Source organism: Salvia splendens, chromosome 3, assembly GCF_004379255.2.
Source record: "Salvia splendens isolate huo1 chromosome 3, SspV2, whole genome shotgun sequence".
NCBI lineage: Eukaryota > Viridiplantae > Streptophyta > Magnoliopsida > Lamiales > Lamiaceae > Salvia > Salvia splendens.
In genome coordinates, this window is record NC_056034.1 from 20,119,348 (window position 1) to 20,185,393 (window position 66,046).

At 39.4% G+C, this 66,046-nt stretch overlaps 4 protein-coding genes and 1 pseudogene across 6 annotated transcripts; 2 read left to right on the forward strand and 3 right to left on the reverse strand.

Annotated features, from left to right (window-relative positions):
• Positions 1-9,941: 9,941 nt before the first annotated feature.
• On the reverse strand, positions 9,942-11,096 carry LOC121796718 (uncharacterized protein KIAA0754-like). Its single transcript, XM_042195509.1, has 3 exons — positions 10,754-11,096; positions 10,332-10,411; positions 9,942-10,232 (listed from the first exon to the last, which is right to left on the reverse strand). The coding sequence occupies exons 1-3, from the start codon at positions 11,094-11,096 to the stop codon at positions 9,942-9,944; spliced, it is 714 nt and encodes a 237-aa protein (XP_042051443.1).
• Positions 11,097-33,964: 22,868 nt separating this feature from the next.
• Positions 33,965-40,922, forward strand: LOC121796719 (annotated as a pseudogene).
• A 1,884-nt stretch (positions 40,923-42,806) lies between these two features.
• On the reverse strand, positions 42,807-45,464 carry LOC121795403 (oligosaccharyltransferase complex subunit ostc-B-like). 3 transcript variants are annotated; one of them, XM_042193931.1, is made up of 2 exons: positions 44,978-45,464; positions 42,807-43,207 (listed from the first exon to the last, which is right to left on the reverse strand). In XM_042193931.1, exons 1-2 carry the CDS (start codon positions 45,377-45,379, stop codon positions 43,196-43,198), a joined length of 414 nt encoding a protein of 137 aa, XP_042049865.1. In that variant the 5' UTR covers positions 45,380-45,464; the 3' UTR covers positions 42,807-43,195. The 3 variants fall into 3 exon arrangements, with proteins under 3 accessions (XP_042049865.1, XP_042049863.1, XP_042049864.1); XM_042193929.1 differs by having other exon boundaries at positions 42,807-43,239; XM_042193930.1 differs by lacking the exon at positions 42,807-43,207 and adding an exon at positions 43,246-44,286.
• Positions 45,465-47,519: 2,055 nt separating this feature from the next.
• On the reverse strand, positions 47,520-49,220 carry LOC121795402 (plant intracellular Ras-group-related LRR protein 6-like). The gene is made up of 3 exons (XM_042193928.1): positions 48,873-49,220; positions 48,611-48,780; positions 47,520-48,426 (listed from the first exon to the last, which is right to left on the reverse strand). Exons 1-3 carry the CDS (start codon positions 49,065-49,067, stop codon positions 47,754-47,756), a joined length of 1,038 nt encoding a protein of 345 aa, XP_042049862.1. The 5' UTR covers positions 49,068-49,220; the 3' UTR covers positions 47,520-47,753.
• A 9,962-nt stretch (positions 49,221-59,182) lies between these two features.
• Positions 59,183-59,693, forward strand: LOC121795405 (dehydrin HIRD11). The gene is made up of 2 exons (XM_042193932.1): positions 59,183-59,469; positions 59,571-59,693. The coding sequence occupies exon 1, from the start codon at positions 59,208-59,210 to the stop codon at positions 59,463-59,465; it is 258 nt and encodes an 85-aa protein (XP_042049866.1). The 5' UTR covers positions 59,183-59,207; the 3' UTR covers positions 59,466-59,469; positions 59,571-59,693.
• The last annotated feature ends 6,353 nt before the right edge of the window (positions 59,694-66,046 follow it).

The following is a 66,046-nucleotide window of genomic DNA, read 5'->3' on the forward strand; positions in this document are numbered from 1 at the left end:
AAAGTCAGAGACCGGAGCTTCAGGGGACACGGCTTCAAATGCTTTCGCCAAATTTTGCCTGGCTACCTCCTCAGCCCTCTTCCTCTGAGCATGATCATCTTCTAAACTTTTTGTAAGATATTCCTCGAACTCAACATCCCTATCATACCAGCCAATCATTAAAGGCTCCTGCCGTTGCCCATCAAACTGAGACCGTTGCTTCCTCTTCGGTCTAGGCTTTTGCCTTGGCACATTCGGTGTGGCTTCTTCAATCTCTTCAATAATGACTCCTGGGGGTTTAGACCCCTTGAAACTAAGAAGCTCTTGCGCTTCTTTCTTCATTTTTTTCAGTATGGCTTGAGCCCGGGTTATCTCCACAACGTAGATGTGAACTAACTTTATCGTTGTAGACGCTACTTTGAGGAAATCCTTCAGATGTGTTTCCTCAACAATGGGCAACAACGGGCCTCCGATTAAAACCCCTGCACAGTCATGACTGTACTTTGGATCACAGTAGTAGAACTCACATATCATCTTCCTATCATACTTCAACCTTAATACCATGCTCGATAGGTCTATAAGCTGGAATTTGTCTATGTTACAGAAATCGAAGTATGTCAAATGCCCACCAACATACTTTTTCGCATCATTCGTAGAGAAGAATGAACCTCCATGATGGAAAGCAACTGAAAACTTTCCAGGTGCATCCCCTATGAAGGAAGACAATAAACGCACATATAAAACTCAAACCAAACAGTAAACCAAAATTCACAACAAAATCAATTTATGGAGCCTCAATCACAAAATCAATATCCGGCTGATCAAATATATATTCACAAAAAATCAATTTCGTACACCCTAAATCACAAACCGAGGATTAAAGGTTAACTTACTATATTCATCCTCTGAGACGAAAAAATCGAGGGCAGGGTCTCGGATATCCCAGGTTTCTTCTTCCACATCAATGACCACAGGTGCATGTCTCGGTGGTGGTCGGTGTGGTGGCGGTCGCGGGGGTATTGGTTTCCTTTTACGGCGAGAGTTTCGTGATGTGGAAGCACCTGAGGACCCAGCTCGCTTCCTTTTAGGAGCCATTCATGCAATGGAGAGCAGGGAGAATGAAGAAATGAAAACAATGGTTTGCAGTTTTAAGGCGGTAAACTCCCCTTTTTGTTATAACTTTAGGCGGGAGTCAAAATAAGCCAGAAATAATGCTGAATAGAGCCGGAAACTTTATGCAATTTTTGAAACTTGTTTTGTTAAATCACGTAGGAAGTCTTCAACACGTGTTGCAATTGTATGGGTAGTCCACTGAACAGCCGCTGACGCCCCTGACGGCTAACGTGCGCCGTCACATCACGCCATGTCGTCACAGACATCATTGCAGAGCCGCCACTGCAGATTAATTGCGCTTTGACTGAAATGCCCTTTTAGGGCTGAAGGGTATTTTTGTCTGAAAAAATCCCATTCGTGATTAGGTTGAAGGTTAGGCACTTGTGGGGATATTTTTTTTTGTTAGGGGTCTAGAGTGAAAGAAATGGAAACGTCAGGGACTTTTTATGTAGTTCACTCTTCTTTATAATAGTTGCACATTAATCCTATAACTGGTACACATTCTATCAGATAAATAATACTAAAGTATAAATCATTTGTCTGCTACACATTATAAAAATACTTCCATTATAATATATATGAATACAAAAGCATATTCTACTCATTCTTTCTTTCCAAATTCTCTTCATCACTTCCAATGTCAGTATTCATTAATTTTGTTCATTCTTTATGTTCAGTATTCATATTCTACTCATTCTTTCTTTGCTAATTCTTTTCATCACTTCCAAGATTTTAACTTGCATACATTTCTTATTTTTCATGTGCTAAAACTGTTATATCATTTTATCCTATTTTCATGTTCCAAATATGTGAAAACTAATATATTTTTTTATGTTTGTTCAGGTATTAATTACATTAGAAATTGCAGGGAATATGTATCTCTATCCCTTTTAAAAGCTGAATCTATCAGTATCTCTAATCTCTCGCTATCTATATCTCGCTCTCTAATAAAACTGGGATTTTATGCTATGATCTTGATATCACAGGTTCTAAATCTTATGATTTTATTGTTAGGTTTAGTATACGGAAAAACATGTTTCGAGCAAGTTCGCGCGAATATAATCTTACTTGTATACGGAAAACTCTACAATCCACTTTTAACCCGATTCAATATTATTCGAGCAGTTTGCACAAATAGAATCAGTATATTATTACATTGTGTTTGTTTGTGCGTTTATAAGATGTTTTATAAACATTTAAATTCATAAGAAGTAAACAAAGCCTAAGTCTTTTGCTCAGTAGGCTGGTTGTGGGCATTGTCCACTTTAAGGTAACTATTGTCGGTTCTATGCAATGCTTTTCAAAAGAAAAAGAAGAATTTCACAACCTAGATAGGCTTTGGCTACCTATCGCGAAAGGTTGCAATGTCAGTCCGATTATTTCTAAGACTTATTGAAATAAGATGACGTTGGTGTGGTATAGCACTGAATGGATCTAACAGCAAGACGTGTCTTTATGCTATCTACTGAAAGACTAGGTGTTGATAAAATACTATTTCTTAATCTACATACGTTAGCATTGAGCATACGGTATTGATTATGCACTACTTTGACTTATCAAAAGGTGCAGGTTTTTCACAACCCAATAATCCTGATATATTGGGTAGTGGTGATTAATATCTAGCGGTGCTAGGATTGCTATTATGTTAAATCGTGCGCGAGGTGAGTCTCGTTTGATAATGTCCTCAAGAGGAGCTTGAACAAGGTTTTATTATTCGGAAACTGGCCAATTGGAATTTAATTATTCCATGAATAATAAATAAGTGTTTCTTGCTAAGTCCACTCTTGGAATTGATAAGATGTTAATTAATTAAGTCCATAGCAGACTTTAATTAATTAATGGACATTATATCTTAAGCGCGGGAAATAAATAATAAACAAAATGGAAAGCTAATTGGAGGAGTCCATATCCAAAAACATTCCATAGATCCCTGACTGGGCCCAATATGAACTTAATATAAATAGGAGAATAAATGAGACAGAAAACACAATTTTTAAAGATGAAATTTTTGTCCCTTCTCTTTTTGAAGGATGACGAAATTTTCTAATTTTCTCCTCCGTGAGTTTTTCAGCTTCTCCTCCGTGAGAAAGATCTATCTCTTTATTCGAGTCCTAGTATTTTGATAAGATCAGCCCACCCTGATATCGAGATACAGTTCGGGAACCAGTCAGAAGATTTGTGGTCTAGTATTGAAGATCATCGTGGAGAAGGCGCGAGCAATCGACGATTCTTTGGAGAATCAAATCGGTAACTCTAAACCGTAGAATTCATGTGTTAGGATTTATATTCTTTAAGCATGAATTATTTGCGTTCTAGCATGCAATTCTGTGTTAACATGTGAATAGATTAATCACATAATCTGTTAAATAGATCCTACGTCTGATTTATTTGTTTTGTACAAGTCTTCCGCTGTGCAAGGGGCTCCAAACCCTAGCAATTGGTATCAGAGCCAATTTTTTGCTCTGATTATGTGGATTAATTTCATGTTCTGTGAATTGCTTGAATGCATATTTTTATTCGTTATGTCCGCTGCGTGAATCAATTATTCTATGAAGCTTTGACTTTGTTTAGCATTTAATTCATGGTATGTGATCATTACATCCATATAATGATTACAATGTTTCAATTTGTGATTTCTTGGAGTGCAATTTTTATACATATTGTGTGAATGCAATTTGCAACTTGAGAATCACGACATTCAAAGCGCGGCGGCGAATAGATGGATGGCTGGGAAATTCCGAGGGGCAGCTGCTGCAACGTAGAGACAGCAACCCCGGCGGTGGGACATTGACGCAGCAGCGTCGGAGATGTCCAGCAGCAGCGGCGCCAAGTCAGCCGCGGAACAGCAGCTCCGGAGGAGCGCGACAGCTGCGGAGTTCCGAGCTGCAGCGGCTGTGCTCAACGGCGGTAAGCGCGCAACAGCGCAATGCCTTCGGAGGCATCAGGCTCGGTGAGCTCGCGAGATGAGTGGGAGCCCAGCGCTGCAGCGTTTTTCAGTGGGAGTCTGACAGAGGGATGATCGGTGCAGGAGCAGCAGTAAAACAATGCTGCGGTGCCGAGAGGGCTGTCGGAGGCGACGCGAGAGCAGCGACGACGATGCAGCAGCAGCAGCGTCAGAGACGACGCAGCAGCATCGATGTCGGGCAACAGCGGCGTCCCTCCGTGAGCAGCCCCAACAGTGCGTCAAACTAAGGTTTTTCCTATGCGCGACGCTTGCGCGGGCGGAACCCGTGTGACGTCGCATCGCCTCGTTCCCTGACTTCGCTTTACAAATTTTGATTAGGGTTCCAAATCTATGGATTCAATTTTGGAAATAATTCAAAGATGAATTTGGAAATAAGATTTGAATATATCTTTTGTGGATTTTATATATTATATGAGATTTAATTTATGAATTAAATCATGGATTAATTAGATTTTTTCCTTATTTATGGATTTATATGGATTTAATTCATATATGAATCCTAGTTATATTTGGAAAATGACAATCTAATTTTTATCTATATCCTATGGATTTCTATGGATTTATTCCTAGACAAATCCTAGTTGTATTTAGATAATGATAATATTATTTTATTCTTATCTGATGAATTTATATGAATTTATTCATATATGAGTTCTAGACGGATTTGGATAGTAATAATATAATAATTTATTCTTATCCTATGAGTTTATTCATATATGAGTTCTAGATGGATTTGAATGGTGTTAATATAATATTATCTAATTCTATGGATTTATATGGATTTACTCCACGAAAAATCCTAGATGGATTAGGATTAATATTAATATTAATTTATTTTTATCCTATGGATTTGAATAGATTTAATTCTATTATGACAAATCCTAGATGGATTAGAATAAACATTAATCCAAGCTATCCTTATCTTTTGGATTTATATCCTAGATAGATTAGGATAAAGATAATATATAAGAAAATCTTTATTTAATTGGATTTAGATAAATTAATTTATCGAAGAAATCCTAAGTAATGTTTGATATATTCTGGATGTCTATTCTAAATAGAATTAAGATTTCTATAAATCTTGGTTGATAAGATTTTATTTTATCTTATGGATTATGATGGAATTGTTTCTATCTAGTAATATCCTAGTACGATTTAAATAATGATAATCCCAGAGCAACGTTATCTTGAATCGAAGGATTTGATTTTATCGAAATAAAATCTAGAATAATCCTAAATGGATTTAGATAGTTAACACTATCTTGATAAATCCTAAATGAATTTGGATAATCACCATCCATGATAAAACTTAATTATTTAATTGATTCTCCCTTGACTAGATTAAATAATTATCGTTAATTATCCAGTGTGTTTAAATGCCATGCAATGGATTTATCTGTTTATTTGGTATTTATCTTTTTAAGTGGATTATCTGCCTTATCTGCTTATGTGAAAATTATGCAAAAACCATATAAAATATCTAAGCGATAATTACAACAAGTGTGTTGTATATGGTCTCCATCGATTGGTTTGCAAATTTTATGAAGTCAGTTTCTAATATTATTGTCACCCATTATGTGGGGACAATAATCCTACGAAATAGCAAGTTCATATGGGCAGATGGAAGGGGGGGAGAGATTCAGAGAGACGCTCTTTCGTACGTATGCACAGAAATTGATCAATGCAAGCGCTCGGTCAAGACACCATGCTTCTTAAGTCCACTGGAGCACAGGGTCCAGGAACTCAAGAGAACATACAGTGCTTTAGTCGTTGGACACTCTCAACTCCCCTTTCAAAAAATAATATAAATCCCTCAACCCGAATACTATGAATTAGTATAGGGAAGTGGGGTCGATCCCACAGAGATGGACTCGCAAAGTAGTGCTCAGAGGCTTTGGACAAACAAATGGCTGCTGCCACGCAAAAGGGTTGAGAATTTTAAACTAACTCTAGACCTAGGCAGGAAATGTAAATGCTAGACCTAGGACATGTTAACTTGTAAATTCAGACTTCGACAGCAAGAAACATAACCACTTCCTGGACAGTGTAAACAACTACCTAATCTAGCTAAACAGAATATAACTGAAAGTGGGGACCATCATTCAAAAAGTGGCAAGTACAGAAAGGACTGCAGACAACAAACTTTGACGCTAGCTCGTAGCACAATGCATCCTCTCAGCTGGATTAAACTTGCAGATGAACAAAACAGAACACAAAGCGAGATTCGAACAGAATATAGAAATTTGCTCGTCGGAAACTTGCCACAAAATGGAAACACATCAGATCTGCGTACACTAGACGGAATGAAAGAAAAACACATAAACTAGGCATAAAAATCAGAAAACTACTTCAGATTCACGCCAGAATACTTGATCCACTCCGGATCCAAGACATCCGAACTCAACAACAAACAAATTCAGCAGATCAAACACGGATTCCTCTACAATCCAACTCCAATCTCCCAGATCTGACCATTAACCTGCAATGACTCAAAAACAGCTGCGAAACGCATCCAACTCAGACAATTTAAAACACCAAAATCTCAACAACGAAACAATCAAACTAGAAATCAACACAATTGCCATAACAGAAAATCAAACTTGCATTAAAACCATAGATTCTTCGGTAAAAACAGCGAACCGAGCTTCGAACAACGAAGCTCGGCAGAGTAAGTAAAATCCGGAAAGCGAAAGAGAAATTGTTTCTTCGCCCCAAATAAGAGCGGTGTTACACACTATCGAAAGCTAAGATGAAACCCCGGACGTGTGAACTGAAATCTCCGCAAATTAGTACCAAGTGTGTGTATGGAAAAATGAACTAAGCAACAGGCTGTGGTGAGGTCTCCACCGAGAAGATCCCTCCAGCTTGCATGCTTCTGCCTTTTATAGATGCGGACATAGCCCTCGAGTCTTCGTAGAAATCCCTATTCTACCCTTCAACTCTAGAGCTTCCTCCGTCGAGCAATTCTCTTCATAATCGTTCACTAAATCGCCATTTCCTCGACCCTGTGATTTTTTGGTCTTCTTTCCTGGATCTGGCGAATTCCTTCACACACCTGGCTTAAAACGTGCGTTAGCCCCAATAAAATCACGAATTAAGTCCCTAGACCCATGCATGAAATTAGCCTTATCAAACTGCTCACACTTAAACCATGCTTGTCCTCAAGTATGAAAGACAAGAAAAAGAAATAAGGCAAATTTCAATGCACGCCCCCCCCCCCCAAGTACGATTCCACAAACAAAACAGACTCCTAGACCTAGACAACTACAAACTAAAAAAAACGAGAACAAACATAACAGACAAGCATGAACTAGTTCGACTTTTAGGCGACCGTCCCCACAAGCTTGAGTCCTATCCGATCGTCTACATTCTCCAAATCTTCCCCCTTTTCTCGTCCACTTCAAAACGGTTTGTCGGTTCGTCAAGAAACCCCCTTTGATTTCCCAGCGGTTAGGTTCGCTCGATCACTCATTCCTCACCAGGGATGTTAGGATCAAAACGCTCCTCAGTTAAAATTATACCACTGATGCGTTGGGTTATGAGAGTTCTCCCTTCTTGCTACAATCCTCCTTTTACTTTGAATTTCTGGGTCAGGTGACGATTGCTTCCTGCCTTTTAAGGATAACTTATATCGAATTTTCTCTCTCTTTTTTTTTTTTTTTTTTTTTTAACCCCTGGACTTCGTCCAGCTTATACCTCCTTTTCCCTGGACTTCGTCCAGCTTATACCTCCTTTCCCCTGGACTTCGTCCAGCTTATACCTCCTTTTCCCATTTTTTTCTCCTTTATTCTCTACTCCCTAAGCATCAAGTGGTAGCCCATTTTTATAAGTTAGCTCACAGTGTTTAGGCTTATAACTCACTCTTAATGTGGGGCTTCACAACTAGGTTATCTGAGGCTTTTTCCATCGTCCCAACTTCATCCAAACCATTCTGAATTTATTAGGAAAAAGGGGCACCAAAGTTGACATATATTCTCTCTTCAATCGCTCTTACTAAGGGAAACTTGCCTTATTATCTTACTAATTCATGCGAAACACGCAACCTAAAGACTCTAAGACACAAAAACAGAAGCTATACTTACTCCCCCCCCTCCCACTTCACTCGAGCTTGTCCCCAAGCTTTCCTAGTGAAGGGGGGAAAAGAAGTAAGAACATCAGACAACAAAAACAAACAAACAAACACACAGACAAAACAAAACAAACTTCTTACTTAGACCGAACATCGTGCTAAACGGGAGAAGAAACAACATACAACACAAAACATGCTATGACATAACAACCCCCTTCTCACACTTAGACCAAAGATTGGGCTAAGTGTGGAAGGGTTCAACACATATATACAGAACGTAGCATGTTGGCAGGTAAAAATAAAAAAAAACGAAAGAATTTAAAAAAAAACGAAAAACAGAAAAGAAGAAGTTACTTGGGTTGGCGGGGAAATTTAATTCGGGGTCTGGCCCCCGCGGGAGCCAAACTTTGGTGGCACCGTCGGCTGGGTCACCTTTGCTTTCTTCTTGGCCAGCATCTCCGGCTTTTCTGGTCTGTCATCAGTAGGTCGGGGTATGGCTGTCCTTAGGATCACGGGTCTAGCGGAAGAGGGGGTGGTGTGAGGCCTCGGGCCTTGTGATGGCTTTTGCGCAGATACACTTCCTGGACCCGGCGTTGTAATGTCGCCGCTAGACCCAGGAAGAGTTCCCGAAGCGTCTGGGAATTTTCTGCGCAGCCATTTCAGCATGGTCGTCATTAAAGCAACACCTTCCGCCATCCCGTTGGTTTGCTGATTTGACGAAGCCACCAAATCGGTGATGCGGCCCTTCAGGATTGCGGCCTCTTCCCTGCTTTTTCCGAATTCCCTTCGGATCTCGGTCATTTCTTTGCGGACCCCGTCTATTCCCTTCCGTACCTCCTCAACTTCTTTCTTAACTTCCATAACCATCAGCCTGACTTCGTCCACAGTGGCTTGATCCGTTACCTCCACCACATCGGGTTCCTGCTTGACTTGTGCCTCTGACTTACCGACCTCATAAAAACACACCTCCTTCCCTCGGGCGATCAGTAACCCCTTGTTGAAAAAAAAGTCGAAATTGAAGACTTCCGGGGCTGAGCACATCTTTACTTCACGGCAGGCCTTGCTGATTTTAATCACCACGTTGCGCTTCAAATAGGCCCCGAGAAGATGGCACGTGTACAGATGCCTGGACGGGTTGGAGGTGACCTGATGGCAGGCTTGGGCTAACCAATAACCCAAATGAACTCGTACTCCTGTGGCCATGCACCACGTAAAATATAGGTCGGCGGTCGTCAGGGCGTTGTTGGCAGTGCCCATCAAGTTGTAGCTGACAAAAGTTTGGGCGAATCGCAGGACCCGATTCTCTATATGGTGTGCCTTTGAAAAACTTGTTTTAAATTGACCCACTCTTGGGTGAGTCAAGAACTCCCACGCACTTTGCGCTTTAAATCCTAGCGTCAACTTCGGCGGACCAACCATTCTTTCGTTCCACAGGCCCTCATCATCTTCTGTCCTCGTTAGCAAGCCCATCCGCAAGGTCCACTCCCGGATACTCATCCTATGTTCTTCATTAAAAAGCCTGAAAGTTATGGATTCCGTATCCAAGTCGGCAGTGAATTTGAACCGGAATGTGGAGAAGAATTCACGGGCCGCGTCAACTGGAACTTCGAAAGTGCAGTGCTTCAGTAACCAATCAAAACCGATTGCATCTATATACCCCCTGAACTCATCGTTAGAGCTAATATGTTTGAGTTCCGCCGGGTGGTACATCTTTCCAGACTTCGCAACCTTTCCCTCAGCACTCTTCTCCTTGTATATGGCCGCACGTTTCGGATCGTCAAATTTTCTCATATCGTCCAGCAGTTCCTTTGTAATCTAAATTTCCGTCGGCTCAAAGTTCAGTACATCTGCCTCTTGGTCCTCCTCTGAATCGCTGGACCTGGCAGGACTCTCGGGCTCTGCGGCGTATGGTACCTTGGCAGGTGGAGGAAGTGGGGAATCAGTAGATATCCCCCTCGCCTTCTCGGTCGAGGAGGAAGCAATTTGTTTTCCTTTCCTTTTCTTAGCCATCGCGCGGCGCCCCTCTTCTTCACTCTCCCTTCCACTCGGTCTGGGGGAGTCTCCCTGCTCAGACACGGCTGTCGCTAGGTCCAGCGTTTCCTTATCCTTTTGTTGTGCGGATTCGTCAATGTCATCAAGAATACTTCGACGTGTCCGTCTCCTTGTTCCCCTTAGATTTAGCTGCGAATCGGCCTCCTCAGGGACCTCAGTTAGATCCATTATCATGTTGAGTCCTGCATCAACAGTTTCTTGAGCATCCTCAGAATCGAGTGCTCCACCTTCCTCTGCTAATAATGGGGTTGCCCCCGCGATATAAACAGGGGTTTCTAACCCCTTAAGATTTCCTTCAGGTTGGGCATCAGTGCCCACAGACTTGTCGGGAGTCCTTCCCGCAACAACATCTTCCTCAGCAATTTGGGCTTCATCGCCCCCAACTACTTCTAGGGTTTCCCCTTCCACATCCTTCTCAGAAATTAGGGCGGCTTCGCCCACTTGAACATCGTCACCATCAACAACGGCATCCCTCTCAACAGACGCCTTCAGAACAGGGGTTTCCCCCTCAACAACACTCTCCACTAAGTCCCCAGCAGAAATATCGGGGTTCACTCCCTCTGAAACACTATTACCTCCATCCTTTAAAACAGGGGTTTCCCTCGTAGAATCAGAATCTAACCTGGGTTCGCTTACGGCCAATAAATTCAGTCCCGCGGCCAGATCTGTCTCTACTTCGCGAATCTCCGCAAGGGTTGGTACTGGAACAGCGGGTACTGCATCGTCCTCCGGCTTGGTGGTGATGACTGGGACTGTGTCTTGTGCAGAGGTGGTTTCTTCTGGAATTATGGTAGCAGCCTCCGGTACGAGCTCGGGTACAGCAGTGGGTGGTGTCTCGACAGCCTCCGGTTGTGTCACGGTGGTTGTGGGACCGGCTGGCATGGTTTGTCCCATTGCGAACATCGCGAACGCCTGCATCGCTTTGTCGGCCCCTCCAAACTTCTGAAATAGTTCATTCATGAACTCCGCCGCACTCTTCTCGGCGGATCCAGAGGCGCTGCTGGTTCCTTGTTTGTTATCCATGGGTATTCTGCAGAAATTTGTAAAGATCTTGGGCGAAATTTTGCAGATTAGGGTTAGAGAGAGAGAGAGAAATTTGGGGTTTTGATTTGAGAGAGAATATTTGGAGAGAGAATGAGTAAAGAGAAAATAAGAATGCCAAAACCGATCATAGTGTAGGCATGGGAGAGGACATTTTTCTTTTGCAGGCGGGTGCAGGTGGTGACGCTAGCGACCGTACGCCTCCCCATAAAGTGCCTTTTGAAAACCGAACCGGTGTCGACTCCCTCCAAAATTCTTTTTCCCACAATTCCTTGCGCAAGTAAATTCCTTCTGAAAAACTAAAAGAAACATCAAACTAAAAAGAATGAAACGCCAAACCCCCCGGGCCTAGGATATGACAGCATCAAAATCATTCCCGATGGGTCTGGTGTTTCGAAAATATTTTTGGAAAATTTTTTTTTTTAAAAGAAAGCAATTAAATATTTACAAAATTTGTTTTTAAGTGTTCTCAAAATTTCCTGGATCAGGGTATGGTCAAACTTTTAAGTGCTAGACCCAGGAGATATTCTAAGAACACTTCCTTCCTAGACTGGTTAGGTGATATCAAAGAGTGCGCGTAGTGGCACTTCGTCCACTACACACAACTCCGAGCTATCCCTAAAGACCTTTATCCTATGTCCATTGACAAGAAAGGGTATGGAATTTGGTGCACTTCCCTGGATTTCAACTGCTCCGTTTGCTCGAAGTCCCACGATGATGTAAGGCCCAATCCATTTAGACTTTAACTTTCCAGGCATCAACTTGAGCTTGGATTGAAACAAAAGGACTTTCTGTCCTACCCTGAGTTCCTTGCCCCGGAGATTTTTATCATGCCAAAGCTTAGTTTTTTCCTTATACCACATGGCAGATTCATAAGACTCAAGCCGTAACTCTTCCAGTTCCTGGAGCTGCATCTTCCTCTCTTCTTCACAAGCCTGCGGGTTCATGTTGATCTCTTTGACCGCCCAGTATGCTCTGTGTTCGATTCCCACGGGTAAGTGGCACATTTTTCCGAATACCAACCTATATGGTGACATACCAATAGGTGTCTTATAAGTTGTCCTATAAGCCCATAATGCATCATCCAGTCTCTTACTCCAATCCTTCCTAGACGGGTTCACCGTTTTTTCGAGAATGGCCTTTATCTCCCTATTTGATATTTCTGCCTGGCCGTTGGACTGAGGATGATAAGGTGTAGACAACCTATGGTGGACTCCGTATTTCTTCATGAGAGCCTCTATTGTACGGTTCTTAAAATGGGTTCCTTGGTCTGAGATGACAGCCCTAGGGATTCCGTACCTGTTGAAAATGTTAGATCGCAGAAATTTGGCTACTTCTACGGCTTCGCAGGAGGTCGTAGCTTTTGCCTCTATCCATTTCGAAACGTAGTCCACCGCCACAAGTATGTATGTATTCCCATATGAAGATGGAAATGGACCCATAAAGTCCATACCCCAAACATCGAAAATCTCACAAACAATCACCGGAACTTGTGGCATTTCGTCCCTTCTAGAAATTCCTCCGGTCTGCTGACACCTTTCGCAATTCTGGCAGAATTCGAATGCATCCTTGTGTAATGTCGGCCAGTAGAAACCACTGTCTAAAACCTTCCTTGCAGTCTTCCTAGGTCCAAAGTGACCCCCACAAGCTAGAGCATGGCAATGATTCAGCACATCCCTTTGCTCCCACTCCGGAATGCATCTCCTAATTACCTGGTCAGCTCCCATTTTCCACAAATACGGATCGTCCCAAAAGTAGTATTTGGCTTCACTTTTTAATTTCATCTTCTGGGCCCGGGAAATTTCGTCGGAGCTGGGCACTTCTTTAGTGACCAAGTAATTTGCTAGGTCAGCGAACCATGGTTCTGCATTCGTCTGGCATTTCCCTTTTTCAGCACCTCCTGGACCTGTCGCCGCCATTACTTCTTCAAAATCGATAGGTCTAGGAGAATCGTTAAGATAATAAAGATGTTCTTCCGGGAACGCATCAGGTATTGCTTCATCCGTCTCACCTTGGTAAATGCGACTCAAGTGATCAGCCACCTTGTTCTCCGTTCCCTTCTTGTCTCTGACTTCCCAGTTAAACTCCTGTAACAGTAACACCCAACGGATCAACCTTGGCTTAGACTCCTTTTTTGCCAGTAAGTATTTTATCGCAGCGTGATCTGTGAAGACTATCACCCTCGACCCGAGCAGATATGGTCGGAATTTTTCAAAAGAGTACACGACTGCCAACATTTCCTTCTCCGTGGTGTCGTAATTTTTCTGGGCTTGATTTAGCATTTTTGACGCATAGAAAATCACGTAACTTTTTCCGTCAACTCTTTGACCTAGCACCGCCCCTACTGCATAGTCACTCGCATCGCACATGATTTCAAACGGCAAACCCCAATCAGGTGCTCTGATGATGGGGGCAGATACTAATCTGTCCTTCAGCAGCTGAAAAGCCTTAATGCACTCCTCATTAAAAACAAACTCAACATCGTTGTGCAACAGATGAGTGAGTGGCTGAGCAATTTTGGCAAAATCCTTTATGAATCTCCTGTAGAATCCTGCGTGACCTGGGAATCCCCTTACCTCCTTTTGATTTGTCGGGTGGGGCAGTTTTGATATCACGTCCACTTTTGCTTGGTCCACCTGTATGCCCTTTTCCGATACTACATGCCCCAGGACAATTCCTTCAGGGACCATGAAGTGGCATTTCTCGAAATTCAAGACCAAGTGCTTCTCTTGACATCTTTTCAGTACTACATCCAAGCTCGCCAGACATGAATCAAATGAATCCCCGTATACAGTGAAGTCATCCATAAAGATCTCAATGCAATCTTCCAGCAGGTCTGAGAAAATACTCATCATACACCGTTGAAAAGTGCCTGGTGCATTGCAAAGGCCAAACGGCATTCTCCGATATGCATACGTTCCGAACGGACACGTGAAAGTTGTCTTCTCCTGGTCCTCGGGGTCCACGTAAATTTGGAAATACCCACTGTATCCGTCCAAGAAACAGAAATATTGCTTGCCTGCTAATCTCTCCAGCATCTGGTCGATGAACGGAAGGGGAAAATGGTCTTTCTTGGTTGCCTTGTTCAATTTTCTGTAGTCAATGCACATCCTCCAACCGGTTACTAGCCTGGTCGGTACCAACTCATTCTTGTCGTTCCTAACAACCTGGATTCCCGACTTTTTGGGTACCATATGTACTGGGCTAACCCATTCACTGTCTGGTATGGAATAAATGATTCCTAGGGATAGCAGCTTCAATACCTCCTTCAATACCTCTTCCCTCATATTGGGATTCAATTTGCGTTGAGGGTCTCTGCAGGGTTTCGCTCCTTCATTTAGTCGAATGTGATGCATGCACAGATCAGGGCTAATCCCCACCAAGTCAGAAAGTGTCCAACCAATAGCATTCTTGTTCCTTCGGATGACTTTCAGCAGCTCCTCTTCCTGTTCCTTGATCAAGTTGCTGTTGATAATCACCGGAAAAGTCTCATTCGCCTCAAGGTAAGCATACTTTAGGCCTGGCGGAAGTGTTTTCAACTCCTTCTTGGGAACATCTTTTTCCTGAGGCAAGGGGTTCTTTTCTACTGTTCCAGTCGTCGTCCCCTTAGTCGATCCAGGAAGATCTTCCTTGCTTGCCCCATAAAGTGTCTCCCTCGATCTGGTTAGCTCGGGCTTGGTGCAAAACTCCAGAATTGCTTCTGCTAGCTCTTCATCTGACAACTTGCTCGTATTCATTGCTTGGCACCAACTGGCCACTTCCCTATCAACAGCATGACTCATCTCTGAGTTCTCAATCTGTCCCTGCATTAATTCGGTCTCGAGGTATTCCTGGACCAAGGGGTTAATGACATCTACAGAATGCAAATTTTCAACATCAAGTGGCTTCTTCATTGCCTCATCTATGCTGAATGTATATTTATCCCCATTGTAATCGAGACAGATAGTACCATCAAAGACATCAATGATAGTCTTAGCGGTTCGCAAGAAAGGTCTCCCCAATAATACTCCGCCAGACTCTACAGACTCATTATCGCTCATCTTAATCACATGGAAGTCAGCCGGGTACAGGAAGTCGTGTACCTTGACTATTACGTTCTCGAGCACTCCTTCAGGGCAGATGCATGACCTGTCCGCCAATTGGATCACAACCTTCGTATCCACCATACCTACTCCCACTAACCTCTTGTATATGGACAGGGGTAACACATTTATGGATGCTCCCAAGTCACACATAGCATGCTCAATTTTTACATCGCCGATAGAAATGGGCAAAGTGAACATACCTGGGTCATTGCATTTCGAGGGCATCCTCCGCTTCTGAATCACCGCGGACACATTCTCGCCTATCAAGATTTTTCCACTAGGTCGAGCCTTCCCAGCTATAAACTCCTTGATGAACTTGCTGAAAACTGGCATTTTCAAAGCCTGTAAGAAGGGTAGATTTATCTCCAGTTTCCCGAAAATATCCATAAGATCCACTGGCTCATCCTTCTTTTTCTTTGCCTCTCCTCGGTTCGGGAAAGGTTTTGGTCGTTTCCCGGTTCCGGAACATTCACCTGCTGAAGATTTATCAACTCCTCTGTTCTCTACCAATTCCGGCTCTGGATCTAGGAAAAAGGGTTCGATTGTCCTGGGCAACTGTTTCTCTAAATCCCCTGCCCGAAGTTCATCTCTAACCGCAGGGTTGCTCTCAACCGAGTCCCTTGATTCAGTGGTTGTATCCTCTATTCCCTTATCCTTAATGGGGGTCGTGACCTCTCCGTACCTCATGACCGGCCCTTCGTACTCCTTCCCAGATCTTAGTGTGATCTGGCTAATATTGGCTCTGTCAGGTGGTCTTACCGATGCAGGAATCTTGCCCTCGTTTCCCCGCATATCACTCAAGGAAGTAGCTATTTGAGACAACTGTTTGGCCAACATATCCATTGCCGCCTTCTGTTCTTGCTGCGCATCCTGAAGCTTGTGAACCACATCATTGTTCGACTGTAAATTGTTCTGAATGTGCTGCTGGGAACTGACGAGGTCGTGAACCATCTCATCAAGGTTCCTTGGTCTAGAGCTTGGCTGACTGGGACCTGGCCCTATATTCTGGATTGTTCCACTTCCTTGGCCTGGGCGAATGTGCCCTTGACCTCCTGGATTGTTGTTGAAATTACTTCCTTGACCTGGGTAAGGTGCTTTGGCATTCCTTTGATGTGGTGGTACATAAGAGTTCCCTTGATAATTCTGATTCTTGTCTCCCCAGGTCGAGTGATCTCCTTGGTTACGGTTATTCCAATTTCCTTGCCCCTCATGATTTCTCCAGTTACCCTGCCTCTCGGGCTGCGGTGCGGACTGTATACTCAATTGGGGTGCTGGCTGGCTTTGCTCATTTTCAGCCCATCTAAAGTTCGGGTGATTTCTCCAGGGTGCATCTCTTTGTCTTCCTTGGTTCCAACTTCCATCAGGATTCCCATCGCGTTCGCCTGGGCCTGGTAATCACCTTCCTGAGGTCCGTAATATTGCTGGAGTTGATTATCTCCTGGACCTAACATCTTAGCCGTTTCCTTTAGTGCGGCTGTATTAGTCCTTTCGATAGCATTCAGCAAGGCTTTCTCCAGCCTATCAATCCTTGCTTCAACTTTGTCATCCTCCAGCTCCCTCAATGCATTCGCAGAGCCTCTTCTCACAGCATTCCTCGTGCTGTCATACGCCTTCTTGGCGTCGATTAATCTTCCCAAAATCTCTCTTGCCTCGCTTCCTCTCTTCCTTGTAAAATTCCCCCCGCTCGAGGAGTTCATCAAATCCTTAGACTCGGGAGTTGCCCCTTCATAAAACAGAGAGTATGTCTCCGCCTCTATCATCCGATGATTCGGGCACGCGTCCAGCAATCCCTTGAACCTTGACTAGTATTGGCTCAATGACTCATCGTAATCCTGCTTGCATTCCACTATCTCCTTCTTCAGAGCGTTCGTCTTGTTGGATGGAAAGAAGTAATCTAGGAACTCCAATTTAAAGTCCCTCCAGGTGCGGATAGAATCAGGGGGTAATCTCAACAACCATGTATTTGCCTCCCCCTTTAGAGTGAAAGGAATCGCGCGCAAGCGATAGTCCTCCTCTGTCGCATCATTAGGCCTCTTTTGAATGCCACACAACTTGCTAAACTCGTTCAAAAACTCGTACGGGCATTCACTCCTTCGCCCAGAAAATGTTGGCAAGACGCCTAACACATTCGTTTTGATCTCAATAGATTTCTGACGTGGGTTCATCACTATTGCATGCGCTGGCTCTCCATCGAGATGAGCCGTTAGTGACCCTATTTCTGGATCTGGGTCTGCTACGTGCGCCATCTCAACTTCCTCTTCCTCCCCTGTTTCCGACTCTGTTTCTGATTCTGGTGGGGACTCCGGATCCTTTCGTCCTGAATATTCCCAGGATTCGTCACTCAAAAACTCAGTCGGGAACGGATCTCCCGTCGTGAACCCTGATCTGGTAGTTACGGTGGAGGCTGTATCCTTGATCTTCCAAACGGACTGACCGTGTTTCCAACCAGACGAGTTACTCCGGTAGAAGCTCCTGCTCATGCACTACAAAGAAAATGAAAAAAAACAGTAAATTAAAATTATTCGTACCAACTACTCTAGGCACTAACACAAAGTACGCCATCCATCCCCAGCAACGGCGCCATTTGGAAGGGGGGGAGAGATTCAGAGAGACGCTCTTTCGTACGTATGCACAGAAATTGATCAATGCAAGCGCTCGGTCAAGACACCATGCTTCTTAAGTCCACTGGAGCACAGGGTCCAGGAACTCAAGAGAACATACAGTGCTTTAGTCGTTGGACACTCTCAACTCCCCTTTCAAAAAATAATATAAATCCCTCAACCCGAATACTATGAATTAGTATAGGGAAGTGGGGTCGATCCCACAGAGATGGACTCGCAAAGTAGTGCTCAGAGGCTTTGGACAAACAAATGGCTGCTGCCACGCAAAAGGGTTGAGAATTTTAAACTAACTCTAGACCTAGGCAGGAAATGTAAATGCTAGACCTAGGACATGTTAACTTGTAAATTCAGACTTCGACAGCAAGAAACATAACCACTTCCTGGACAGTGTAAACAACTACCTAATCTAGCTAAACAGAATATAACTGAAAGTGGGGACCATCATTCAAAAAGTGGCAAGTACAGAAAGGACTGCAGACAACAAACTTTGACGCTAGCTCGTAGCACAATGCATCCTCTCAGCTGGATTAAACTTGCAGATGAACAAAACAGAACACAAAGCGAGATTCGAACAGAATATAGAAATTTGCTCGTCGGAAACTTGCCACAAAATGGAAACACATCAGATCTGCGTACACTAGACGGAATGAAAGAAAAACACGTAAACTAGGCATAAAAATCAGATCGAAACTACTTCAGATTCACGCCAGAATACTTGATCCACTCCGGATCCAAGACATCCGAACTCAACAACAAACAAATTCAGCAGATCAAACACGGATTCCTCTACAATCCAACTCCAATCTCCCAGATCTGACCATTAACCTGCAATGACTCAAAAACAGCTGCGAAACGCATCCAACTCAGACAATTTAAAACACCAAAATCTCAACAACGAAACAATCAAACTAGAAATCAACACAATTGCCATAACAGAAAATCAAACTTGCATTAAAACCATAGATTCTTCGGTAAAAACAGCGAACCGAGCTTCGAACAACGAAGCTCGGCAGAGTAAGTAAAATCCGGAAAGCGAAAGAGAAATTGTTTCTTCGCCCCAAATAAGAGCGGTGTTACACACTATCGAAAGCTAAGATGAAACCCCGGACGTGTGAACTGAAATCTCCGCAAATTAGTACCAAGTGTGTGTATGGAAAAATGAACTAAGCAACAGGCTGTGGTGAGGTCTCCACCGAGAAGATCCCTCCAGCTTGCATGCTTCTGCCTTTTATAGATGCGGACATAGCCCTCGAGTCTTCATAGAAATCCCTATTCTACCCTTCAACTCTAGAGCTTCCTCCGTCGAGCAATTCTCTTCATAATCGTTCACTAAATCGCCATTTCCTCGACCCTGTGATTTTTTGGTCTTCTTTCCTGGATCTGGCGAATTCCTTCACACACCTGGCTTAAAACGTGCGTTAGCCCCAATAAAATCACGAATTAAGTCCCTAGACCCATGCATGAAATTAGCCTTATCAGCAGACTTCTCAAATATAAATAGTGTGAACTAGAAAGTAGTTTCTAATATTATCGTCACCCATTATGTGGGGACAATAATCCTAAGAAATTACAAGTTTCAGAAGTTCATACAGAATTTATGAGATAGTTTGATTTTGTTATCAGCACATTAGCATTGTTATGGGAATGTGTTGTAGAAACAAAATTCTGTAATGCTAAATCTGATGGTCGTGCTTAGGCAACATTGGGCGGTCATGCCATTAAGTGGTCTCTGGACTATTCGTCGGTGTTGTGACTAGTAAAAAGGTTAAAGTTGTGAATGAGTATTGACCTCTTATGGAGGGCACCTGTTTTCGATTTTACAGTTGCAAGATACATAATTGTTTTGTAGTTATTTGCGATTATGTATTAAGCATAAGTATGTGATAATAAGTTAATTTGCCAAATCTTCATTATGTCATTCAATATTTTGTCTGCGATCCTTACAGAAAAACTCGAATGCCAAAATTATGTAGACTGGAAACGTGAATGGATAAGATTCTCATCGCTAAAACTTGGAGTTTATACTCAATGATTCATGTCCTCCATATCCTCGACATAATTCCATGAAGAATGTTTGAGAATGCTTTTTGCATGTACTTGACAAGTTCTTTGAGGAATAAGGTCAAGCTATTTTCTTTTAAGTAGCATAACAAGTCTTGGTTAGTGACGATGAAAGATGGATATCAATAGAATCTGACAAGATGATTCGATTGGAATATCCTAGAGGGACAGAATATTTTGAGGAATCTTTTGATCATTCAAATAGTTTCTGACTCAAGTCATCGCCTGAAGTAATAAGAAATGACTAAAAGAAGGTTTAACTGAAAAGTAGAAAACCTTCAGAATATTAGTCGTTATATTACTGTTAGAGGAAAGTAACATGATAAATGACGAATTCATCAAGGCTGCAGTTTTCCTAAGTCCTAGTTCATTGAACAAAAGACTAGATATGGAAATGGGAGAGCCTGAATTGTCATCAAAGTTTGTTTATAGCGAGAAGAGATGCTTTGAGAGTTGGATTGGCCTTTTAAAGAAGGACAATGACTTACATGGAAATGCAACTTCTAAATAATAGATCTTGATCCAGTTAGGCATTTGTTGCAGTGAGAGCTATTTATGCTCAATTATTGTTTCATGATTGATGTTTATGACATCATAGTATTGAAACAATATAAATTCAACAAGATTGAGTATGAAACAACACATCAACTTCTTAAACAATGAATGATAAAGTATTTATGGCTCTTAGTCTTAAGGCCAAGAAAATACTTAGCTATTGTTCAAAACTGATCTAGACTATCAAGATTTTAGCAATTTATTTATTAAATAGCTTGAAAGTCAAGAAGGTATGTTTGATGCACTATGAGTTAGAATCATTTGATTCAGAATACTTATAGAAGTGCGAAATAGAAATACTAGCAAGTCTTAATGGTTTACAACATAAGAAGACGAGCAATGGGTTATGATCAGTAGTGGGAGTCTAATCTCCATTGACGAATCCAAGCATTCTTCTAATGAATGGGATAGTTATGTAAGAAGGAATCGAAGTCTTTCTAAGACAAGTTTGATTAAGTGATGAGTTGTACTCATGAAATCTTATCATTGATGGGATAAGAGTTAGATACAACGAGTTCCACATTAAAGAAACTACCAACATCAGTACTTTCTACAAAACACGAGTTGTGGACTAGAGCAACTCTAGTCTAGCACATCTTAAGGTGTAATGTTATTCCAACACATGTTGGAAAGGTATCCAAGTAATTGGAGTTGAGTACTAATCATGCATGTTTTAAGGTTGTCCCAAATGATGTAAGATTATAAGTTATGTAATCTTCAAAGATAGAATTATTGTATGAAGATCAAGAGAGGAACTAAAAGCCTAACAGCGTGATAACTCTCAGGACAGAGAGAGAGATCAAATTTTCCACATTACCAAGGAGTCATACCATTAGAAACTTTTGCACTGATAAAATCAACTTCAACACCTAAGATTGTTAGAACCATGTCGTAGTGGGAGCGTTCCTAGGAACATAACAAGTTCATGGGTCTAAGAGTGTCGCGAGACTTAGTCTTAGATTAACTTGAACATAATCCCTCTACTACAATGTAGCATTGGTTCATTTGGATATTCATCCTTGGAAAGGTGATAGATTTCAAACTACAATCTTAGATAGACAACATGTTTTACAAGACTTGCAATACTACCTACAGGCTGTGTCAGTCAGTGGGAGCAAATATCCTTGAAAGTGTAAATGTGGATCTCAAATGGCTAGGCAATGACAATGGGTTATGCCCAAAGAGAAACATTATCTTCTCGTCTGTCATTGTGTCATGATTGATTCGATCCTACTGTCTATCAGAACTTATATAAATTAGAATGTATGTATTATGATTGTCAAGACAGCTTTCTATTAATAGAAGTCTTGAGGAAATCATCTACATGGAACATCCTAATGGGTATGTAATAGAGGTCAAGAAACACATGATTAAAAGCTTATGAAGACCTTTGTGGTCTTAGGCATGCATCTAAATCAGAGTATATGTGTTTTATCAAGATTGTCAAATGTTTTGAATTTGACTTGTGCCCTTAACAGTGCTGTAAGCACAAGCAAGTTGAAAGTGCATTAAATATGGTATTATTGGTACTCTACGATGATGAAATCTACAGAAATTGCAAACAACTGAGATTGACATCTGGCGTAGAAAATTGGTTGTCTTCCCATTTTAAGATAAAGGATTTAAGAGAAACTAATTACATTCTGAGCATCTAAAGTCTTTAAGATTGCTAGAAAGAATGTTGAGATTCTCTTAGGAATCATATATCTATACATTGCTTGGAACATTTTAGCATTAGAATTTAGATGCAAAGGCTTTTACATTTCAAGATGGAATTGTCTTGTCTCTAGTAAGTGTCGTTTGACACTTAGTGAGATCAAGAATGATGAGACTAGTTTCGGAGGTAGATGTCTCATATATGTTATGATGTGTACTAAGTTTGATATTAGTTGTGCTTATGCATAGCAAGTGTATATCATATTAATCATGGCAAAGGACTTTGATTGAGATAATGAATATATCATAGTACTTGAGAAAGACTAATCGCTATATTCTAGTTTACCAGTCACTCATGTAATGTCTTTGGGGTTACACTGACTAAGTCTTATGACTAATCAGTGATTGAGTAAGTCATCCTCATTATATGTGTTTACCTTAGGAGTATATTCCTAGTAGCTTTGATCGTAAGTTTGAGTATGGCTATGAGTATTTCTTTAATTACTCTAGCAAAGGCTAACTCAAGGGACATACGAGATCATAAGCTAAGCAATCACATAGAAAGATGAAATTAATTAAAGATCAAGTTCGCAGCAAAGACATAGTGGTGGAAAAGATATGATCAGAGAACAACCAAGCAGATATCACAGAAAATGCCTTTATGGCAACATGTTTCAAACATGATGTGAAATGAATGGTAGTTCGATATATCTAGCTCCAAGACCTGCTTTGTGTATAAGTGGGAGAGTTTTGGCAGTGGGTATACTCGAAAGCATGTTTTGAGTATAAGTAGGAGATTGTTAGGTTTAGTATACTGAAAAGCATGTTTTGAGCAAGTTCGCGCGAATATAATCTTGCTTTTATATGGAAAACTCTACAATCCACTTTTAACCCGATTCAATATTATTCGAGCAGTTTGCACAAATAGAATTAGTATATTATTATATTGTGTTTGCTTGTGCGTTTATAAGATGTTTTATAAACATTTAAATGCATAAGAAATAAGCCTAAGTCTTTTGCTTAGTAGATTGGTTGTGGGCGTTGTCCACTTTAAGGTAACTATTGTCGATTCTATGCAATGCTTTGCAAAAGAAAAAGAAGAATTTCACAACCTAGATAGGCTTTGGCTACCTATCGCGAAAGGTTGCAATGTCAGTCCGATTATTTCTAAGCATTATTTAAATAAGATGACGTTGGTGTGGTATAGCACTGAATGGATCTAACAGCAAAACGTGTCTTTATGCTATCTACTGAAAGACTATGTGTTGATAAAATACTATTTCTCAATCTACATACGTTAGCATTGAGCATACGGTATTAATTATGCACTACTTTGACTTATCAAAAGGTGCTGGTTTTTCGCAACCCAATAATCTTGATATATTGGGTAGTGATGATTAATATCTTGCGGTGCTAGGATTGCTATTATGTTGAATCGTGCGCGAGGTGTGTCTCATTTGATAATGTCCTCAAGAGGAGCTTGAAGAATGTTTTATTATTCGGAAACTGGCCAGTTGGAATTTAATTATTCCATGAATAATAAATAAGTGTTTCTTGCTATGTCCACTCTTGGAATTGATAAGATGTTAATTAATTAAGTCCATAGCAGACTTTAATTGATTAATGGACATTTATATCTTAAGCGCGAGAAATAAATAATAAACAAAATGGAAACCCGGATTACTTATAATTTCGGATTTGGATGGGGGGTCAATATTACTTCTGTAGTGGCTGCTCGTAATATTCCAATATAAGCTTGTATTAAATTGTTGGTTCAATTTAATTAGTAAAAAGCTAATTGGGGGAGCCCATATCCAAAACCTTCCATAGATCCCTGACTGAGCCCAATATGAACTTAATATAAATAGGAGAATAAATGAGACAGAAAACACAATTTTTTAAGATGAAATTTTCATCCCTTCTCTTTTTGAAGGAGGATGAAATTTTCTAATTTTCTCCTCCGTGAGTTTTTCAGCTCCTCCCTCGTGAGAAAGTTCTGTCTCTTTATTCGAGTCCTAGTATTGTGATAAGATCAGCCCACCCTGATATCGAGATACAGTTCGGGAACCAGTCAGAAGATCTGTGGTCTAGTATTGAAGATCATCGTGGAGAAGGCGCGAGCAATCGACGATTCTTTGGAGAATCAAATCGGTAACTCTAAACCGTAGAATTCATGTTTTAGGATTTATATTCTTTAAGCATGAATTATTTACGTTCTAGCATGCAATTCTGTGTTAACATGTGAATAGATTAATCTCATAATCTGTCAAATAGATCCTACGTCTAATTTATTTATTTTGTACAAATCTTCCGTTATGAAAGGGGCTCCAAACCCAAAAATTTATATCATAGGTTATAAATATTTGTTTCAATCCCTCTCACTATCTCTAAGTTGTCGCTGTCGACTCACTCTCTCTGTCTGTAATAGAATGGGATTAAGCTATTACACTGCAACAATAGTGAAGTGTGCACACACCAATCAGATAGCAATAGTAGAAATGGAATAAAAAACTACAAAAATAACAGCATTGGAAACAAGGACTGCTTTTAGTTTTTGTGTAAAAACAGCAACATGTGCATACACCACTCTGTTTTAGGCCATCCGCAATGGGCGGACGATGGCACGCCCGATGGCGCGCATCGTCCGCGCCATTCATCGTCCGCCCCCACTGTGGGTGTGTGGCATAGGCCGCGGACGATAGTCGCGGCCTATGCTTCGGGCACGACTTAAACCGCGGACGATGGCCATCGTCCTCGCCATCGTCCGCTCCATTGCGGACGTCGCGGACGATGGTCGCGGACGATGGCCATCGTCCGCGACATCGTCCGCCCCATTGTGAAGGCCGCGGACGATGGTACGCGGACGATGTTCGGCGAGTTCAAGCATGAGGCCATCTGGGCGCTCTTGAGGGAGAAGCAGAAGTTCCAAGGTGGAATTCTGCACACTGGTGCGCCGAAGAGGACGAAGGTCACCGAAGCTGGTGACTACACGAGCAGCGGCAGCGGCACTAACACGGTTGACCTCAACCGGACGTACGTGGATGAAGGGAGTTCCGGCACACCGGTGTCCTCCCGCCGTCCTCCCGGCATCAAGGCTGCGAAGGCCAAGGGGAAGGCGACCGCGAGGTCATCATCGACCGCTGCAACCCCTGATCCGGACCCGGATGAGCTCCCGACGCAGACGTCCACCGCGTTTGCGTCGTTAGCTACATCGTCGATGGCAAGGACGATGTTGCAGACGCACAAGGCCCTCAAGAAGTGCACCGACCCCGAACAAAAGGCTACAATATGCATCATAAAAGGCTACAAAAATAATTTTAAAAAAAGAGGAAAAACTCTAGTTTCACGCCAAAAACAGTGACACATGGCAGTCTAAAAAACTGGAACTTTATATATGTATAGATTATAGAGCATAGTATATACTCCATAATTCCATATATTATAGTGGCACTCCAAAAAGTTATTGCTTACTCCATTATCCAATTCAAATTAAATTAAGGGTAATGATTTAGAGACATAATGTCTCGATGCCATAATACCCCTATGTCATTTTGCCATAAGCTTAATATAAATATGGACTAATATACGCTTATGTTATTTTGAAAAGATATATTTTAGACTTATGATAAATAGATTAAAGCATGCTTATTATTCTCAAATATTTATTGTATTCATGATTAAAGCATGATTTTTTAAAGCTATTATTCTTTAAATAAATTATTGATTTAGATTATAAATTAATTGCTATAATATTAATAATACACCACGTAACCAAATTTTTAAACTCCTTTAATTGTAAAATAATTTGATAGTTTAATATAGCACGATATGTTTATTTAATCATTTTACACTTTAATATTTAGTTTTTTTTTTCTTTGTGTTATTTCTTTAGCTTGTGTTATGTAGCAAAACAAAGCTTCATTCGGAGGTAATATAATGTCACTGTATTATAAATTTAATGAGATTCTATTTATATAGAGTTCAACTAAAATATTCCAAAAATTTGAAATTTTAAGAAATTAAAATTTATAAAGTAAAAAATTAAAATACAAATTATAAAATTTTTAAAATCAAAACAACAAACTCAATTAGTATTATGAAAGTATTTTTATGATGTAATGGATTAAAGTATGAACTCTAATATTTTATGAAGCAAAAGTGAAATATTAGTAGTATATAACTTTAAAGTAGTAAATAGATAAATTAGGATAATGCAATAATAATTGTTTTAAAGGTCCAACTTAAAAAATCAAGAATATAAAGATATTTATATTTTGAAAAGTAAATAATTAAAATACAAATTATGAAATTCTAGAAATAAAAATCTTAAGCCCAATTGGTATTGATTAAAAGCTCAAAAAATTTATAAAGTAATAGTAGTATCATATTTCAAAAAAACAATTGTTGCAATTTTTTTTGTTAACTGAGCCAGTAACTTAATAATATATATATATATATATATATATATATATATATATATATATATATATATATAGGGTTGCGTTAAAGATAGAACCATTCTTAAGTGTAGAACCTAGAACTCTACATATTTTATTCATTGGATGAGGAAAAAATGACGGTCAAGATTAAAAATCATACATATTAGACTATGTTTTCACGACATTCCGGACTCAACATGTGAAAAAACTCACATGTTGATGGAAGAATGAATGAAACGAAGAAGAGTCCATGCATGCTTTATTTTTTCACTTCTCTGCATTCACTCATTAATAATAGTTTTGGTTGTAATGGGAAGTTGCTGTGCAAATCAACACCATTTGATTAAAAGATCTAACGACCTCCGTTTGACATTTGTTCTACGTTTAAGAATGGTTCTATCTTGATCACAATCCTATATATATATATATATATATATATATATAACCAAAACGGAGGTCGTTAGATCTTTTAATCCAATGGTGTTGATTTGCACAACAACTTCCCATTACAACCAAAACTATTATTAATGGGTGAATGCAGAGAAGTGAAAAAATAAAGCATGCATGGACTCTTCTTCGTTTCATTCATTCTTCCATCAACATGTGAGTTTGTTCACATGTTGAGTCCGGAATGTCGTGAAAACATAGTCTAATATATATGATTTTTAATCTTGACCGTCACTTTTTCCTCATCCAATGAATAAAATATGTAGAGTTCTAGGTTCTACACTTAAGAATGGTTCTATCTTTAACGCAACCATATATATAGGGAGATGATCAAAATAAGTATGTGTTTAAATCCAGAAATGCAGACCAAATCTTGGCCCTAGGATTAGATGATCTAATGGTCAATAATTAACCAAAAACACGGAAGGTCATAATTAAGCAATTTTAGGTCATATTATAATATTTGGGTTTAATGTCATGCTAAGATCGTTTTAGGTCATGCTTTGTTAGCATGACCTAAAAATTACCTAATTATGACCTAAAAGTGACCTAATTATGATATTGTTCTGCGTTTCTGTATTTAAATCTAGTTTTGCATAGATCAAAACCCTATATATATATATATATATATATAATTGAATATCTTTGAAATATAAAATCGATAGGGTAAGAATATGTTATTACTGTTTTGATCGAGTTTTGATTGTAACATTCTAAAATTAAGAATTTAAAGAAATTAAAATTTTGAACGTAAATGATTGAATAAAAATTACAAACTTCTTAAAATCAAAATTGTAACACAAATAGTATTAATATATCATACATTAAATTTTAATTTATTGCATGATAGAGCATTTTATAAAGAAAAGAAAAAAAACTATATAGTTTTTAAAAATTGAATAAATGCATTAATAACATGTGATTATTTTTTTTCAAGGTTCAACTGTAACGTTTCAAAATAAATTTTTTTTAAAGGAACTAAAATTAATTAAAATTAAAACCATAACCTCAATTAGTATTATTATATTATTATAAATATAATTTTAATTTGTTGAATATTAGTATATTTAATGGAGGTAAGAACTCTTATTATTTTATAGAAAAAGAGAAAATATTTGCTGTTATCTTTAAAGTATTAAATAGATGATTAGGAATGTGTGATTAGTTTTTTTTATCGAAATTCAATATAACAGTCTAAAAATTGAGTTTAAAGAAATTAAAATTTTGAAAGTAAAGAATTAAAAGTAAAATTATGAAATTCTTAAAATAACAATTGTAAGCTCCATTAGTAAATTTGTAGTAGTGTGAGTATCAATTTTTAGTTTCTATAAATTCTTAAATATTTTTAGAACTTTATTTCGAACCTCAATCAAAAAATAACTATATATGTTAACTCATATATTGAATATCTCAAATATATAATTAATATTTTCTCTTTTTAATTTTATTTTTGAAGAGTAAAGATATACTAGAACTTATTAAAATTTGTATATTGGAAAGTAAAGCTATATAACCTTATTACAATTTGTATTTTAGAAATTAAATACTCCATATAGTATTAATTTTGGAAAGTAAATGTAGATAATTAATGTTCCACTATGACCTCTTATATACAAATAAACCGTTTTATACATGTAGGAGTAGCTAGGTACATGTATAAAATACAAATTTAATGACAAATAAATTATAATGTAAAATTACTTCTTAATCCCTATTATGGCAATGCCATTATGTCTCTAAATCATTTTCCTTATATTAAATTTTAAAACCAGTACTCCCAGTTAATAGAGTGCTATTTAATTTAAGGACTTTATTAACTTATAGTAAGGGCATCCGCAATGGGGCGGACGATAGGCCGCGCGATGCCTCGGACGCGCCATCGTCCGCCACTGTGGGTGTGCGGACGATGCATGATGCATCGTCCGCGCCCTATAGATCGTCAGCGGACGATAGGGCATCGTCCGCCCATTGTAGGCGACGCGGGCGATGCAACGTTTTTTTGTTTTTTTTTTAATTCGAAAATTATTTTTATATAAATACCCCCTACCCCACATTCACATTTTTAACATTTCCATTCACATTTCCACTCTCAAATTACACTATAAAATGGATTCCGATGAATACCCAAGTCTGAATAGTCCGATGTTTGGGGGTGGTGCACGTTGGCCGGGTACAGACCCTGACGAATATCGGCCCTTCGACCCCAACACGCAGTACGATCCCAAATTTAGTACGGATTCATACGGTATGTCCGACATGAAGCCGTCTCCAACCCGCCGCCCTCATGCAGTGTCAGGACCCGGCCAAAGCCGAATACCTCCAGGGGATGATCGATGAGCTGCGCCGCAAGTTGGGACTTTTGTAGAGTAGTCAAATTTTTTTTCATTTCTAACTCGTGTAACTTTTTTTTAATCAATGTAGGATTTGCCGTTTTTAATTAATCGTGATATTTTTTTATTATTTTACGTTGACATATTTGAAAACATTTAAATTAATTAACAAAACAATAGTGAAACCTATAGGGCGGCTTATAGAGCGCCCCACTGCAGGTGGAATGGTGGGTAGGAGGATAAAATGATGGTGTGGCGGTGCATAGGGCGCCCTATAGGGCGTCCTATAGGCGGCCATTGCTAATGCCCTAAATGCTTAACATGTGACTGGCTGACTGCAAATTCGACACATGATTAAATATAGACTATCAAGACTCTAATTCTTAAATTAGAGACTATAAAAATCCGATTACGTGAGTTTAAAATTCAGTTCTTATAACACATTAAAAAATGATTTATGTGACGACATGCTCGAGGACAGAAATTGCTATGCAGTGCGAGTGTGCGACAGAGTCGCTTTCCAACTAATATACGGCATTAAGAGGTCCACCATAAGCGGACAATTCCAATAGCCCCACTCACTTTTTTGTCCACAGCCTTAATTTTTTTGTCCGCACTAAAAAAAGGTTTCCGCCACTATAAGCGGACACTTCCAATAGCCCCAATTTTTTTTCGTTTATTTTAATTCAATTATAATTAAAATTATCGGATTATACGTAATTAGAAAAAAACAGCTATAAGTGAAGAAATTAAAATTAAACACTACATTTTCGTCGTATTAAAGTACTGAAAAAATTATACAATGAAATATTAATCTATTGAATATCACGATGGTGTTTACACTGCGCCGCCACCTCCCCTACGTGCTCAAACTTCTTCAATCAAATCGGCCTGAAGTGCGGTGTGCTGTGCTCCTGCGCATATCAGTGAAACGTTGGATCAAATATTCATTGCTCCGTGGTATGCCCATCTGGATCGGCGCGGAGGCAACAACGTTACTTGTACTTGCGCCATCTTCCGGTGCCCAGCGCTCTGCAGCAAATCCTTCATCTTCTGTTATCATATTATGCAATATGATAGATGCTAACATAATATTCGCAACATCATCTTCGTGCCAAACTCGTGCCGGGCACCATATAATGGCCCATCGCGTTTGGAGGACACCAAAAGCTCGCTCAACATCCTTCCTAGCAGCCTCTTGTTTTCGCGCAAAATATTGTTTCTTCGGTCCAACCGGTTGGCGAACTGTCTTGACGAATACGGGCCACCGAGGATATATCACATCTGCCAAATAGTATCCCCTACTGTACTGCGTGCCGTTGGCTACGAAGCTGATTTCGTCGCTATATGGTTGAAGAGCCGTTGCGACATTCTGAATCGCTGACGGAAAATCTCGGGTGGATAACGGGGGTTATCCACAAAGTAGTCCGCCATTAGACGCTGGTGCGCTTCGCTATGGTCTCGTTGGATGGTCCGACGACTAGTAATCGCACGAGGGATAGCGGCCTCCGCGATCTCCGCCGCGCGCACCACATCCTCCGCGTCGGCGTCGTTCTGCACCTCTTGAATCAGAGAATTCCACGCCTCGTTCCACAAATCGTCCATTTTAAATACCAATGGAATCCACAAATTTTAGTGAGAGAAAGTATGAGTGGAGAATTGGAATGGTGTAAAAATAATGAGTGAAATGGTGTGTATTTATAGGTAAATTAAATTGAATTTAAAAAAATAAAAAATAAAAAATCGTCCGCCCCGCCGCAAACTGCCCCCACTATAGGCCGGCGCGCAGGCCGCCCCGCCGCCCGGCGACCGGCGCATCCTCGCACATTTCTCGGCGAAAGGCCTTCCGCCCCCTTTTTTTTGTCCGCTTCGGGGCGGACGTCCCGCCCACTATAGACGGCTCCGCCTTTGGCCCCGCCGGGGCGGCCGGCGCGCCTATACTCTAATACTAGCTGGAATTTGTCTAATTCTTATTAATAAAATAACGGGTGAAATTCGTTGGAAAATTTTGGAAGGATTAAATGTTCTTTGGAAAATAAATCTATCAGTGGATTTGTGTTGGAGGTGTATTCATATTCATATGGTCAATATTGTTAAAAATAAAATACTTGTTAATTCATTAGATCTTGTCATCTAATATTCTTTTGTTTTCATTTATATTCATTTTTTTCGGACACTTAGACCGTGAATACCTAGAAATCATCATCTTCTCCAAGCAAATCTATTCTACTTTATCTTGTCCATACCTGTCTAAGTAACGGACCCCCAATTAATATTTACAGTATATATAGTCATAAAGTGTGTGTATTTTAACGTTGTAGGGATGTATAAAACTTACATGATCACAATTCACTAATGTCAATTTAGAGCATCCACAATGGCAGCGAGCGGACCGGCTAGCCGATCTCCGGTGCTCGCCGGTTCGCTCGCCGAACCATTGTAACCGGCGAGCGCCATTTCGGTGAAAAAATCGGCGAGCGCACGCCGATTCGCGAGTGCTGGGCGATGCGCTCGCCGGTCCGGTCGCCGCCATTGCAGGCTCCGGACCGGCGAGCGATCGGCGAGCAATTTTTTTTTTTTTTTTTCGAAACACTATATATACGCGCTTTGCACGCCATTTCTATTCGCACCACTTGTTTTAACGAGCACTCTCTCTATCTTAATTTCTGTACAAGATCAACAACGTGAAATGGAGAACAACAACGAAGGTACTCCAATGATGAGCGGGTCTCAAACTCCCTCGGTACCCGTGGGAGGTGTATGGGGTCCGATGCCCGGGTACTACAACATGTACCCGTGGCAGCAGATGATGCCCGGGATGGCAGCCTGGGGGAGATCGGCGGGGGGAGTATGCCGGAGGGGGGTTACCGGCGATGCCGGGGTGGGCACCCGGGATGCAGATGATGCCAGGAGGGGTACCGGAAACGCAGGGGGGAGGGGGGTACCGGCGACGCAGGGGACGCCGGGGGGGGGGAACGTCTATCGCCCCAGTTTTGATTTTTCGACTGCTTCTTCGCACACATCGACCTCAGCGGAGGCGCAGTTCACGCAATATGAGACTTTCTCCTTAGAGGAGTTGGGGTTTGATCTTCTCGGTGTTTCGGAAACTCCCGTTCAAACGGGGGGAGTAGGGCGGGGTCGGGGCCCCCCAAAGGGGAAGGGCAAGAGGGTCGGCAAGTCGTCGCAGCCGGTTGAGGACGACTGCTCGGTACGCAGAAGGTAGACGGATGCGGAGAACGTCGCGCTGTCCAAGGCGTGGGTGAGTGTTTGCGATGATCCCCTCACTTCGAACAATCAGAGGATCGTCAACATGTGGGCCAAAATAGCAGCAGCCTATAAGGCATTTTGCCCAGAGGGGAGGCCGCGCAACGGGGAGGAGTGCCGGAAGACGTGGGACCGAATCAGGGCTGGGGTCTCCTGATTTTCCGGCTTGTACGCCAACGCCCTGCGCATGCAGAGCAGTGGCCAAACGGAGGATGACTGCAGGAGGATAGCGGAGAAAGCCTTCCCCCAGCCCGGGTTGTATAAGGAGTTCACCTACTGGAACTGCTATTAGGTGTTGAACGTCTCCGAGAAGTTCCGGGCAGGTGTCGACATTGGCTGGCCGAAGAAGCAACGACTGAACTATACCGGTGATTACATCGGCAGCAGGGGTGGTTCCCATGACCTCCCCGAGGGTGCTCAGGAGCTCCCATCCCCTCCATCGTTCGCTCGCCGAACTCGCCCGGTTGGTCAAAGGCGGGCGCAACGGGAGGCGAGGGGGGGCGCCAGGGGGTCCCAGGAGGTCCAGTCGGCATCCCCCCTTGGCCAGTCGACAGAGGATCTCAAATTCTTCGCGCGTCAACAAACGCGTGCTCAGATGGTCAAGATCTTAGCCGATTGGAAGGCGACAGAGGACCCCGAGGAGAAGAGCTTTCTTCACGCATTGCTCGTGAGCATGCGTGACGATTTGAAGACCGGGGGTACCGGCGGCGACGGTGGCGACGGGGGCGAGGAGTGAGGCGGAGGTCGTTTTTTTTTTTAAATAATATATTTTTTTTTAAAATTAATGTATTTTTTTTAAATTAATGTATTTTTTTTAATGTACTTTTTTAAATTTAAATAATATTATTGAATTTTCGCTTATATGTGTCGTAAATTTAATTCCGTATTTTGTGTGATTGTCAATTATTTATTTTATATAATTAGGAGTGATGTGGCTAGACTATTGATGGACTATTTACTTGTCCTGATGATGTGATATAAGGATTTTTAGTGCTGATGATATGACATGAGGAGTTTGTAGTTGGACTATGGCTGGGTTATTGTTGGGCGAAAGCCACTGTGGATGCTCTTAAAGCAACCAGTTTAGGAATTTAGGTAATTAAATAAGAAAGGGTAAAGTGAAATGGAAATCCCAGTTGCACATGACATGACTGACACCTGTGTGGAATTTAATGGGACTACTAATCTTGGTAGTTTTATATGCAATCTTGGGGCGGGAAATGTTTCCTTTTGTAGATATATAAACTGCTTCCAATCAAATCAAACATCTCCTCTTCCACTTTACCGCCTATGGCCCCTGGTTTTTCCGCACTCTTTTCAACTCCATCCACCGTTATCCTCCCGCACTATTTATTCCCCTCTATCCTCTCCCAGATTTGCCAATTACGATTTTTTCAGTTGATTTGAATTTGATGGGAGTTAAAGCGGCGGGTTTTGCCAGAAGATCGGATGAATCTGAGCACCATGTTGATAAGGCGATTAAAAGAAGAGGAGATGTCGGAGGAGGGTTACAATTCAATTGAAAATGTGCCGCTGGTTTCGGGAACTCTGCAGCAGCTCTTTGAGTGTTGCAACAGAGTGACTATTGGCATAAGATCATTTTACACCTCTTTTATTAATTGTGTGTGCATATGCTTAATTTATCAACCTCAAATCAAGAATGTACTTACATATTTAAGAGCTCCAATTTTACCTTTTGCTTCCTCCCGGAAACTGCAGTCATACCTCTTCACAACCACCCTGAAATGACTGTTTTCAACAAGCTCCTCTTGGGGACAATGCACATTAAAGCGTGTGATTGGGTTGATCCCCTCACTTCTGATTGCTCGATATCACCTACTACATGTAAGTGGCTCTGCTACCGATTGAAGAAACATAAGAATTAAGATCAATGCACTTTGTTAGAAGAAATCACGGAAGATCACCATCAGAGGAATTGATTTATTCTATACCATACATAAAAGATATCAAATCATGTAATTATGTTAATTAGGTTTTCCTTATGTGGATACTCCTAATGTTATATAAACTATGTACACATGTAAATCAAATGTCAGTGAATGAAATAAACCCTTTTACCCGATTTCGATCTCTTCTAATATGGCATCAAGAGCAGGTTTTCGAATCTGATTAGGGCTCAGAAAAAATTCATCATCGCCCAAAATACCAATCCCGACCAAATGACATAGATCAAGTCAGAAAACCAATTCCTATCAAAACCAACCGACCAAGATCAGTAGCAACCATGGCAGAAGAAAACAAAAACGATACAGAACGGCCAACAAAATTGAAAGACAGCAAGAATGTCGTCGTGGCATTCAAACTCAACAGAAAGAATTACCCACTATGGTCGAGACTTATGAAAGTCAAGATCGGAGGCCGAGGAGCCTACTCTCATATAAAAAACGAACCCCCTGCACCGGGAAGCAAAGGATACGACGATTGGGAAGAGGATGATCTTGTGGTGTTTTCCTGGATCGTCGACAACATTGAGAACGAAATCATCGCTGATTTCGCTCATCACCAGACAGCAAAGGCGCTCTGGGAGAGTCTCGCGGTAACATTCGAGAACAAGGCGGACAAGTACTTGATTTACGACCTGGAGGAAAAGGCAATCGAGTTAAAACAGGGAACCTCGACTTGGAAACATACTACCGACGGATCCAAGGGCTATGGATCAACATCGACCGCTGCCAAAAACAGCCCATTACGTGCTGCGACAAATGAGTTAATCAATACCGAACACATTCGAATGAAAAGAGATTGATTAAGTTTCTGACCGGACTCAATCGAGAGTATGACTCTATTAAACGGGACATCCTCAAGGAGGATCCCTACCCATCAGTTGAATCAGCCTACGGGTGGGTAAAGACGGAGGCGGCTCGACGTCAAATCATGCCACCGGCATCGCCTCTGCCAACCGTAGACACCACCGGCGATAATACCGGGAACTCATCACTTGGGGAAATCGGGTTGGGTCTCGCCGCCCAGAACAGTCGCCCGCCGCACCGGGGCGGACCATCTCAGTGCCCCAACGCTACCAACCGACCAGGAAATCGCCCCGACACATCCAAATTGTGGTGTTCCCACTGCGGGAAACAAAAACACTCTCGGGAAACATGCTTCCAGAGGATAGGCTACCCTGAGTGGTGGGACGAAAGACAGAAGGCGAGAGAGGCGATGGCGAAGCTCGCCGTCGCGGACGGAGCAGGACAACCGCAGCCGCGTCAGAACGCGACCGGAAACAGAGGGCCAACCAGCGGGGCACGGAATCCCGGTGGGGGCAGCGTGCGAGGTGCCGGGAACATGGCCGAGCGAACGGAGATGGTGACCGGAGGAGCCCAGACGGGAGAACCCTCTGAAATCGGGGTGGACGGCGCAAGAGGTATAGGGCTTGGTTTTCAACCAAGCCCTAATTCACTTTTTTCAATTGAGTCCCCAAATTTACCTAATTCCCAAATTACACCCCATGTTATGAATATTCGACCCCCAGATTTCCATAAATTAGAATCTAAGCCCCAGACTCGTAAAAACTGTAAATTGACCCCTAGGAAAGGTATATTTGAGTCAAGAAACCCCTTTGCACCACTAGAAATTTTTTCCGCTGCATTTCAAGTCCAAAACGGGGTTGAGAGTACTAATAGGGGATGGATTTTTTACTGTGGGGCTACTGATACTATGACCCATTTTAAAACTGATTTTAACAGCCTGGGTGGAATTACGAAATCATATATTAGGACTGCAAGTGGAGATTTGATCCCAGTAGAAGGGTCGGGGACCGTAGAAATATCCCCCACTCTAAAACTGTCGAATTGCTTATATGTCCCGACATTATCACAGAGATTGTTGTCTATTAGCCATGTTACGAGAGAATTGAACTGTACACTTCTGATGCAACCCAATTTCTGCATTTTACAGGATATTCAGACGAGGAGGATTATTGGGCGTGGCACTGAGAACCAAGGACTCTACTACGTGGACGAGATAGCTCAAACTGGTAGTGCAATGCTGGCTCACGGATCCACGAGACAAGAGACTTGGCTATGGCACCGAAGACTAGGACACCCCTCTCCTGGTTACTTTAAGTTACTTTTTCCAAAACTTTCTATTCCTTCTGATTTTTGTTGTGAAACTTGTGTTTTGGCTAAGAGCCACAGACAGTCCTTTAAACTTACAAACACCCGTATGAATTTCATATTTTCTTTAGTACATGCTGATGTGTGGGGACCTGCACCTATTATTGGGGGGAATGGCTTTCGTTACTTCGTGATTTTTGTTGATGATTGCACACGAATGACATGGATATATTTCTTGAAACATAAATCTGAAGTAGTCGATAGGTTTATCCATTTCTTTAAATTGATCCAAACACAATTCCTCACAACAATCAAAACACTCAGATCCGATAATGGGAGGGAATTTGTGAACACTACTATGACCGATTTCTTTAGGGAAAAGGGCTTAATCCACCAAACCTCTTGTGCCTACACGCCCGAACAAAATGGGGTAGCTGAATGGAAAAATAGGACAATCCTAGAAATGACCTGTGCCCTTATGATTGAATCGAAAGTACCCAAGCATTTTTGGCCTGAAGTTGTTGCTACCTCTGTCTACCTCATGAATAGATTACCCACAAAAATCCTGAACAAAAAGACCCATCTCGATACCCTCTCCAAAATGGCCAAAGTACCTGATCACCTAAACCTCTCACCCAAAGTCTTTGGATGTACAGTATACGTCCACATTCCAAAACATGAACGATCCAAACTATCTCCATGTGCAACCAAGTGTGTTTTCGTGGGGTATGGGCAAAACCAGAAAGGATACCGTTGCTATGACCCGACCACTAAAAAGATCATCACTACCATGAACTGCAATTTTTTGGAAACCGAGTTCTTTTAACTCATCCACCTTAATAGTCAGGGGGAGAGTGATTTAGGTAGTTCTGCGGACTATCTAAGTTGGGTTGTGCCATTTCCAAGTCCCTCTATTGAGGAACCAACCGAGTCAGTGGACGTCACTACCGCCGAGCACGTCTCATCTCCACCTGAGTCATCTCACCCATCGCCCGCTGATCTCCCTCCGACGATATCTGAGGTAACTCTAGACTCAATCTCTGGTGAGAATTCAGTTTCCACTAATCTTGTTGGCACAGAAGAAGACAACACCATTGACAGTGACACTGGACAATATAGACTTCCACACAGGACGACTCGGGGAGTGCCACCAAAACAGTACTCACCTGAGAAGATTGGAAAGAGAAGCAGGTACGGGGTGTCAAACTTTGTGCAAGGAAACCTGACCAAGATGGCCCGAGCCTTTGAAGCGGCACTGTATGAAGATGAGGAAATACCACAGACAGCTGAGGAAGCGATGAGGCACAAGCATTGGAAAGAAGCGATGCTTACCGAAATGAAGGCCTTGTTGAAAAATAATACATGGGTGAAAAGCAAGTTACCAGATGGTGCGAAGACTGTGGGATGTAGATGGGTCTTCACTATCAAACGGAGACCAGACGGCACTATAGATCGCTACAAAGCAGACTTGTGGCGAAAGGATACACTCAGACGTACGGCGTAGACTACGCCGAAACTTTCTCTCCGATGGCGAAGATAAACACTGTGAGGGTCATGTTTTCCATTGCAGCCAACAAGGAATGGCCGCTGCATCAGTTCGACGTAACTAATGCCTTTTTACACGGGGAGCTGCCGAAGCCAGTATATATGGAACCTCCACCTGGGTTCACGGATGGGTTTCAGGATGGAGAAGTCTGTCAACTGAAAAGAACATTGTATGGTTTGAAGCAATCTCCGAGAGCTTGGTTTGGGAGATTCACTGAAGTAATGAAGAAGTATGAGTACAGGCAGAGCAACTCAGATCATACCTTGTTCCTCAAGAAAAAGGATGGAAAGATAACTTGTTTGATCATCTATGTAGACGACATGATTATCACCGGAGATGATGAAGAAGAGATAGCTGAGCTAAGGAAGAATCTTTTCAGAGAATTCGAGATGAAGGATTTGGGGCATCTCAAGTACTTTCTAGGGATTGAAGTCTTGAGGTCTAAGAAGGGAATCTTCATCAATCAGAAGAAGTATATACTTGATCTTTTGGCAGAAGTAGGGATGCTGGATTGCAAACCTGCAGAGACTCCAATGGTGCAAAATCATGGACTTCAAATCCTCAAGGGAGGAAAGTTGGCAGACAGGGGGAGATATCAACGACTGGTAGGGAAATTGATCTATCTATCTCACACGAGACCCGACATTGCCTATGCCGTAGGGGTAGTGAGTCAGTTCATGCACATGCCTCAAGAAGAACATTGGGAAACTGTCCTAAGAATTGTTCGGTATCTGAAGGGGACAGCAGAACATGGGCTACTATTTGAGAAACATGGCCATATGGAGATACATGGTTACACAGATGCTGACTGGGCAGGAAATCCAGTTGATCGGAAATCGACTGCCGGATACTTCACCTTTGTTGGAGGAAACCTTGTTACATGGAGGAGCAAGAAACAAAAAGTGGTGGCACTATCTAGTGCTGAGGCGGAATTTCGAGGAATCCGAAGTGGACTGACAGAAATACTATGGCTGAGAAGACTGATGACAGAACTAGATCTCCGCTCGCCACAATCGTGCCGACTCTTTTGTGATAATAAGGCGGCAATCAGCATCTCGGAGAACCCAGTACAACATGATCGAACTAAGCATGTGGAGGTAGACCGACATTTCATTAAGGAAAATATTGAAGCAAAAGTTGTGGAGATACCATTTGTGAAATCCGAAGATCAACTAGTTGACATCTTGACGAAGGCTGTAAACTCGAAGTCCTTTCGAGAAGTACTGTGCAAGTTACGTATGGGTAATCCCGTTACTTAACTTGAGGGGAAGTGTTAGAAGAAATCACGGAAGATCACAATCAGAGGAATTGATTTATTCTATACCATACATAGAAGATATCAAATCATGTAATTATGTTAATTAGGTTTTCCTTATGTGGATACTCCTAATGTTATATAAACTATGTACACATGTAAATCAAATGTCAGTGAATGAAATAAACCCTTTTACCCGATTTCGTTCTCTTCCAATTGATTTACTAATATATGTGTATGTGTGTGTTTTGTAGTTCTAGATGTAGATGGAAGTTCTGTGCGATTGGCAAAGCTAAAAGGCAACACAACGTTCACACCCCCATGCGACAGTTCTGTATTATATCCAACTTCAGGAGGAAATATCCATGAATTTACTGCAATGTGCCGTACTTGATGTAATCGGACCTCCATATTCTAAAGATGATGGTCGTGATTGCACACATTACCAAGAAGTTCATGCTTTTCTGGGTTAGATACTTTAAATTTTCAGTTATGGTATCATCTTGTCGCTGCTCTCTGTTTTTCCCCCTTTTTATACTCCATTGTATACACTTTGATCTAAATTTAACTTCTTGACACTTCTTATTTTATGATGTGAATGAGATAACAAGCATGCTTATGTTGGCAAATGAGTGATAATTGTAGGTTTATCGGGGAGAAATATGTCATCTTATCTAATACCTTCGTCCCACTAAATATGAATCATTTGATTATCAGTATGAGATTTTATATAGTGTTTTATCGTGAATTAACTGGAGAGTGAATAAAGCAGGAGAAAGAAAAAATAGAGCTGTAGTTTTTCATATTAGGAAATGTGTCGCTTTTAGTGGGACAACCCAAAAAGGAAAACGGGTCCAGAGTCTTTGTTCTAGCGGCAAGGAGCTTAGACATTATTGTATGAGGTGCCAAGGAAATAGAGTTGTAATTTCCTCCTTTCTATAGGAGTTTATTTGTAATTTCCTCCTTCGAATTTAAAAAAAAAGGGCAACGCATCACTTTTAGTGGGACGGATGAAGTAGTTTAGTATAGTAGTTTTTGGATGCCACTCAATAAATTCAGAAGCATAGTTCAATAGAAAATTATGGCAGTAAAGCTCAATGACTAGAAGGTATGGAGACTAAGGATAATGTTGAGGATTAGGAATTGGAATGTATGCCCTTTTAGTCCTAGTTAGATTTTCATTACAGTATGTATATACTATTGAAGTTAAAAAGCATCACATGTTCAAGTTGTTGTTGATTACAGGCATTGACACTCTATTTTCTTGTATTACCTGCAGAGAGTGAAGAAATTAGAGAAGGTGGGTATGGTTGGCTAAAGGAAACTGAAATCCCGGAGGAGTCGGAGATGGACGGAATCACAGATTAACAATCAGCGCGCAGAGCATGTTTTGTTTCTTTTTGTATATACACATATCCCCTTTGAATTGTAGATCAATGGAAAAGAGAAGCTAAGCAACTAAGGAGGAAGGCTTCTTGTTGTTTAGATTTTTGGCTCTCCTGAATAGCCGCAGATTTTGAGGAGCTTAAAATTGTCCAGTAAAACTAATTTGGCTGGTATAAGTAAAATTATGCTCAATATTAGATGTTTATCTAAAGACGGAGTACTACTGTTGAGTTCAATTTTGTAGATGACCAACGCGCACTGCGCCGACCACTTAATTATACCACGGATAAAAATCAAAGACTCTATCTTCAAATCTACAACAAAATGCAGTTTTTGGAATACAGCTCATAAATGAGGGAAACCCCTGTTTTCTAATTTCTCGTCACTTCTTCAGTCAAAAGAATAACATTTTAAGGGCCCAATTCTTAAGGTTACTTCTCTAGCTTCACCGGTAGTTGAGTTCCCGGCGAACTAATAACGGCTCAATACCAATGTTGACGGGCCACAACTTATACATTGTAAGAGTAATTATTAGAAGTACTCCCTCCATCCCTTAAATTTTGTCACACTTTAATTAGGCACGAATTTTAAGAAATGTGAGAGCATCTCCAATAAGGAGAGGTAAATGAAATAGGTATTAACTTCTCAAATACCTTTCACTTGGAGAATGATTTTTCATGAAAAGAAGACAAATATGATAGTTATAAGCTTTTACCTCTCCATTGATGGAGAGGTAAATATACATCTTCAAAATGGGGAAAATGTATAAAACCTTCTCAAATATCATTCCCCTTAGAGAATGATTTTTTATGGAAAAAAAGGTAAATATGGTAGTTATATGACTTTACCTCTCTATTTACCTCTCCCCTTGGAGATGCTCTAATGGAAAGTGGGTTAAAAAAGTTAATGGATATTGGGTCCTACTTTTATTTATTAGTTTTATACTACCCCGTCTCTTAAAAAGAGAAACTATTTCCATTTTGATCTGTCTCTTTAAAATAAAAACTTTCTAATTTAGGAAGTGAACCCCATAATCCACTAACACTACTTAAATTACTTTTTATCTTCATCTCTTATTTTACCATTTTTCTCTTCCCCTCTCTTACTTACCAATTGTGCATTAAAACTTGTGCCGTATCAAATGTTTCTATTTTTTTAAATACGGAGATAGTAATAAAATATGAGTTGGAATGAGTTAGTGAAATATGAGGTTCACTACAAAAAATGTTAAAAAGTAAAGTGTGACAAATTTTGTGTGATAGACAGAAATGAAAAAAAGTGACAAAATTTATAGGACGAAGGAGTATTTCATTAACTAAGTATTTGAACATCTCTTATGTCTATAGATGATGACTAATGAATATACAAAGTTTTAATCTACACTAATTACAAGGAGCTCATCGTGGCTTGATTGCTAATACTTTTGTAATTTAAATTTATGGTGTTTGGTAAGTTATATAACTTATGTGCCCATTAAAAGTGAAACGTTTTATTTTTTGGACTGCTCCATTAAAAATAAAAAGCGTTTCTTAAAGTAAAAACAACATCATTTCTATTTTTTTTCTCTCTTATTTCACTTCTTATTTTACTTATTAGTTGTGTATCAGTTGGAAGAAAGAAGAAGGCTGACTATAATATGAGTATTAGTACTACAATTTCCATCTCCCAGCTGCAACGAGAGCCACATCAAATGCGCAGATGTTCCTCGACCGACCCTCACAATTCTAAGCTTCACATTCACCTTAAAGAAAATATGCTCGTATTACCATGCCAAATATAGCAATAGGAACCACAGTCATAGGTTCGATGGTCATCCATTTCAATGGATTCAGAGCTTCTAATGGAAGTTGGAAAGACATGACAAAATTGACATCTTTCCAATAATTTCATTGTGGATTAAAACTTTCCATATCATTGTTTAACACCATCAGTTAACACAGTTTACTTTTCATCTTTGGATCGCCACATGTCAATCATCTGCGGAAACATAGAAGATGTGACAATACTAGGTAATACTCCATATGATACCAAACTGAAGCAGCTACTAATACACCTAGTTAAACACTTTATTTCCACCAGTACAATTCTTGCTTTATCTATTCAGATTGGTAAACTTTGGGCTCATTATCGGCTGTGCCTGAGATAGTAAGGAGTCGAGTTCAAAGAGATCTTGAAAAGCAGACACTCTGTCAAATAGACATGGTTGCAGGACCATTTGTTGCCCAGAGATGGTAAGCTTATCACTGATTATGACTTCATGATAAGAGCTGCCATGAGGAAAACATATACGGCAAAAATACTGTTGTGAGTTAGCCATGGTCAAAACCTTAAATAAGAGCGATATGTTACACCTATGATCGGAATCAGGGCAACACTCTGCTTCGCAAGTTGAAGAACAGGGGGTGGCAGTAAATGCGGGTGGAGGAGGGAGATCCTCTCACATTGCAAGCTATAAACGTGGGGGAAGCAAAAGAACAAGGGCAACCGCAGGGGTGGGATTTCAGGAAAATTCCAGGGTTGTAAACATCAAATCTCTTCTAATCTTATTATCTTAATTCACATACAAAAGTAACAAAATACACAAAATAGATCAGACACTTGAATCTTACGTAATGCTAATAATTTGCAATCTCCACTTGTGCACTATAATAATCATGGTGCTTATCCAATATATCTAATTGTTTTAGTATATTTCCAAACAAACAAGCTCTTAGCTAGCCACAGTAAGTAAACCACAATCTGTTTCTTCGAAGAATTATTTTACTGATTTTGGCTACTTATCCTGTATCAATTTTTGCAAAAACTAAAAAAGGTAGATCAGAACATGATAGGATAAAGACAAAGAAAGGCAGAGTAACCTTACCCCATCTACATTTGATAACTCCACATAAATAGGTTAAATTAACTATTTTCTAAGGTTAATAATCGATCACATGCAAAAACTTGGTTCAACTTGCGGTGTGTATAATGCTAAGAAAGAAGAATAAAGCAAAAGACCTCACCGCATACGGTTATGTGGTGACAAAGGGCTTACTGAATTCATATACCGCAAAGAAGATGGCTACTCAATATGAAGATAGATAAGTTAAAGGTTCATGCTACTTAAGAAACAGAAATACCACACATCTACCAACGAGAACAGAAATAACATAAGAAAGAGTTAAAATTTTCTAATAAGAAAAACCTCTAATTTTAATAGATGCTTGAATTGATTCCTTTTATCCACAAACAATAGGGTAGACAGAACTTTACTACACAAAATGCTTGGCACACACTGAGCACGTCACACCACAGCTTCTATCAGAATTCTGAATAAATGCCATACTAAGGATGCATTAGGAACCCCCTGTGTCAAATATTCGAAGACTCGTCTTCAACCAAACTTCTGATCATGTCTATCATAACCAATGTAATCTTTAAAAAAACAATTCTATTCCTGTTTACACTCCTAGAACCCTGGAAACAACACTATAAGGCACAACACAACCACAATCCAAAACAGTCTTATAGCATAAACACCAAATTCTGGTTATACTTAGAGCATATTTAATCCAAACTATTCAGGTTAGTCTATATAAGTTCTTTCATTGTCATTTTTACACTGAAAAGCACCAATATCTTGTGAGAAGAAAAGCACGAGACTAATTAATCAATTAGAGTTGAAAACCTAACTCGAAGCCTATCAAATAGTTCATCTAATCTCGTAAGAACCCCTATAAATTGACAGCAGCCCCACATCAAAATCCAACTAAACAATGTGCAATATTGCCAACAAAATGCTAAAGTTTCTCACCTTCTCCTAATTCATATAATAACATATCTTAGAACAACAGTAGCACAGCATGAGAGAAACTAGTTCCCGAAATTTTGGCCGTGTTCCGATTTTACAACCAAAAATAAAAAGGAAAAAGAAAATCCTCAGAAACCAGAAAATAACCTAATCAACGAAGGTAGGCGGGGATCTTAATGCGAATAAACAACATGCTCATAACGTAAGAAATGACGATGAATGCGATCCCGGCGGTGGAATAGGATACCTTAACACTCTTAGCTCGATTCTTATCGAGAGCGAGATCCAGCAACACGATCCCGGTGCCGCCGAGCACGAACATGAAGCCCGACGAGAGCCCCTCGATGATGTACTGGCCGTTGACCCGGCCCGGCATGAATACGACCGGGCGGACCGCCCCGGTGAAGCGGTCCTGCGTGGATCCGATGCCGGGAGGCTCGACGATGACGTCGTAGACGAATCCGGAGACGACCATGAAGTAGGTGAGGAGGATGAGAGCGTAGACCGTCATGGCAGAGGGGAGGCTGAAAGACGGCAGCTTCAAGCGGAGGCGCGGCGGGCGGAGGAAGGAGAACGGTAGGACTCGAACGGCGTGGAAAATCGGGTCGATTGAGCCCGATTGATCGAGCTGCGCAGCGGCGCTGGACATGATTTGGGGGTGGATCTGGATTTTGGGGAGTTCAGTGAGAGAGGGATTTGGAGTGTTTCTTTCTAGTGCTTCTGTGAATTTTTATTTCTTCGCTAAATCTAGTTTTATTCCTGAATAAATGGTTATTTTACAGTTTTAATTCAACATTATGTTTTTAGACTAGTTTTTGGTTTACAAATTACAATATTGTGAATTGATTTTTAGTGTAAAGATAACGAATTTTTTTTTAATTTTAATGATCAATTAGTCAATTAAATTAGTTTCCAATATTATAATTTTTGTTAAATTAATCTTTAACACTAGGTATAAATTTTCTTTTATTTAAATTTTTAATAGTATATTTAACCAGCTCAACAAATAAATTTAATTAATATTTAAGAAATAAACAAAATTATTGGTAAATAAATTATAGTAGTACATAGTTAATTATGAATACGGAGAGTAAAGGAATGAATTAGGAGAAAAGTAAGTAGTAGTATAATCTAAAATCAGAGTGCATTCAACTGATCCTCAATCTGGACAAGGAATTCCCACTGATCCACAATAGATGACCACACTGTGTCACTTTACAAGGAATAGTGTATCGCTACCTATCACAAGTTCATACTAGTACTATTTATTAGGAACGAGGGAGTAGTAGCATTTGATAATCTAAGGTTATGCAACTATTGAAACTAAATAAGAACATAGAGTTACTGTTGAAGAGATTATGTAGCGCGGCCTTTAAATTTAAATTCATTTACTCATTAAATTTATTTAGACTACCAACTAGGAATACAAATTAAATTACGTTAAATATATTTCAAATGGCTCCCTGTCCTATTTGATTTTTTGTGTGGAACCGGTTAAGAGATCTCTTGACTAAACGACAGTGGCGGATCCATGATTTTTATTTCGGGGGTACGACTTTTATATTGATTTAGATTATTAAAATTCGATCGATCATTTTTCTTTCGTTATATTAGTTGTGACTCGTGAATATCTTATATCAATATTAATTGTGAATGAATTATATATGTATATATAAAAATATAATGACTACAAAATAGATAGAAACATATAGCTATGAAATAGAGAGAAGAAAAAACAAAATGGAGCAATAATTATAAATAGCAAAAAACAATATTAATTGTGAATGAATTATATATGCATACATAAAAATATAATGACTATAAAATAGATAGAAACATATAGCTATGAAATAGAGAGAAGAAAAAATAAAATGGAGCAGTAATTATAAATAGCAAAGCATAAAAATAAAAGGAACAAAAACATAAAACCAATATTAATTGTGAATGAATTATATATTCATACATAAAAATATAATGACTACAGAATAGATAGAAACGTATAGCTATAAAATAGAGAGAAGAAAAAACAAAATGGAGCAATAATTATAAATAGCAAAGCATAAAAACAATAGAGAGAAGAAAAAACAAAATGGAGCAATAATTATAAATGAATTATATATTCATACATAAAAATATAATGACTACAGAATAGATAGAAACGTATAGCTATAAAATAGAGAGTAGAAAAAACAAAATGGAGCAATAATTATAAATAGCAAAGCATAAAAAAAAATAGAGAGAAGAAAAAATAAAATGGAGCAATAATTATAAATAGCAAAGCATAAAAACAAAAAAGAGAAGAAAAAACAAAATGGAGCAATAATTATAAATAGCAAAGCATAAAAACAAAAAGAACAAAAAATCGAAAGCAAACGCCACCGTCGGGATTCGAACTCAGATTCTTTCATTGAATTAAGGAGTATTCTACCTCTGGGCTAAATTATGTATACAGTCAATGTATAAGAAATAATATTAAAGAAGTCAAGATTTGGGGATACAGTGGCAGTGCTAAACGATGTGTAATTGTAGCGAGCTAACTCTTAATATCTCTATTTCAAACTACTCCACAAGTTTTAGAACTTTTAAGATAAAAATACCATTTATCGTGGTAAAATTAAATTGTAATACTAGTGTATATTGGTAAATCTATACACGATTTTTCAACTTTTTCATATAAAATCCTGTCACGTAGACAAAATTTGGACCTCATGGCAATTGTAAAAAAATACTGTCACGTTATGCGAAAATTTGCTACCTTTTGATTAAACGTTATGACATTGATGAAAACGGTGGAATACAAATAACGTGTTATAGTACTACCTTGGGAAAAATTGAGATTTTTATACTAGTAAATACTAAAATCTCCGAAACATGGCGGCGCACGGAGCAGCGGCCAGTACGTACAAACTCATGCAATAATTTACATTACACGCACATGCACATCTATTTTACAAAAAACACGACGACAGAACACAAAATTGATGAGGCATGAATGACAAATTAAAACGCTAGAAAACACAGAATCATCTGGAGAAGTAGGACTTGGGAGAGAAGAGGCGCTTTGGTGAGAACATCCCCATATATCTGGGCGAGGCTAGGCCGTCGATGGGGCGATAACTCGGAATTATGTAGGCTTCCCTATCCGGAATCTTGACGCTCCCGCTGAAGGTCCCGCACTTTGCCAGCTTCCCGAGCCAGGAATTCTTCTTGTTCGACTGCTTGTGCGACGTCCCGTTGATGTTGTCGCAGAGGTACTGCTTCACCACGTGCAGCCCCTGCTCCATCACCTCCTGCGGCGGCGACACCAGCGGGTTCCCCTCCACGCTCAGCTTCTGCAGCTTTTTGAGGCACCCGATGGAGTCCGGGAGGGCTGTGATCTTGTTGTAGCTCACATCGAGCTCCACCAGCGACATCAGGAGCCCGATCGAGTAGGGGAGGCCGCCCAGGTACTGGAAGTTCTGGCTCACGTTGAGAATCTGGAGGTTTACGAGGTTCTCGAGGTCCTCCGGTAACGAGCGGAGGCAGTTGAGGCGAGCGTCCAGCACCCGGAGGTTGCTCAGGTGGGAGGTCGAGTTTGGTAGGAAAACCAGCTTGTTTGAGTTCACCGATAGCTTTCTCAGGTTTACGAGCTCGAAACCGATGTTGTCCGGGAGCTGCCGGAGCTTGTTGAAGTTGGCGTTCAACTCTTGAAGGGATCTGCCAAGTCAAGTTAACATACAAAATGTGTTGGTGTTGTTAATTAGTTAGATAGGATGATAAGTTGGACCCACAGGGAAGATGATAAGCATGAAAAGGGAGAGGAAATGGACAACATATGATGATTACGTACTTAATAAGTAGTACTCGAGATAGATATATATGTAATTAATGAGGTACATACCTGCAGTTGTCGATGGTTGTAGGAAGCTGCTGAAGAAGATTGCCAGAAACGTTCAAGATCCTGAGTTTGGAGAGACATCCGATGGAGTTCGGGAGGCATTTGAGCTGGTTGGAGTGCAGGTCTAGCACGATCACGTTTAGAAGCCGCGCTGTCAACGATTCTGGAATGTTCTGTCAATCAAATAATCACTACTACTATTAAACAAATCATCACCTTCATGTATTATTCATACACAACACAATCAATATGAAAATTAATATACCTGGAGATTATTGTTGGAGAGGTCTAATTTGCAGATGGTGGCCAAATTGAGAGGGGGATTAGGGAGTGAATCCAAAGACATACCACTCAAATCGACGATCTCGAGCTTAGTGGAGGAATCTTGATCGGAATCCTCTAATCTCATCTGCCTCCCCTTATTATCACTAATCCCAACTTGCTGATGCTCGTACATCATCTTCACACACCTCGATAGATCTCTCTAAATATATATATGTATGATCAAATTCTCGGCCAAATTAAATGAATACACTACTCATTCATTTGGGATGACAAGACTCTTCATGAGCTTGTCAATCTATGAGAAATCTCAAGAAAATAAGATCAAGATATACAGAGGGAGTGAGGGTGTGTATGTATATATTGAGAGAAAGAGAGAGACAGAAGAATTAAGAAGGTGGAGAGAATTATTAGTAGTTACGTAATTTAGAGATGGTACGTACGGTCAATAAGAATGGTAAGCTACAAAATCCGTATAATGCGCGTGACGTTACTTGTGCTGCCCGCCAATTGCGCTCTACTTCCCCACCTCTTTTTCCCATTTTCAATTAAGTACGTTATTCATTTTATTTTATATTATACGACTACTTCAAATTTTGCTAATGTCTTGATATTTTTCAAACACAGAAAAGTAAAGTTATTAGGAATCATATTCTCGGGATTCATTTTTCAAGGAATCATTTTCCTTGCTAACTATACTTTCCCTTCAACCAAACATGGTCTAAGAGTAATGTGATGTTTTTTTGTCAAAAAAGGAATTGACTCAACTTAATTGAGACATTCCAAAAAAGAATACGACTCAATTTAGTTGGGACAGAGAAAGTATTTAAAAGTGAGACTCATATTCCACCAGCTTTTTCAACCTACATTCATTTACATATCTTAAAACTCGTGCCGGAATCAAAGTGGACAATTATTAAGGAACGGAAGGAGTATATTTAACTAAAAGTGCATACTCTTGTGAAACGGATGGAGAATTACTATGATCAATAAAATTATTGTTTTGTGAGTAAAACTTACAGATTTTGAAGATACCACAATTATTTTGTAAATGGAATTATTATTCTTATGAATAAAAATAATTATTTTATGAATATAAGTTATAGTTCAGGAGAATAAAAGTAATATTTTTTGTGAATAAATGTTATTGCTCTAGTAAATAAAATTATTCTTTGAATAAACAAAAGTTGATGTTCTAATTATTAAAAGTTATGTCCTTATAAGTAAAAGTTATTGTTATAAGAATATAATTTTAACAAATAAAAGTTATTGTTCTTACTAATAAAAGTTTACATTTTTTATGAATAAAAGTTACTGCTGATACATATGGAGTACTCCCTCCGTCCCCAAAGAATATGAACTTTGGGTTTGGCACGAGTTTTAATGTAAAATTAGTAAAGTACGAGAGAGGTAGAGAGAAAAAGAAATTAAAGTATTGTTAGTGGAGAATGCGTGTCATCTCATTAGAGATAAAGTACTTTCTAAAATTGAAAAGTGTATATTCTTGTAGGACAGACTAAAAAGGAAAGAGTGCATATTCTTATGGGAATGAGTATTATTCTAATGTATAAAAATTATTGTTCTCATGAACAAAAGTAACTAATTTAACTAAATAAAATTGATTAATTAGCTAAAATCTAAACTTAGGTTTATCCTAATTAATAAATGGCTCAATCCAAAATATTTCAGCCATAAATCTGTAATGTAGCCTAATTGATTTAGTTTAATTGGGCTTAACGCACTAATGTTTCTGTGGATTGAATTGCAATAAAATAATACTATTACTCCTACTCCGTAGTAATATCGTGATAAAAGACTCAAAACTCCAAATTATGTTTAAGTGGGCTTAATAACCTTCACTGGTAATTTAAAACTCTAGTAAGTACAACAACATATGCCAGTTATATTTGCTAAAATTATTATATTACGGGGGTTGGTTAAAATCAAAACATATTCTTTATTAGAATTGATAACTATAAAGATTTTCATGAACATCTATACATATATAAAAGTTGAGTTTTGGGGGCATTTTAGGAATTAAAAATTTTGGTTTGAGATTATAATGTGTACGGTTTTTATTGTTGTTATAATAAATTAATAATTTAGGAGAGTGGAAGTGGAAAATTTTTAACCTTAATTGTAAATATATATAAGTTTTGGATTATATTGTAAACGTTAGATATTTTGGTTGGTCCATAAAAAATTAATTCAATTATTTAATATAGCTGTTACAATTCACCAATCATAATCATCATTTGAATCAATTCATCTCAATCTTACACTAATAATATTTCGTCCATAAAAATAGAATAGGCGGTTACACTAATTAGAGTGATAAATGTGGCATGCAATTTCTTCATAGAGGTTTAAAAAATTTTGGCAGTTGCAAATTTTTAATAATTATGATTTAATTTCAAAATTTCAATAATAAGCACCACATATCAATCCGCCATGGAATTGGGGTTACACGAACTAGAGATTAACTTTATAACAGCCACATTATTACACATTATTAGTAATTGTGTTAATAATAATTTAATGAAAATTATAACACACTATAAACTCCCTATATTTTTTGTCTATATATTTGTGTCATTGCTAGCTTATTATCCACTTTCATATTACCCTCACCTATAATCTATTGCATCACTGAATTTTCTACAAAAAATAATATTTCGGTATGGTTCTTCCTCTTTGTCAACAATATCTTTTTATCTTTAACCACTTTATGCATTATTTTTGTGTGATTATTATGTTACTAATATTTGTTGTTGTGTTCTTACCAAAGAGGATGGTTGAAACTATGGAAATGGAACTAATCTCTTTTAGTGATCTACAAACCACAACTTTATCAATCAAATGTTGAAATCATGGAAGCATTCCCCTTGCCAAATTTGGTTTTGAAATTGGTAAGTAATCTATAAAATTTTATAGTACAAAACGCAAAGTTGTATTTGCATTGTTCATGAATGAAATATTTATCGAATTGTAATATGGGGTATTTAGTTGACTTTTGTTTGAAGTTCTCATCTACATATGAGAGCATACTAACCTGATGGAGAAGATGGTGTCGACGCATGACGATAAAAGTATTGGAGACGATGAGTGGAAAAGATGAAAGCTATTGGAGATAGATGGAGGCTGATGGGCGGTGGGCAAGAGCTGCATGAGCATAAATGATTCTGAACTCTAATATTTTTTTATCGATTTCTTCATTTTTTGGTTGCATTCTGATATAGATCTTATTAATGAAGTTGATTAATTTTTTTTATTGTCAATCGATTTTTTTCTATTAGTGAAATTATTGAATGTTAATAATTAAAAGGATTGATGAACAATGTAATTAAATCAAACATAAGTATAAGATTAGAATTTCAACATTGTTAATAACATAATTAAGATTGCTTCGTAATTAATGTCATTGGTTTTTATTGACAAGATAATTAGTTTACGTGAATATTTTGAAAGATTCAATGGCCAATCAACATTTTTGAACAGTTATACACTAATTAAATTTATTTAATTCAGACAACCATTAAAAAGGAAGTCATTAATAAAAAATGTAACGATTATACAATAATTAAAAATTGTTTAATTTAAGATACGCCCTAAAATAGGGGGCGGTTGAAATTATGAGAACAAAATTAGAGAATTTAAATGGGAATCAAATAACGAAACTGAGAATTTAAATGGGAAAATAATGATACGCCCTAAAATAGGGGGCGGTTGAAATTATGAGAACAAAAACAAAGAATTCAAAATTAGTTAATTGAAAATCACCTCAAAATGCTAGAGTGGCAATAAGATCCTGACTAATTGGCGCAAAGTATAAATGTAAAGTAATTGCGATTAAAAAAAAAGTAATTGCGATTAAAAGCTAAATAAATGTGTGACATTGTGATAACGCTTTTGTGCAAATAAAAATTATGAATATAATTGAAAAGATTGATTACATGCAAATGATGATTGCAAATAAAGTGTGGCAAATGATTACTATGAAATGATTCTTGGTAAGTGATGATGAAATGAAAATGGAATTTTCATGTGTACTCCAATTCAATATATGAACCATAAATGAAACAGTGAAAGAAAAGGAGAAAAAAGTTGAGATGAATTGTATTGACTTGCCGGTATCGTTTTATGAGAGGAGTGGGTATTCGGTTAATTGCCTTGATATCTATTTACATGATAAATATTGATACACAAATTATAACCACTATTCTATTTATTTTATTAAGTAATTTAGGGATCATGATTTTTCCACAAACTCATTCTCACTCACTTGCAAATAAAACAATAAAGTGTACACTATATATGAGTTAGGGATCATGATTTTTCATGATCTTTTTAAAGTTGTAATAGAGATCCAAAAGTAGTATAGTCAAAATATATCGGAGTATGTATTTGCGTTATTTAAATGTCAAATTGATTGAGTTTTATGTTTTTTTTTAAATTCTTATACATTTTCTTAGTTTTAGATTTTGTACAATTATATCATTTTCCATTTCAATGAATTAATCGATAATGTGAAGTTAGTACCAAAAAAATAAATGAGACACATATTTCTTAGTAACGTTGTTTCACTATTGAAGTACACGTGTTCTTGATTATATATTGTCGTGTTTGTAGTTTTTGCATTAGATATAAAAAATATTTTATTCACTGTTTATAGGTTATATTTAATGAATGATTATTTTTATATTCTTACTTTTCATAATAATTTCATAATATAATTTTGAAGGAAATACAATGGGTCGTGCATATAATTGCTATAAAATACTGCTATGTCTTAGTGAGGAAAGTCAAATGTTTTCCCAATTGTTATGATATATGTTTAGAGTTTAGGGTTTAGGATTTAAATTTTTAAAATGAAAAGGTTTTTAAATCAAATAACATAAATGGCTATTGAAATATCAAACGTTAAATATTAGAAGTGATAGTAAATTTATTTAAAAGATTTCTTCAGTTACAATATTATTAGTATTATTATTTAAAATATCAAACGTTAAATATTGAAATATCAAACGTTAAATATTATTTAAAATGACAAGCCAAAAGCTGATATGAGCATATAAACAAATTTACAGACAAGATTCAGGTAAAAAACCTCCACTATCAGTAAGGATTATCAAGTAGGCTGACCCAATGTAAGATATCAAATACATATCTAAAACCCCCAAAATAGAATAAGTGATCAACAAAGTACAATTGAACTGGAACGGAGGGAGAATTTTATTGATATTTGACTCATTTGTTGGTCATGATGAGTATATTTTGAATAAGTGATCAACAAAGTAAAATTGAACTGTGGCAGAGGCAGAATTTTATTGATATCTGGCTCATTTGTTGGTCATGATGAGTATATTTTAAAGTTAAGGGTTTATGATTTAGGTTTCAAGGTTTGGGTTTTTAGTGTATAGGGTCACTATATTGCAATGAAATGAAGCTCGACTAGGAAGTGTCTCACCAGTGCAATCTTAAATTATTGCAACGTAAACTTGCTCCTGCAGTTATAACTCAACGGTTAATTCATATTTTCACAGAATTAAAATGCTTTTTAATTTTAAGTCTGATATTTAAATGTCAAGACAGTTTATTAAAATGTCAACACAAATATGTGTTGAAATTTTAATGTGATCGTATTGACATTTTAAAGAAAAGTTAGCATTTAAACGCACTCTTGTGGCCATGTGGGGTTAATGTGATTGGAAGTAAGAGGACGTCGAATATTCTTTTGTTTATCATTTCACAAATTTTATTTCGCATAATGAAATAAATATGAAGAAATTAAAATGACCCGTGCATCGCACGGGCGTGATACTAGTTTGTAATAAAATTAGAGTTTTTTTAACCACTCTCTCGTTTTATGTGTGGGTAGAGATGATAAACTGAGAACTATTTAAAGTAAAAATTTGAGAATTAATTAGTTGATAATATAAAACATATTACTGAGGTTAGTACAAAGCATATCAGTTGTATCGGTTGAATTGAAAATTAGCAACTGATATATTTTGTGTTATCAACGGATAAATTCTTAAGTTCTCATTTTAAGATAATTAACAATTGATCACCATTATATATATGTAAAGCATTATTCTTTCCATCCACAAAAATATGTTTCATCTTTCTGTTTTCGTATGTCATCATAATTGGTAAAAACTGAAAAAGTTGCTCTCAATTTACTATTTATATTTTAACTTTCTCTCTTACTTTATTTATATTTTCTTTTTTCTTCTTCTATTTTATCTATTTAATTTTTTCTATTTCATACTTTACTAATTTTATATAAAAATACAAAATCATCCATTAATTAAATTATTTTAATAGACGAAGTAAGTGTACAAATCATTCATCAATTAGATTATTTTTTTCTCTTCAAATAATCATATTTCATAGCAAATCATTTTCTATTTTCGTATTTCTAGACTATTACCCTAGCAAAGTGAAAGTGGAAGCATACTACATGAGGCGAAAGGAGTGTCGCGCACGACGAAAATTGTGAAATGTCGGCAAAATGCGTGTCCAAAATGAGGGTCACACATATACAACGCCAAAAAAGAAGCAATACCGATGCCTTCGTGCTTTATTGCAATCTTCTTACCAAAAGAAAGTAAAAAGCTGGGGTAATTACAATGTACCTACAAAATGTTTCACCAATATTTCAAATTAGCAAAAAAAATTTTAAGTTAACATATATTATATAAAAAGTTTGATTATTATTTTAAATTAATACATTCCGTCAAAATCACTATCACCGTTACTTTTTCTTATATTTTCATCCTATTTTTTCTGAAATTATGCCCTACGAAATGTAAACTAGAAAATGTTTAAAAGAGATGGAAATAAAAGGGGAATGTAAACTAGAGGTGGAGAATGATTAGGAAACTATTGGCATAAGTTTAAGTCTCTATTAGCATGAATTTGGAATCCTAGAATACCTAGTAAATCTCTTGCATGTTGGACTAAAACTGCTCTATCTCGTTTTGGATCATTATATGCTTGTCCACATACCTTAGCACTGTATTTACTGCCACTAAATACCATCACAATCATACATTCGGAGGTCCAGAATGACCACAACTTCAAGAAGATAGAAGCCAATGATTCAGAGAGATATGTTGAGGAAATCCTTTTGTCTTCTTCTTTCATTCTAAACATACTAGAGATATGGATTCAAGTAGTTAGAAAGTTTTAGTGATTCTAAATCAAGATCAGTAGAGGAATGAACAGCCAATCAGGGCTTGCTTCGAGCCTCATTTCAGTGCTTCTTTTCTCTTGAGCTTCCAACTCTACATCATTTAATATTTCAATATTGCTATTGTTTTAGGTTGTTTGCAAATTGCAATGATCTATGCAAAGCTTGCTTCTACATATGCCTGCAGATTTTTCTTAAAATGCTTCATCTAGAAATAAGTGAAGAACTCGAAATTATTACAGTGAATGGGATGAAAAATAAGAAAAACTAACGGTGTTAGTGATTTTTGACGGAATGTACTAATTTGAAACACTAATCAAACTTTTTATATGATGTATGCCAACTTAAAACTTTTTTTACTAATTTGAAACATTGATGAAGCATTTTGTATATATATTGTAATTACCCCTAAAAAACTTAACATTTAGCTTTATTCTCTTAAATATACTCCCTCCGTCCCAAGATAAGCTAAACATTTCTTCTGGATGAAAGAGGAAAAATAGAGAAGTAAAGAGCGAATAAAGTAGGTGGAAAGGATTTTTGATGAAAAGAAAAATGACTCACACTTATAGTGGGACATCCCAAAAAAGAATATAACTTGCTTATTTTGGGACGGAAGGAGAAGTAAAAGAGAAAATAATGAATATATGTCCAACAGGTACTATATTCTCCGATTTCATTTATGTAGACTTCTTGTTGAAGCCCCATTCAGGAATGAGATCCTCTATCACAATTCATTTTGAAGTTTGATCTCATAATAAATTTTGAGATAATACTTTAATTAGCCTTCCAAAATTAGCACGATAATTATTTGTGGATAGACTCTGCATATAATACAATGTCATTAATTATTGATATAGAAATATAGTATTATCAAATCTCGACCTGTATTAATCAGCTACTAGTCTACTAGTAGTAATTTCTTTTTAGTGAATATCGAGGCATGGCATCGCACCCACCCGCCCACTATTTAGACCATCCACAACGCGTCTCGCGCCGGGCTCGCGTCTCGTCTCGGAGAGACGAGACCCCCGCGAGACGCATTGCAGCGCCCATCTCGTCTCCAGCTCGCGCCCGTCTCGTCGCGTAGCTCGTCTCGGCGAGACACGAGACGAGATGTCTCGCCACGCGCCAGGGACACGTGGCACGTCCCCATGCGTGCGTGACGCCCACTCGCTGGCCCGCGAGTGGGCGTCGTCACTGATGACGCAATAATTCATTTTTTTTTAAAAAAATCGATTTTTAATAAAAAAAATTTTTTCAAACGGTAATATTACCGTTAAATATTTATTTTCATTTTTTAAATTTTTAATTTTTTTACTCTATAAATAATTCTATTCCATACTCATTTCAAACACAAACACACATCTATTCCTCTCAAATCCTCTCTATCACTCCAATTTCCATCTTCAATCAACTCAAACAAATGGATCCTTTTGAGCAAATGCGCCAATTAATGGAACAATCACTCGAAGAAGATCGACGACGAGAGGCGGAGGAAGCCGCACCACCCCCACGACGCTCCCGGAAGTACATCAATCGGAACCGGGAGGAAGCCGCCGCACGGTTAGTACGCGACTACTTCTGCGATAACCCGATTTGGGGAGATACCTATTTCCGTCGCCGTTTCCGCATGCGGAAACCGCTATTTCTCCACATAGCGAATACTTTGGCGGCCAGGGAGGAGTTCTTCCGAGAAGGGTTCGACGCGGTCGGTCGTCCCAGCCACACGACGCTGCAGAAATGTACTGCAGCCATCCGGCAGCTTGCGACTGGACAAACGGCCGACATATTCGACGAATACCTGCACATCGGAGACAGCACTGGGCGCTTGTGCTTGCTCAACTTCTGCAGAGGCGTCCGGGCAGCCTTCAGTGACGAATTTCTCCGGAGGCCAACCACGGAGGATTGTCAGTTCCTCCTCAACCTGCACGAACAAGTGCACGGATTCCCCGGGATGCTTGGCAGTGTCGATTGCATGCACTGGCAATGGAAGAATTGCCCGGTGGCTTGGAGGGGTTCCTACACGAGCGGCCACAAAGGCACCCACCCAACCGTTGTACTCGAGGCCGTTGCCGACTACCGACTTTGGATCTGGCACGCGTACTTCGGGGTCCCTGGCTCGAACAACGACGTAAACGTGCTCCAACAGTCCGACCTCTTTACCGAAGTTTTGGATGGTAAAGCGCCGGCCATCAACTTCGTCGCCAACAACCGGCGGTATAAAATGGGGTACTATCTCGCCGACGGCATCTACCCGAAGTGGCCGACCTTCGTGAAGACGTGCGGCAGGCCAGCGAACCCAAAGCAGGCTCTTTTTGCGCAGAAGCAGGAGGCTGCGCGCAAGGATGTGGAGAGGGCGTTCGGGGTTCTCCAAGCGCGCTTCAACATCATCAAAGCCCCGGCTCGTTCGTGGTTCATGGAGAGCAAGGTCGACATCATGTATACGTGCAAAATCTTGCACAACATGATTGTCCGAGACGAAGGACCCGATGCCGGAAATTGGTTCGACCCCGAATCCCCCGGAAGCTCAACCGCAAGTAGTCCGCCGCGAAGTGGAGCGCATCCATCTATACAAGAACGGTTGGCTATTCGGGCAAGGACACGCGACTCTAGCGCCCACACCCAACTCCAAGAGGATCTAATTGAGCACATTTGGGAAAACTTTGGCGGAGAAGATTAAATTATGTCATTTTTATTTTTTTAGAATTTTAATTATGTCTTCGTTTTTTTTAATGTTAAGTTGTAATATTGTTTTAATTTTAATAAAGTGTGTTTGTTTAAATTGAATTGGGTTTTAAAAAAAATTATAAATTAAATTGAATGAATAGTAATTAAGAGACGGTATAGAGACGGTTAAGAGACGGAGCGTTGCAGGTTCCGTCTCTTAGTTAAGAGATGGAGGAAAAAAGGACAGTGGGGCCCTCAAATAGTGCTCAAATAGTAGTTAAGAGACGGTTTAAGAGACGGTATATAGACAGCGTTGTGGATGGCCTTATGCCACAGCGTGGGCCACCACTAAGTATCTAACAATTAATTAGCTAATTAATTACAAGTCCTCTCGTCTCGTGTATAAAATGGCAGGGATAATTCACAATTCAGTCATCAACAACCAATACGAAAATGGCAGGGATAATTCACAAGATCGAAGAGAAGTTGGGTATGGGAGGCAAGAAGGAAGGTGAGAAGCACGAGGAGGTGAAGAACAGCGAACACGGCCACGGATCTGGAGATCACCACAAGGAAGGCCTTGTGGATAAGATCAAAGACAAGATCCACGGAGGCCAAGGCGACGACGGCAAGAAGAAGAAGAAGCAGAAGAAGGACAAGAAGGATAAGAAGAAGCACGGCGACGGCCATGACAGCAGCGACAGCGATTGATTTCGTACTTCTCTAATCCTCCATCTATATACATTCACTCTATTATTGTATTTCTAGGTTTCGATTAATTGTTTGTGTGGATTTTTGTTTTTCTGTGATTTGCAGATATGAGAAGAAAATAAAAGGGAGAAAGGAGTGTGCGCATTGCATTGACCTGGATTGGATGATGCTGTACCGTATTGCTTAATTATTGTAATTTGGAATTTTGAATATTATTGTTATTCTCTATGTTGCTTCTATTTGCTGTTTTTATTTATCACCCCATTTCATTTTTTTAAAGATATTTTACTTTGTTTTTCATTTTTAATAACTTCACCTAAGTACTTCATAAAATTTTTAGACTCACGTTTTATTGTACCAACAAATACTACGGAGTCCTACGTAAAACTGTGGCTCTAAATCAAAACCACCTTTGAGTTATTTCATTTTTCAATTAAAAAACAAAATATCCAATTACTGTTATTTGATTTCATTATTTACTTTGACCCAACTTAATTGGAACAAAATGAATATAATTTTGGTGTGAACTTATATTTTCCCTTGTTGTGGGGAGAAACAAGACATCATCAAATGATGTGCATCAAAGAGGAAGGAAAGAGATTAATAATAACAAAATCACAACAATTAAGAACAATATTGTTACTGAGATTATTAGTCAGAAATTGATAGTAGGAGTATCATTTATGCAAAAACTATGGCGTTTTATGCATAACATTTGGTGGTGTTTTTTTCCGATCCTTCCCCTCATCATTAAACTAATTATAGAAAGGGTTATTTGCCTATAAATACACTAACTTTCAATATTTTCTGTTTTTTCTCAAAAACTTTATCTTTTGAATGTAAATATACAAACTTTGTACTTTTTTGATTTTTCCCCAAAATTAAAAAACAAAACTTATAGGGCAAATTGAAGCCTATGTGGCAATCAAAATGATGTCATTTTGATTTTATCAAATAAAATATTAAAAAATGGAAATTCCATCTCACCTTTCTCTCCGCTTTTCTTTCTTTCTACCTTTAGTCTTCTTTTCAAACTCAAACATCCATCTTCTTTCCTTTGCCGTAGAATTGATTCGATGATTATTAAGTTTTGTCTTGAACAGATGCTGTTTGGATTTAACTTCAAACTGTAATATGGATTCTTGAAATGTGAATAAATTATTAGATGGATCTAAGTGTATAGGATTTATGTTTTTATTTGACTTTTTTTTATGTATGTAATTGGGGGGTTTCTTAAGAAAGAACAACACCAAAGCACGCCATTATTTTGTTTGAGTAGAACAAAGTTGCAGATGGTGTTTGAGTGGTGGAGGAAGGGACAAATTGTTGCTGCGGGTGTAGTAGCTGAAGAAGATAAATATGGTAGAGAGAAAGAGAAAGGGATTGAGAAGCGAGGTGGAAATTTTTTTAATTTATTTTAAATTACTAAAATCAAAACGACGTAGTTTTGACTGCCATATAAGCTTTACTTTGCCATATAAGTTTTGATTTTTCATTTAGGGGAAAAATCAGAAAAGTACGAACTTCGTGTATTTACATTCAAAAAAGAGTGAACTGCACAAAAGGACCCTAACTTTTCGCCTTGTAACAGTAGAGATCCCTAACATTTAAAAATCCCATCACAGGTATCTAACAAAATATATAATCACAAACCGTATTTTTTCAGACCATAACACCCTCAGGGCTTGAAAGGGCAAAGTCGCCCTTTTGTATGGCCGCCACTGCATCACCTGCTGCATGTACTGTTGACGAGACGGCGAAAGCAATTGATGTGACAGAAACATCATGTCTTTTGTCCTCTCTTATCTTCCCACTGTATAGACGCCGCTTCAGATGACCTGCATTGAAATTTCCAAAATTTTGTGAATTACAAAACACGTAGCCGGTTGTTTCTCTTTCCTATTTCCCTCCAATCCACTTTCACTTCATCATTTCCGTCTGGCATAACCCTATCTCACCACATTTTTCTACTCATTCTCGGAAAACGCCGCTGCCTTTCATGCCATTTTCATCAATGCCTCCAAAACGGAGACGAAGTTCCGTTGGAGCGTCCTCCGCCCGTAGTTCTTAAAGGCACAAAAAGAAGCCGCCAACGCCATCGTCTTCGTCACCATCACCTTCGGCATCACCTAGATACGGTAGAAGGGGTCGAGGACCGGAGATAATCGACGTAGACCTAGAAACATGAAGCATTCGCGATCCTCTTCTGGATTTCTTTGTCCCGGAAGAAGAATATAGTAAGTTCAAATTTAAAATTCAAAGCAAGTGATTTTGAATGTGATTTAGGGCTCCGAAAATTGGTTGTTTTGTGAAATTGTTTTGATGTCGTCGCGTTTGGAAAATTATTTTGACTGTGATTTAGGACTTTATATGTGAAATTTGTTGGTTTAAATTTGGAATTTTTCTAACTCTACAAACCCTAACAGGGGACCGTGTCGGGATGTTTTCCATCGCTTTTCATCACGGATGGCCAATCTTCGAAATCAATGGACAGAAGAAGTATGTTGGGGGGCAATTGACATTCTTTGACTTTTGCAATATTCGCCAATTCGAGCTCTTAGATCTTTCCAGTATGGTGTTGCGGTTGAGGTACGACAGGAAAACCATCTGTGAGTTCTATTACGTTCATCCAAGGTACAGTGCTGGCTGTATGGGCGTGGACATAGGAGGTCCATTGCTGCCCATTACTGACGATCCACATCTGGCCCCTTTTCTCGAAGTCGCGGCTACTAGTACAAAGCTAGTTCACATTTATCTCATGGAGATGACATAGGCGGCCGCCTTGCTCAAGAAGCGAAAGGAAGAAGCGGAGGAGTTTCTAAAATTTGTGAAAGCTTGTAAAAAACCCACGGTGGTCATTGAAGAGATTGACGAATCGGAACCAATTGTGCTGAAGCGTAAACCGAAAAGGAAGAAACATCAGCACGAGGAGCAGAGGAAACCAACGGCACCATTATTGATGTTTGAGTGGTACCCTAGGGATGTCGAGTTTGAAGAGTATTTGACCAAAAATTTAGAAGACAAACGTCGCGAATGGAAGAGGGAAGAAGAGTCAGCACGTAAGAATTTGATGGATGCATTTGCATCATGTAGTGCAAAACAAGCAGAAGCTGTTGTGGTGGAGGTTGAAGAGAATGATGCAGTCGATGGAGTTATTGGACAAGGAGAGGTCCATGCATGCGAAGCTGTTGTGGTGCAAGATGTCCCAACCCCAATTCACCCCATGTCAAGACCTCCTACTGGGCAATCATTGCCTACTCCAATTCACCCCTTTGTTGCAAATATACAACCTGCGGTTGAGGTAGAAGATGGAGTTGAACAAGTTAGACATGGCGAACACGTTATACAACCTGATGTTGAGGTTGAAGCAGTTGTAGACCCTGCAGAGGTTAGTACACCACTGTGGACTATGTTTGTGATTTGTCATTTATGTTTGGTATTCATATGTGATTCATCTTGTGGTCAGATTGGGCAGCATGAAAATGAAGCAATTGTAGACCCTGATAGCGTGGCAGAGGCAGAGGTTAGTGCACACCTTTGTACTAGAGTTGTGATTTATGTTTATATGTATGGTGTTCATTTGTGATTTTATGTTAAATCAAATGGGGCAATTTATTCATAGTCAAGATGTTCAACATGTTGAAGACAGTGTGTACAACCCGACCCTGGATTTGTCAGACGAAATTCAATGTCAACTGCAGTCGGAAGTTCCCATTGTCGAGAAGATTCCGGATGAATTGTTATTGTCCGGACTTGAACGTGGTGTGGAACATGTTGGACATGAAGTGCATGATTGGCCTGAAGTGCAGGGTGGACCGGAAGTGCAAGCTAGACCCGAAGTACAGGGTGGACCGGAAGTAGAACCTCAAGAGGAGGTATACATTCCATCGTTTGAGTACGTTCCGGACGGCTGCCATCTCCATAACGAGGGACCGCCGACTGATGATGAAGACGATGAGATGGACCATTTTATCTCGTTGGCACACATGTGCCAGGATGAGCAGCTTTTCACCTCATATTACGAATCCATTTTCCAACAAGAACATGCGAGACATGAGCCAGAGAATGTAGACCAGCCTGGTGAAAGCGAAGACCAGCCGGGTGATGGCGAAGACCAGCCGGGTGATGGCGAAGACCAGCCGGGGTCAGGGGTGTCAGGGGATAAACGGCGGAGGAAGTATTCACCTTATGTGGACAAGAGGAACATGACAGATAACCCACTTTTCGAGGAAAAATTTGTGGACGAGCTACAAGATATTGATGACCTTGAGGATTTGGAGGGTTTGAAGAAAATAGGCATAAAGTTTACCCCGTTCAAGCTCATGAGTAATGAGCTTCCGTTGTGGAAGCCTGGTGATGTTTTTAAGCATAGAGATTTCTTCTATAACGTGTTGAGGCATTACGCAATAATGACCAGAAGGCGGGTGCAAGTGAAAAGAAATGACAGCGACAAACTTCGTGCGATTTGTAAAGGGCAAGGCTGTGAGTGGTATGTGTACTTGAGGAAGCACGAAAAACACAACGGTCAGGATTACGTGGTGATGAATATGCAACGCAATCACGTGCACACATGCTTTCAGGTGTTGGATTCGAAGTGGCTGGCGGCAAAGTGGCTAGGTGAGCGTTATATGGAGAAGATCAAAGCCAACCCTCACATTCCACTTGCAGCTATACGGCAGTGTGTCGATGAAGATTTTGGGCTGAAGATACGGCAATATCCCCAAGCACATCAGTGGCTTTCTGGAGTTGCTCCCAAAGAAAAGTGGGTCAAGGCATTTTTCTTTCCACACACTTGTAGTGATGTGCTCCTCAGCAACATTTGTGAGACATTCAATTCGAAGATTGCATTGGCTCGAGAGAAAGCAATTATCAGCATGTTGGAGGACATTCGAACAACTCAAATGGAAAGGATTCAGATCAAAGGCCAGTGAATCAAAAGCTACGATCACGCAGTCTCTCCTGTTATCAAGGAGCTTGTGGATAAGTGGTACGCACGGGCTTCATCATGGAGGGCTACATGGAACGGACAGTCTTCGTACCAAGTAACTGGGCCGTTTGGCCAATATGTTGTCAACATGCGCAATTTTACATGCTCCTGCATATTGTGGCAGCTAACCGGAATCCCGTACACTCATGCTATCGCAACAATCAACAAGAATGACGACGAGGTGACGCGATTCGTTTCCTGCTATTATTTGAAGTCAACAATGATCATGCTGTACGAGAATGTCCTTTACCCAATCAATGGGGTGGACAATTGGCCCAAGACTACTTCTGATGGTGCGGTGGAACTGGCGCCCCCGAGGTCAAAGCGACAGCGTGGTAGGCCGAAGAAACTGAGACGTGAGGAACCCTAGATTCGTCTTCATGCGGACGGAGGTGAGTCATTGCGTCGAACCTTCGTGATGAAATGTCATCGGTGCGGTCAAGAAGGTCATAATAGGAGGACAAGCAGAAATGATCCTCGGACAGATGTCCGTTCTCAGGTTGGGGAGACTTCGCAGCACAACGGGTCGCGTGAACGTGGTGAGAGTACTTTGCCTGAATCGTCAAACAATCGCCGACGCCAAGAGGTACTATGCAATAAGCATCTGTAACTATATTCTCTACTTGTACACAGTGCTTTGTCATATATACTTACGATACTATTAATTGTTGCAGCCTAATGTTTCGGATCCGGGACCAAGCACTCGGACCAGGACTCAGCCTCAGAGATGTGGCCGCCGAGGTGATCAAGATTGACGGGCCTTACTTACTCTAAAAACTTTGTGTTTGTTTGGGATGGGTGAAAAATATTTTGTGGTAGTGTTGATATGATGTGTATGTTAACGACGAGTTGTTATATTTTGGTGGCAGTGATGATATGATATGTATGTTATGTATGTTACAAACTAGTTTGTAACAAATTACTCTAGTATTTTGGTGGAAATGATATCATGACATCTTTTGGTGGCATTTGATAGAGTACTTCGTCGGTTTGTATTCATTTATGTACATGGTTTGTGATTTCAGTCATAGTTGAGTAACTACATTCGTGATTTCAGGCATAGATGAAAACAAAACGTAATCAATCAACATCAGGCATTTGATAGAGTACTTCCTCGGTTTGTATTCATTTGTGTACATAGTTTGAGATTTCAGTCATAGTTGTGTAACCTCATTCGTGATTTCAGGCATAGATGAAAACAAAGCGTAATCAATCAACATCAGAAGATAACGACATAGCTTTGTTATAACAGTAGAAAAATTACAATGCATAAGAACAAGATTGTGATTTTTAACTGTCGGAAAGTTGTTGCCGTTTTACCAATTGTTAGTGCCAATGCGTCACACTCTTCAGTTTTCATGCCCAGTTGTAACTTCAAGGCTTCAAACTCCACAATTTTCATGCGCAATTTCTCTTGCAGAACACCTTCAAGTAGCGATTTGGCTCGAAGTTTAGATTCGAATTGGTCTCGCTCAAGTTTCACTCTCTGAAAGTAACTGTCTTGGCTTGGGGATAGACTCGCATCAAACCATCGAAAAAACTTGCAATCATCTTCCTGCATAATACTTTCGCATTAATCTTTCTGCCAACAAAA

Bases quoted from the DNA above. Each gene is read 5' to 3' on its own strand.
- LOC121796718 (XM_042195509.1), bottom strand. From the start codon at position 11,096: ATGCAGGCGTTCGCGATGTTCGCAATGGGACAAACCATGCCAGCCGGT. The intron at 10,412-10,753 runs GTAATAGTGTTT...CATTATTAGCAG, and splicing joins CCCTGTTTTAAAGGATGGAG to AGGAAGGTGGAGCACTCGAT. The intron at 10,233-10,331 runs GTCCCTGAGGAG...GCACAACAAAAG, and splicing joins TGATAATGGATCTAACTGAG to GATAAGGAAACGCTGGACCT.
- LOC121795403 (XM_042193929.1), bottom strand. From the start codon at position 45,379: ATGTCCAGCGCCGCTGCGCAGCTCGATCAATCGGGCTCAATCGACCCG. The intron at 43,240-44,977 runs GTATCCTATTCC...AACTCACAACAG, and splicing joins ATCGAGCTAAGAGTGTTAAG to TATTTTTGCCGTATATGTTT.
- LOC121795402 (XM_042193928.1), bottom strand. From the start codon at position 49,067: ATGATGTACGAGCATCAGCAAGTTGGGATTAGTGATAATAAGGGGAGG. The intron at 48,781-48,872 runs GTATATTAATTT...TTTGATTGACAG, and splicing joins TCTCCAACAATAATCTCCAG to AACATTCCAGAATCGTTGAC. The intron at 48,427-48,610 runs GTATGTACCTCA...TTGACTTGGCAG, and splicing joins ACAACCATCGACAACTGCAG to ATCCCTTCAAGAGTTGAACG.
- LOC121795405 (XM_042193932.1), top strand. From the start codon at position 59,208: ATGGCAGGGATAATTCACAAGATCGAAGAGAAGTTGGGTATGGGAGGC.